General features: G+C 53.1%; 1 long non-coding RNA gene across 2 annotated transcripts; it reads right to left on the bottom strand.

Moving 5' to 3' along the window:
* Positions 1-33,115: 33,115 nt before the first annotated feature.
* On the bottom strand, positions 33,116-43,505 carry LOC125154511 (uncharacterized). Of its 2 annotated transcripts, none has more exons than XR_007147816.1 (3): positions 43,381-43,505; positions 38,825-38,998; positions 33,116-34,085 (listed from the first exon to the last, which is right to left on the bottom strand). It is a non-coding gene; the product is annotated as an uncharacterized LOC125154511 (long non-coding RNA). The 2 variants fall into 2 exon arrangements; XR_007147817.1 differs by lacking the exon at positions 33,116-34,085 and adding an exon at positions 38,354-38,719.
* Positions 43,506-70,698: the final 27,193 nt, after the last annotated feature.

Consider the following 70,698-nt stretch of genomic DNA (forward strand, 5'->3'; position numbering starts at 1 on the left):
TTTCATGGCCTCTCGGGGTCACCAGGGAGGCCCTTCGCAGGGCCCCAGGCCCCTCAGCCACCCCCACAACAGTCCTCCACACGGCCCACTCCCGTCCCCCCGCTGTTCAGCCCACGCTCGCCCCCCTGCCGGCCCCCTCTCGGACCGGGCTCCTCTGCTGCAGGCAAGTCCCCTCCCTGCGCCCCAAGCCTCAGTCCCCACCCAGCTTCTCCACAGGAAGTGCACCCGCGGTGCCTCAACCAGGCATTCGCTGCCTGTCCTGGGGCAGAGACCTGTCAGCAGGACTGTCACTTCCCCTCTGCCAGAGGCTGCTTTCCAAGTGTTGTCTGTCGACACCCTCACACACACAAAGTCTAGGTAGGGGGGACGGTTTCCTCTGACCGGTGCCAGGGTCTCAGTTGGTGCTCACACCTGCCCTCCGTGGCAGGCACCACGAGCGCCCCATTTTACAGATGAGGGGACCCGCTGCTCCTATGAGGCAGGGCCCGCCCCAGCCACCCTCTGCTTCCTGGGCAGGTGGGGGCCACCCAGCCCCTGCCCTCCCCCACACCCCGGCCTGGCTTCCTCCCAGGCACCTGCCCGCCGTCCGGTGTCTCAGACCAGCCTTGCCCCAAATGAAGCGGGACAGGACCCTGGCCTTGGGGCTGGCAGACACGCGGCTGTCCCAGCTCCATCATCTTGGGGGAAGTTATTGACCATCCCTGGGCTTCTGTTCCTACCCCTGCCAAAGGGACAGCGGCCTCCAGCTTCTCCGGGTAAGAGACGGCACCACAGCACAATGGAGAGCCACCACTGAGGCAGGCTGGCCGCGGGGGTGGGTTTCTAGCGCTGCCTCTTGGAGCTGGGCCCCCTCACTGCTCTGGGCCCGTGTCTTCTCATGAGTCAATGGGATCTAACAGCGTTTCTCCCTCGCATTCAGCCCAGGGCAGGTGCAACCAGGGTACCGTGTGATATTTTCAGTCAAGGTTCAGTCTGGCTCTAGAACTTTCTATAGTTCTTTGACAGACCATCTTCCCAGGGGACAGCTTCAGCAGCGCTGAGGCTGGACCACCAACCCCTTCGCCCAAAACAGGCCTGTGTAGAGGTCCCTGTAAGGCCACAGCTGCAAACCCAGAAATGGGCCCATACTGGAGTTGCTGGAGTCCAGCCAAGGGATCTCCGTGGGGGGCTCCAGACCCCTGAGGCTGGGCGGTGACTCGGGAGGCACCAGGAGCCCCTGGCACCCTCCCTCCCGGTGGAGGCAGACCAGCTGGGACAGGCACGTTCATGCCGTGTCTCTCACTCGCTCTCCCCCGGCCCATCTCCTTCTCCCCGTCCCATGGACGCCTCGCCAGGAAGACCTCTCTGCACCCGATACAGCCCTCCCGGCGAAAGGCACACTCGCGGGATCGGAGGCTGATTCACGGGACAGGATGACCAAATACGAAGCAAAATGAACGCACCGGGAACCCAGGCTGGGGAGCAGAGAAGGCGAACCACAAGGGGCGGGATGGGGGCGCCTGGGGACAGCCACGTTCCCTCCCGCCTGCGGCCTGCCAGGCCCACGCCAGGCCCAGAGGGCCCTGATCCCCCGGCCCCCGGAGCTACGCCCAGCCCGAGGAGAGGCCCGTCCCCGTCACGATGGATCCCTCCGAGCGTGGCCCGTCCGCTGTGCCGCCCCGGGAGCGGAGCGGCCTCCTGCCTCCCCCACGGCTCTGCCGGATGGCACCGGCTCCGGCTGCATCTGCCTGTTTACATTACCCCAACGGAAAGCAGCTTTGTTTATGGAAAAGAGCTATTTCGGTGCCACGTTTCTCTCCACTCCTCTGACTCGCAGGAGTGGCTGCTCTCCGGAGGCGCGGAGGGGAGCCGTCTCCACGTCCCCGGGAAGGTGCTCGGGGGCTCCCACAGGTGGAGCGGGCCACGGGGCCATCTCCGGCCACCACGGCCCTCGGAAGAGGATGACGTCCCCCCAGGAGAGGGACCCTAGCGAGTCCCGCCCGCTGGTGAGCCGGTGACCCCGGACCCTGTCCTCTCAGTGGACCCCACCTGCCCTGGGCTCATCGACCAGGCCCTCTCCTCCCCGAGCCAGGAGAGTCCTGTTATCCCCATTATCCGGATGAGAGCGGAGACCGCAGAGGCGAAGCGGGATCTCTCAATGTCACAAAGCTGGTGAGACCCAGGGATTTCGCCACCGTGCCGCCCCGGGATGGAGATGCTGTGCGTGTCTAATGGAGGGGGCATCGGGTGGAAGTCCATGGTGATAACTACTTCAATAAAAAGCCACGGCCAACGCTTCGTTCCAGGCTCGGGAAACAACCAACAAAGCGGGAGCAGGACTAAGTAAGTTCAACGACGTGCGTGCTTCTCCAGAGAGAGGCCGCCATTTTCCAGATGGCAACCCCAAAGCTTGGAAGGGGTAGGAGGAAACAAGTCATGACATCCCACCTAGAACAAACGAGAGAGGGGTGCCCCAGGCCCCGTGCACCTGCCTCCCCGCCCAGGAGAAGAAGGAGGCAGAGGGTTCTCCAGAATGTTCACCGCAGCTCCGGGTAGAGTGCCCTGCACGCCCTCCCTTTCCTCGTGACTCCGCGCACTTCCTCCATGGAATTTGCGATTTCCGGGGTGCACACATTGCCTGGACCGCCAAGGCAGGTCAACAGCTGTCACCATGACAGCAAAGAGAAAGGAAAAGGGAGGCTGACCGAGGTGGAGCGCCCCCTAGAGAGACTGCAATACAACTTCAGGACTAATTCCCCTGACCCTGGAAGGGGGGGGGGCGGGGAGCTTACATAGGGGCAAGGGTGGGGCCCCCCTCCCCGGGGTCCCCCATGCTGGGGATGGCGATAAAGGTGTGTTTAGAGAAGAGCTTAAAATTTCTTGTAGCTTTGTGCAGGGTTTCCTGTAGGCCTTTGGGACTCCTGGCCTGCAGCCCCTGGTGTCTAGAACCTTCTATGTGGCTAGAGTGGTGATGTGGGCCCGGGGGGAGCTGTTCTGGAACAAAGGTGTCAGCTCTAAGCCCTGGGGAGGCTCAGTTTCCCTCGGGGCGTTCTGCCCTAGGCTCTCTCTGCTCTGCCCTGCCCGCCACGCCACACGCATGCAAAGCCACACAGGAAATTTCCAGACCCTCAGGGGAGGGACACACAGAGCCACGTGGCCTTGTTCCCTAGGCAGACAGGTGCCCACTTCACAAAGGTACCTAAAAACCACCCTGGCACCAAAGCAATGCCGCCCTGGATGCCTTCACTCCACCCTCTCAGGTTAGTCCCCTGAGGGATAGCGATTACAACACGAGGTGACCCCCCCAGCAGGGGGGAAGCGGGAAGGGGAAGCGCTCCGCTCAGCTCCTTGAGGGGCAGGCAGGGCTCTCCTGGATGGACCTCACGAGATCATTGTGACTGAGTCAGCACCCAGGCCCCTTCTTGAGTGTCTCCCTCAGAGCCGTCCCCAGAAGGGGAAAATGTGGCCACTTGACCTAAGGGCCTCTCGGCCTGGGTGTTCTCCCTGGAGCTGATTTCTTCACAGCTGTTAATGGGAACGTCCAACTCGAAGCGGGCCTATCCTGCTCCCTTGGAAAGCGCCGTGGCTGGCTGACCGTGGTGGTTTATAAACGACAGCCTCAGCCTCGGCCCTCCCTGCCTCCCTCGTGAATCACCACGCTTGCTGGGGTGGGGGTGGGAGTGGGGGGGGTCCGGGAGGGGAGGGTCCCCCGGGGAGGGTCGGTCACTAGTCCCGGTCACACCCCACCGGTCCGGGCCTGGACCCAAGGACCCTTCACAGCTGGGCAGGGCCTTCACAGTTTACAGAGAGCTCTCCCTTGTCTCATCTCCCTTCACCCTTTGAGCTGGGACACCAAAACACCTAGAAAACACAGTGCCTGGACCTGCCCCCCGCGTTCTCCTCCTTAGCCCACAAGCATTGCCCCAGAGCCCACTCTGTGCCCGGGGCTGGAGGTAGAGGCCTGGGGGTGGGGGTGGACCCGGCTCTGCCCCTGCCCCTGCCCCTTCCCCTGCCCCCCCCCAGCCTCAGCCCTGCCATCCAGCCCCGCATGCAGCAGGGGGATCCTCCAATCCCGCCCCTGGCCCACCCAGATCCAACAGTGCGCCCCCAACCCCGCCGCCCAGATGGTCAAGGGATTCCTCAGCCTCCACTGGAGGCCCTCCCCCTCTCCCCTCCCGCTTCACGACTGCACAGTCTCTCTGCTTTGGCCTGAGAGCGGCTGACGTGCGGCCAGCACACGGTTTCCTGTCCGCCCGGGCTGTACTAAGCTGCAGACCGGTCCCTGTGCACACCGTGCCCCCCCTTCCAGGCCCCGGCCTGGAGTTTCACGCTCCCGGAGCCCACCAGCCAGCCTCATCTGAGTCCACAGGTGCGTCAATGCCCAGCGCCGATTCCACCCTCCCAGAAGTCACCCCACAGTGAAGGCGACCGCCGCCCGGATCGCAGCTGGCATCACGGGAGCAGGCCTGCTACCTCTGTCCCCCCATCAGACGGTGAGCTCCTGGGGCGGGGGTAGGGGGCATGCAGTGAAGGGTGTGGCTCAGCACAGGGCCCCCCCCCCGCCAGAACACGGGAATGCCATTGGCCGAATGAATGAGCAAAAAGACGAAAGAAGAGGAAGCAGAGGGGCCTGGGGGGCCTTGGGGTACCCTCAGATGAAGCTGGGGCCCTCCCCAAGCACAGCCCTCACCCTCTGCTTCGGAGAACACCGGCACATCATTTCTTTGCCTGCCCAGCACCTCTGGCCGCATCTCCTCCACCTGGGGAATCGCCTCCTTTCTGTCTTTCATCTTCTGGCCAGCCCCCTTCAGCCTCCCTTGCAGCTAGAGTTACATCATGTGACCTGGGCTCCACCAATCACAAGCCTGCCAGACTCAGGCTGGGCAGGGATGACCCAGGAGGCAGGTGCTGCGGTGTAGAATCTATTCTGGCAGGCAGGAGACAGTGCTGAGACTCATGCGGGGTGCCCAGGGGGGACCAGCTGGCGTGAACTCCCTGCAGCGATTCCTGCCGTGGGTTTGGGGGCCCCCACTCCTGGCTCCGCACAGTCTTTCTCAGAGAGTCTGTGCTATGGGGTATCCTTGAATAAACTCTTTGTCTACTCAACCTGGCCAGAGTTGATTGAGTTGATTTCTGTGTCTGAAATCATAGACCCCGACCTGTTCACCTCACGGTGATGAACGTGCCCCAGGAAGCCTTGGCAGGTCCCAGTTTAGAGAAGTATTTGTGTGTGAGTAAGATGTCAGGCCTTGTGTGGGGCAGCAGGCTGGGGGAGGCGGGGGGCAGGGGGAACCAGAGGTGCCCACGCACCAAAGTGGGGACCCTGAGAAGAGGCTGCTTTGCATCCTGAGGTTGGCTCCACAGCTGTGGGGGTCGGCTCTCACCGCTGTGTCTTTGCCCCTGCTCAGGCCTCTGCCTATCCACACCCCCAACCACTTCCGATAACTCCTTATCCCGAGAGACTCGGGTTCTCATTGTCTATTTCTGGAAGCTTCCAGCCCCACCCCTCTGGGCCAGGCGCCTCCTCGGTGCTCCCAGAGCCCCCAGGGCCACATCTGACAATGCCCTTCCACGATGCACGGTCACTGTCTATTGCCCCCTCCTGAGGGCAGGGGTCACCTCTGGTCCACTCCGAGCACTCAGTGCTCCCGGCATACAGGAGATGCCCCGGGAACGTTTGCCGAGTGACTGAGTGAGTGGGTGGGAGAAGCCAGGGGTCTCTGGGCTCGGTGAAAACGGGAGAGGAAAAACAGTTACAGCAGGGCCTTGGGGCTTGGCGGGCGCGCCCACCCCTACCTGAACCCCCAGGCCGCCAGGCACGTGCTCGGCTTGCTTCTGTGCAAAGGGAATGTGTGGGGCTGGCCCATGCCTGCAGCCCCATCCACCGTGCGAGTTTCAGAGCAAATTCAACAGGAAAAGATTTCCCGGGAAATAAATCGAGAGCTACCGACTGGCTTCAAGGCCCCCTTTATCCCACATTGATTTGTATCTTGGAGATTTAAGCCTCTCCATTTGTTTGCCTGGGACGCTTGTCACGCAGACATCCAGGCACGTGGCCGCAAGAGCGGTTTCCTGAGCGACACTGGGTAGAGAAGTCAAGTGCATCCCTTTGGGCATACGCCTCCCCCTCTCCCTCCTTCCCTGGCAGGCAGGGGAAGCTCCCGGCGAGCTGCTCAGAGGCCATCGGGCCACTGCACTGCACCAGCCAGGTGCCACGGGCAGCAAAGGATCAAAGTGCCAGGGGTCTCTGTTCCTCCAGGTCATGGTCACCAGAGGCACTCTTCATTTGTGGCTCAGGTCATGATTTCACTGTTTGTGGGATCGAGCCCCTTGCTGGGCTCTGTGCTGACAGTGTGGAGCCTGCTTGGGATTCTCTCTCTGTCTCTGTCTCTGTCTCTGTCTCTGTCTCTGTCTCCTTCCCTCCCTAGCTCACGCTCTCTCGCTTTCCCTCTCTCTCTCTCTCTCTCTCTCTCAAAATAAATAAACATGAAGAAAAAAATCCTTCTCCCTAGATGTCTCTCTGCTGTCTCTGCCTTGGCCCACCCCCTACTCCCCTCCCCCTGCCCCTCCAATCCTGCCCACCCACTATCAAAGCAGAACAATCTGGCCCCCATAGTCCCATTTCCTCCCCTAGCGAGGCTGATAGGAGGATCCGCTTTCAAGGGGAACTTGGTACTAGTTCTTAAAATGATGAATTTTCAGCTGCTATGTTGCCACCAGACTCACAGCTCCCGGTCCCTCCTGCCTTCCAGGGACCCAGAATTGAATGGAGCACAGGTGCAGACCTCGCGGAGTCCAAGGTCAGGGTCAAGCCCTAAGGGGTTCGCCCACGGCAGAGAAGGTGGGGAGACACCGGGTGGAGGGAGGCACAACACAGATGGGCAAGGACAGATGAGGGACAGCTCCCCCCACATGGAGGAGCCAGAAAGGGCCTCACCAAAGACGTGATGGGATAGCTGGCCTTGAATGGGTTCCAAGAACGCGAGAGGTAGTGGGGCCAGAATCCTCATCGGCGCCTCTCTAAGATTCACCTGCTGAGGCTGCGCTGGGATCACTGGCTGTTGGGTCTGCCTCCTCCGCCAAGCTGGGAGCTCTGGAAGGTGATCTCCTTTCAAGGGCCAAGTTCGATCAGTCTCGGCCCTGGGAGGAAGGAAGGGAAGGAAGGTGAGTAGGGGTGAGAGAGCCGTGGCAGCATCTAGAGTCCAGGGGTGCTGGCGGCCGCAGGACCCCTGATGCTAGGGCAGAGACAAGAGGCGGACTTGGCCGTGGACGTGATCACTTAGCCCCGAAAGTGAGCAGGATCGGGGGCTGCGGGTCCTCGGGTCACTCCTACGAAAGGCCTTTTCCATCAAGCACTGGACCCTCGAGCACAGAGGCCGTACCTTCTTCATCTTCTCTGTGCCCACCACCTCCCGCAGTGCCAGCCCAGAACCAGGTCCACAGCTCTCCCTTGGAATCCAGCAGGGGCAGCTGGCCCCTCTGCACATTGGCCACCCATTAGAATCACCGGGGACATGGGGCGCCTGGGTGGCTCAATCGGTTGAGCGGCCGACTTCGGCTCAGGTCACGATCTCGAGGTCCGTGAGTTCGAGCCCCGCGTCGGGCTCTGTGTTGACAGCTCGGAGCCTGGAGCCTGTTTCGGATTCTGTGTCTCCCTCTCTCTCTGACCCTTCCCCGTTCATGCTCTGTCTCTCTCTGTCTCAAAAATAAATAAACGTTAAAAAAAAAAAATTAAAAAAAAAAAAAAGAATCACCAGGGACATTTGAGAAAATACTGATTCCCTGGGCCCCACCCCCAAGGAGACTGGTTTGACTGGTCTGGGGGTGGGGCCCCGGCATCGGCACTTTATTGAACAAAAAAATGATTATTCTGCTGTAGCATCTCGTGCAGCAAAAAAGGCAAGAGCTCACGGGACACGTGTACCTCGAAGGAAGTCTGGCTCTTGGTACTAAGGTCTGTCCCCTCTTTCAGAGCTTGCCCGGCTCAATGACTTCAGCTGCCACCGTTTCAGACGACGCCTAAATCTCAGCGTCCAGCCCAGAGAGACTCTCCATCCCCAAATCACAATCGCACAGGGACAGATGCATGTGGTACGGAGCTCCACCTGTCCCGGGGCCCCACCCTCCCGCTGGACAGCTGGATCCGTCGTCTGCTTTCGGCCGTCGTGATGGGAAACCAAGTTGAACTAGCCCGGTCAATGGGAGGCTTTGGGGTGTCATCCGTAGCCATGGGGTGCTGGGTACCAGGGGGCCCAAAAGGAGCCATTTGGTTCTGACACTCATCACCATCACCAAGAACTGCACTGCTCCACGCTGTGAAGACTCTAAGGAGTCTGGTCAAGTGCCCACCCTCCACCACTCTGCTGAAGCCAGGAGCGTGGGGTCGCCGAGCACAGACGGTAACATACAGACAGAGGAACTCCATTTAAGACGGAGGAGTGAAGCCCCATCCCAACAACCCCTCTTCCCCCAAAGACTAACCATTCGTAGTGTTAGAGGAATAATACCAACAGTGACAAACTCCACAGAAGGCATTGTTGACCGGGTGTATTTATTTGCTGGGACCCGGTAAGAAGCAGATCTCTCACTCAAAGGGGTGATTGAAGAAACTGAATAAGGAGACTCGTTACAAGGGTGAGAGCGAAGGGGGCCAGGAAGGTGTGGCGAGGCACCGGGGATCAGCGGTTCCACACCCCCCTCCAGGCACGGAAGGCCACGGGGAGGTTGTCCAACTAGTGGCTGCCGTAGTGGGATTAGTACAGACACTGCCAAACTGGGAAGAGTAGGCATTGGGGGGATACCCCAGTCTCTGTCCCCTGTTGCCCTCTCCTTGGCTGAACATAACCGGAAGCCAGAGAGAGCCCGAGCGAGGCAATCCATAGCGCCTTCCAAGCACTGAGCGGATGCGGAAGCGTGGGGAACACATCTTCAGGAACAAGCGTGGAACGTTCCACACCCTGAAAGGCCACCCAGATGGAATCTGCCCTGGGGCTCCGGGGACCCAACGGCTTTAAAGTCACCCTTGCTTTCTCTGTTTATTCTCCCCCCACATGCCATCACCAGGTCCTAATGATGCCATCTCCCGAACACTTCTGGAGTCTGGCCTCTCCTCTGTCTTCATTCTCTCCCCCTTGGACTTTTGCAAATTCTCTCTCCACTGGCTTCTCCGTATCCAAGCGAGTCCACCCAGCAAGATGCCGTCGACTTGACCCACGGCCCTTCCCAGCCAAAACCTTTCCAGGAAACCCCCACTGCCTTCGGGGTAACAGGCAGACCCACCCTGTGTGCTCCGGGGCCACCGACCCCGCTCCAGGTGGGTTGGAGCAAGAGACACAAGGTTGGTGACAGTCTGGCTAAGAAATTGGGCCTCTTCCTTCAGGCAACGGGCACTAAAAGAGTTTTGGAAGCAAGAGTTTGTTGTTCTCGTGAACTTTTCATTTTGAAGGAACTTCATACTTTCCAAGAAGCTGCAAAAATGGGACAAAGAATCCCCATCAACTCTATCCGGATTCTCCAGATGTCAACATGGCACGGCACAGCGTCAAAATCGGGACATCCCGCTACGTAACCTACAGACCTTATTTGCATTTCCTAGGTAGTTGCCCTAACGTCTTTCTTCTGGTTCAGGATTCAGTCTAGGGTCACGTTGCTCTCAGTTGTCATGACTCTCCAGTCTCCTTGAATCTGGAACAGTTCCTCATCCGTGTCTTTCGCGACCTTGACACCTTTGTGTCCACACTGGCCACTTCTTCTCTAGGATACCCTTCTATTTGGCTTTTTCTGATGTTTCCTCATCATTCAATCCAAGGTATGCATGTTGGTTGAGTAAAAAATGCCACAAAAGACAGGTTGTATCTTTCTCAGTGCATCATCCTGGGAGGCATGTGATGTCAGCTCGTCCCAATACGGTTGATATTAATTCTGACCGAGTGATTGAGATGTTGCCTGCCAAGTTTCTCCAGTGTAAAGTTGTGATTTTCCCTTTATTAATAAGTATCCTGTGGGGAGAATGCTTTAAAACTATAAATATCCGGGCCGCCTGAGTGGCTTCATTGGTTAGGCATCCAAGTTCGGCTTAGGTCACGATCTCGCGGTCCGTGAGTTCGAGCCCCGCGTCGGGCTCTGGGCTGATGGCTCAGAGCCTGGAGCCTGTTTCCGATTCTGTGTCTCCCTCTCTCTCTGCCCCTCCCCCGTTCATGCTCTGTCTTTCTCTGTCCCAAAAATAAAGAAACGTTGAAAAAAAAAATTAAAAATACTTACAAGTGACCGATAAGCGTGAACAGATATTCCACATAATGGTTAGGGGAATGGACATCAGAACTGCTGTAAGATGTACTTTCTGCACACTGGGATGGCTGCCTCGAAGAAACAGACACCGGGCGCCTGGGTGGCTCAGTCGGTTAAGTGTCCAATCGTGATGTTGGCTCAGGTCGTGATCTTGCGGTTTGGGATCACACTGGCAATGTGCGGCCTGCTTGGGATTCTCCCTCTCTCTCTGCCCCTCCCCAGCTCACATACTCTCCATCTCTCTCGAAGTAAGTAAATAAACTTAAAAAAAGAGAGAGAGAGGGGCGCCTGGGTGGCCCAGTCGGTTAAGCGTCCGACTTCAGCCAGGTCACGATCTCGCGGTCCGTGAGTTCGAGCCCCGCGTCAGGCTCTGGGCTGATGGCTCGGAGCCTGGAGCCTGTTTCCGATTCTGTGTCTCCCTCTCTCTCTGCCCCTCCCCCGTTCATGCTCTGTCTCTCTCTGTCCCAAAAATAAATAAATGTTAAAAAAAAAAAAAAAAAGAGAGAGAGAGAAATAGACACTAACAAGTGTTGACAAAGCTGCAGAGATTAGAACGGCCACTTGCTGCCGGGAGGAATATAAATGGTGCAGCTGCTTTGGAAAAGTCTAGCTTTCCCTCCAAAGGTTAAAGATACGAGCTCCCATGCCCCTAGTTCTCCTACCCCCAGGCATATACCCAAGAGAAACAGCGTACGTTCTCGCAAAGACTTGTATGGAAATGTTCGTGGCAAAAAAGGTGGAAACCATCCAATACCCATCCGGTGAGAGGTGTACAAATAAGGTGTGGCCTACCCACCCGACGGATGTTATCTGGCCGTAGGAGGAAATGATGGACAGATACGTGCTGCTACCCCACGGGCGAACCTTGACAACGTGATGCTAAGTAAACGAAGCCAGACGCAAAGGACCCCAGGTTCTATGATTCCACTCAGGAAATGTCCTGAATAAGCAAATTTACAGAGACAGAAGGTAGATTAGTGATTGCCAGAGGCTGGGGCAAGGGAGTGACTCTTAATAGGTACGGGGTTTCTTTTTGGGGTGAGCAAAATGTTCTAAAATTGTGGCAGTTGCTGCCCTACCCCATGAATACACTAAAAATTATAGACCTCAGGGGCGCCTGGGTGGCTCAGTCGGTTGAGCGTCCGACTTCGGCTCAGGTCATGATCTCGCGGTCCGTGAGTTCGAGCCCCGCGTCGGGCTCTGTGCTGACAGCTCGGAGCCTGGAGCCTGCTTCAGATTCTGTGTCTCCCTCTCTCTCTGCCTTTCCCCCTCTCGTGCTCGCTCTCTCTCTCTCTCTCAAAACTAAACATTAAAAATTTTTTTTTAATTTGTATATCTCAAATGGGTGGCCTGTATGGTATGTGAATTATATCTCAATATAGCTGTTATTACACACACACACACACACACACACACACACCACCACCACCAACAACAACCTTCTCGGAGTTTTGTGGGAGAAGGAAGTTTCCGCGTCCCTGCCCAGCCCAGTCCGGCCGCCTGAGTTCCGGCCTCCAGCTGCTCGGGCCCAAAGGAGCTGACACCCAACTAGCCCAGCAGAGAATCTACAACGCTCTCAGGCCCGGCAACCCCCACGGGCCAGCGTGACAGACTTTCCCGTGATTAGGACGGGGAAGATTCACGGCTGCGTTTTGACCAGCTATCTCTTCACTCCCCCCGTGAAACATCCTGAGCCAGACTGTGGCTTTGTGCCTTGAAGCCCAAGGCCGTGAATCAACATAATCCACTTATCAGGACCCAAGGCTGCGGTCACTGTGCATGTAGAAGAAACAACCCACATTTCTTGGTGCCTTCGTGGCAGAGGGCCGGGCCGCACCCTGGTGCCCACTGGGGAGAGCCGTGCTCCCGGATCCTGCTGGACTCACCACACGCCGCCCCCGGGCCATACCTTTCCCGTGGCGTCACAGCGGTGCCGCTGGGAGCCTGGCAGTCTGCGTCCCCATTTGCCGCTTCAGTGACTCTGGTGGGTGAGCCAGGCCCGGGCCGGGCCCATGCTGGGTTCCCTGGCTTTGGCTTTTCTTACTCTCCTTCACGTTACGTTATAAAACACAACCCTATGGGGGTGGGGAGGGGGAGGAGGGGTGACGGGAGAAGAGGAGTTAAAAATACAAACTCCCAGCTGTAAACTAAATAAGTCCTGGGGATGCAAGGCACGGTGTGGGGACTACAGTTAACATACTGCATTGCATCTGAAAGGCGCGAAGAGATCTTAAAAGTTTTCATTACGAGAAAAAAAAATCTTTTTATTTTTTTTTATTAAAAAAATGTTTTAATGCTTCATTTATTTTTGAGAGAGACATAGGGACAGAGCACGGAGGGGGAGGGGGAGAGAGAGAGGGAGACACAGAATCGGAAGCAGGCTCCAGACTCTGAGCCGTCAGCACAGAGCCCGAAGGTGGGGGGGGGGTGGTGGGCTCGGACCTATGAACTGTGAGATCATGACCTGAGCCCAAGTCGGATGCCCAACCCACTGAGCCACCCAGGCGCCTCTAGAAAAAAAATCTTGTAACTACAAAGGGCGGTGGTGGATGTTAACTCGATACATGTTAACTAGACTTCCCGTGTCCATCAGTTCACAAGATATACCAATATCGAGTCACTATGCTGTATGACATGTGTCAATTATGTCCCCCCAAAAAACCCACCAAGAGCAGGGCACTTGGGTGGCTGAGTCGGTTAAGCATCTGACTCTTGATCTCAGCTCAGATCTTGATCTCAGGGGTCGTGAGCTCAAGCCCCGCGTTGGGCTCCGTGCTGGGTGTGAGGCCTACTTTTTTTTTTTTTTTAATTTAAAAAAAATTTTTTTTCAACGTTTTTTATTTATTTTTGGACCAGAGAGAGACAGAGCATGAACGGGGGAGGGGCAGAGAGAGAGGGAGACACAGAATCTGAAGCAGGCTCCAGGCTCTGAGCCATCAGCCCAGAGCCTGACGCGGGGCTCGAACTCACGGACTGCGAGATCGTGACCTGGCTGATGTCGGATGCTTAACCGACTGCGCCACCCAGGCGCCCCAGAGACCTACTTTAAACAATAAAAAATTAGGGGCGCCTGGGTGGCTCAGTCGGTTGAGTGTCCGACTCTGGCTCAGGTCATGATCTCACGGTCTGTGGGTTCAAGCCCCACAGCAGTCTCTGTGCTGACAGCTGGGAGCCTGGAGCCTGCTTTGGATTCTGTGTCTCCCTCTCTCTCTGCCCCTCCCTCGCTCATGCTCTGTCTCTCTCTCTCTCTCTCTCTCTCTCTGTCAAAAATAAATAAACATTAAAAAAATTTTTTTAATAAAATAAATAAATAATTAATTAAAATTAAAATAAAAAAAAAAAGACCAAAAAAAGAAAACCAACTTCAGTCAGGGCCCCTACCTTCGGCTTAACGCCCTTCGATGCCTTCCCAGGGTAAAGAAGGAGCTTCCGAAGCTGGCCTGGTGTGACTTCCAGGGGGCATGCCCCTGCGGGGCCTCACGAGCACGTGTTCTCACTCTCAAACACGCTGGCTTTATTTCAGCTCCTCCAAGTCCCCCGGTCCCCTCTCGCCTCCAGGCCCCTGGACAACCTTCCCCCTGCTTTTCTCACACCTAGTTGATTAGCTCATTGCGGGCTGAAACCCCTCTTTCGAGAACGTCTTCCCTGATGCCCCAGGACTCTGGCACCTCCCCTTCCAGCACTGGCCAGCGTTGTCCACGTTGGTGCAATGATGGAATTAATGTCTGTCTCCCCTGCCAGGCTGAGCATCCCCTGAAGGCAGGGGATGTGTCTCTGCTTCACTCACGCAGTCACGCCCGTGTAGCTGGCCTAGAGCCTGGCACACAGCAGACATTCAAAAAACCCCGGGGCGCCTGGGTGGCTCCGTCGGTTAAGTATCCGACTTCGGCTCATGGTATGATCTCACGCAGTTCATGAGTTCGAGCCCCGTGGCCGGCTCTGTGCCGACAGCTCAGAGCCTGGAGCCTGCTTCAGATTCTGTGTCTCCCTCTCTCTCTGCCCCTCCCCTGCTCACGCTCTGTCTCTTTCTCTCTCAAAAAATAAACCTTTTTTTTAAAAAAGGCCTTGTTGATAGAAACAAAAGAAAGAACGCCGTTCTGAAGTCTCACTGGCGCCCATTCCTGTGTTCAGCTTCCTGAATTACCCCATTCTCTCCAAACATAAATCAGATTACAGCCTTCCTCTGCTTAGAACCCTCCAAAAGCTTCCCACTGTGACTGTAATAAAATCCAAACTCCTTGCCTCCGTCTACAAGGACTCGCGGGGCCTCATCCCTCCGCCTCTCTCTTCCATCTCTACGGAAGCCCTGGAGGGTTCTAGGCAAGCCTCTGCCTCCTGAGCTGCTGCTTTGACCTCTTTGTGCCCGTTGACCCCTCCAAATGCATTTCCATCTCCACATTGCGTGGGGCCAAGCCAGTCAGAAAGGAGGGCCAGCCCCGAGCACTGAGCTTGACCCGAAGAACCACCTGCCAGCCTCCTGGGGGCCTGTACCCCCCTGGCCCAGCAAGGGGGGTGCCAGGTGCCCCGGATCAGAAGAGTTTTATCGCTAACATCGTGTAGAATTGTCAGCACGCAGTGATAACGAAGAGCAAGCAAACTCTGGGTCCATTTTATTATCGCTGTTAAATCCTCCGCAGATGACGCGCCCCCTTGCCGCCTGCGCCCGGGAAGGACCACGGGCCACTCACACACCTGCCCCCACCTTGCACGTCACTGCTCTGCGGGATGATGCCCACCGTCCATTCTCCTCTTGGTCAGGTGTAGGAAAAGGGAGGGCAAAGCTCGCGTTCTGCCTTCGGGGTTCCCTGACACAGGCACGAATTTTATATCACTCCACATGGCTGGGCAGGTCAGCATTTCCTGCCAGGGAGGGAGGTGGGGGCTCAGTCACTCAGTCACACTGCAGGAATTCAAGCAGCCCTCACGTGACAGGCTTTCTGGACTGGGGCTTGGGAAGGGCCATGGCATCCATTTAAGGTCTGTTGGCTTCCTCTGAGATGAGTGTGGGCATTCTAGACCCTTCCGTCGAGCCTCTATGCCATGAGCCTCGCTGCTGATGGCGGGGCGGTGAGAGCAAGACAGAAAGCCTCTGAATATTCTTCCTGGCTGTTCCTTGTGCCGGCATTCCCCTCACCCCGATCTACGCGTATCTTACTCTCCTATCAGGGAGGCCGAGTTCTCTGCATTTTTTTGGATGAGTAAACTGGGGCAAAGTTATAGCCAACGGGGAGCCAGCTGGTCAGGCTCCAGTGGGGAGCGCCTTCCTGTGCCTCTGCCCCCTGCCCCCCAATAGCAGAGAGGGAATAAATGACAGTGGGGAGAAGAGGCAGGATTGGGGCCCTGTTCTCAGAAAGGATCAAGCAAGGTCCTGCTTAATGACTAGTCAGGCAGCACAAATCGTTGTCAATTGTAAAATTTCAACAGAAACACCAGGGAAAGAAACACTGGCCAAGTGGGCTGGGAAACCCTGGCCGGGAAAACAGTCCTCTGTTCCAGTTTTCGCAAGGGGATGCAGATAGATTCGGCCGCTCAGATCCAGCCCTTATTAGGGTCCCGCCACCGTCACAGACATTAGCCACGCACGCCATGATGCACTGGGGCCTCACGACCATCCTTGGGGGAACACTAATTATGCCCATTTTACAGATGATGGAACTGAGTCTCAGAGAAAGGCAGCAGCTTATGCAAGAAAGCCAGGAGCTCCGCCTTCTACCTTTTTAGGGAAATGTGAACCCTGACCTCCCTAGCCCACTCCCACCCCCCACCCCTCCTCCACAGCACCCCCTTCTCCTAACAGACCCCCCCCCCCACCGGCTCTTCCCCACCTGCCTGCAGGTCTATGGCTGGCTACTGCCAGAGGAATCCCACGACCTCACCCCCCACGCCTATTCCTGAAGATTCTATGAGAAGGGAGCCGTCCGGAACTCTGAGACCGACATGAAGGACATTAGTAGGTGTTAGAAAAGATAGTCAAGTGTGTAATGACTCCTTCCTTGGAAATGAACCTTCATTTCCAACGTCTGACAATCCCACAGCTAACAAATCCAAGAGGGCAGTCAGGGCTGGAATGGCCATAACAGAGCTGGGGCCGGACTCACACGGAGCTACCAAGGGGCCCACGGGGACCACACCGGCCACTGGCCTCTCCTCCTTGTCTCCAGCTTCCTGAGCTTTCTGAGTTGGAGACCTTGCTGTCCCAGGTAAACCTAGAATCTGGGACAGCCCCAGAAGGGGACTGTCGGGGCTTCTGGATGGGGTGTCAGGGCTTCCGGGTGGACAGATCAGCCTAAGGGTCTCTGCCAGGGTATACCTCCTTCGCCCCCAGCCTCCTCCTGAGACCTCAGCTCCCCCTGCCCGTATTCCCAGCCGACCGAGCCTCGCCCTGTCCGTTTTCACTTTTAAGCCCAAGTCCACAAGACAGGGATTGGGGCCCACAGAGCAGAAGAGACTTGTCTAGAAGCTCACCTGAAGTTCTCTCCCTCTCCGAGCCCCAACACGTTGGGTCTGTGCCTCAAGGGTACATTTACAATCTGATTCTCGTGTGGGCATATGAATTCCATCCTACCGGCCCACCCAGAATCCTCGCTCTGGGAAGGCAAGGCTTGGGTTGGGCCTAATTCCTGCAGACCAGAATGCTAGCTCGGGGCCAGGCTGCAGAAGGAAAGAAGAAAGTGGAGAGGAGAGGGGAGGGGAGGTGGGAGATGAAGCCGGGCAGGGTGGCAGCATTCAGGACCTGCGATCTTACCCCCATAGGGGCTACTGGAGCAACGGGAGCACCTCCCATATTATTTGAGCACCTCCCATAAGCTCAGCCTCGAACAGACACTGAAGTGACAGCAGAGAACGATGCAGAGTCCCATCCTCGTGGCATGTGCCTTCTGGAACTTCCCGAGGAGAGAGCAGCTGGCATTGTCAGATGCAAATGACAGAGATCCAAACGGAACAAGCTTAACCAAAAATGGAAAATCTAGGGGCGTCTGGGTGGCTCTGTCGGTGGAACATCTGACCCTTGATTTCGGCCCACGTCATGATCTCACTGTTCATGGGATCGAGCCCCGTGTCGGGCTCTAAGCTGACAGTGAGGAGCCTGCTTGGGATTCTCTCTTTCCCTCTCTGCCCCTCCCCAGCTCATTCTCTCTCACTCTCTCAAAATAAATAAACTAATAAAAAATGTTTACAAAAATGGGAAATCTGTTGACTCCAGTAACCCAAATGTAGGTCAGGCCGCGGAGGTGCTGGCTTTAGGCACTTTGGTTGAGGCGGTTGAGACCCTGCATGCCTCTGGCTCCGCCTCTTGTCCTTACTTCCTCTGCTGTCACTGCGGACCTCTCTCTCCTCCTGGCTGCTCCAGATCCACTTCCTCAAACTCTCCACCAGAGTACAAAGTCACTTTTGTTCTCCCCACTCTAGATTCTAAAGCCCCAGCGAAGGACTGTGATAGGCGTATGTGGTGTCATGTGACCACCCTTTGGCCCAGTCACGGTGGCCGGAGAACTGGGTCTGTCAGAAGAAGCAAGGAAGGGCGCCTGGGTGGCTCAGACAGTTAAGCTCCGACTCAGGTCATGATCTCGCGGTTTGTGAGTTCGAGGCCCGCGTGGGGCTCTGTGCTGACCGCTGAGAGCCTGGAGCCTGCTTCGGATTCTGCGTCTCCCTCTCTCTCTGCCTCTCCCCCGCTCGTGCTCTGTCTCTCAAAACTAAATAAAAACATTTTTAAAAGGAGAAGCAAGGAAATAGCGCAGGGCAGACAGGCTCAGACGTCCGCCCCCATGGCTACGATTTAGTTTGCTGCTCGTATCGGCTCTGGAACGGAAGATGGTGTAGTCCACCCAGGTGACTGTAGCAGAAGTACCAGGGACTGAGTGGCTTATAAACAACAGAAACTTATTTCTTACAGCTCTGGAGGCTGGGAAGTCCAAGATCAAGGCTCTGGCAGATATGGTTTCAGGTGAGAGCTCTCTTCCTGGTCCATAGCGTTTGTCCTGATGTGTCCTCATGTGGCAGGAGGGGCAAGGGAGCTCTTGGGGGGCCTCTTTTATGAGGGCGCTAATCCCATTCCCGAGGGCTCCACCGTCCTGACATAATCATCTCCCCAAGGCCGCGCCTCCGACCACCGTTACAAACCGGGGGTTAGGATACAACGCAAACATTCAGACCGTAGCAGAGGGCAAGAAGAAAGGGCAAGGCCCTGGGACCCCCTTTCCGGAGAAACTGAGGCCTTGAGAGCTCCTTCCTATCGTGACACCGCCAAGCCAGGCGAGCGCCAGCCCCGAACCCAACCCCGCGATGGCGAGCCCACGCCGCCCCCGCACCAGAGGCCAACTCAGTTGGGACTTAATTCCTGCTGGGGTCGAAGCGAGCAAAGGGAAACTGGGTTTCAAATATGTTTTGGGAAATTTTGCTGAGATTGAAGCGGCATGGCCCAGGGCACATCTCGGCACAAACGCGCACGGAGAGGGGATGGTAGCCTGGTTCGGATCGCACCCCGGGGCTGTGCGTGTGAGCCCGCGAAGGGTTTTAGGAATGATATCGTCCGCCCAGATGGGTGATGCAAGGCGCCCTGAAAAGCTGGAAAAAGATCATCACAGCTACTAGTTATTTTGTGCCAGACATTCTAAATATCAGGGGAGCACGTTTCCCCCCACTGCTGAAGTGTCCATTGGGGCAGGGTGCCCCCTATTCGCTTCCTGATCCTCCTCCCCTGCCCCCCACCCCCGGGAAGGAGAATGGACTCCCCGGACTGGTGGAGTTTGGAGCAGGAATGACCGTGCCCAGCGTAGTTCCTTCTGGGCATGCTCCTTTCCAACCCGCCACGTGCAGGGAGGGTCTACCGCCTGCAAGTGTCTGGGTCAACCGGGTTCCGAATCTGCCAGGGGAGAAGTTGTATTTCTTGGCCTCCCCAAACCCCCAACAGCAGGTACGTAATAATTATCCAACAACACGGTAAGGTGCGTATTATTATTATTCCCATTTGAAGCACAGGGACAACTGAGGCTAAATGACCTAAGACCACCCCACTCTTCAGGGACGGGACCGAGGGATTCAGAAGCTGGCGTGTCAGGCAGATAGCCTGTGCCGCGGGCACCCCTAGAACTCAGGTCTGGTGACTCCCGTCCAGTTCTCGCTCCGTGGCCCTTGCCATCTCCCCTCACAGACCAGACCTCAGAGAAAACCATCAGCCGTCACCACTGCCTTCTAGAAGCTTGCAGTGAAAACCAGACGCATCGACAGAGTTCTCATCAGAAAGCACTGAATGAGATGCCGTGTAAACACAGGCTTCTAGCTACCCACCTAGAAATAACACTGTGTAACCAGCTCAGGGCAAAAGTGTGCAAGCATTCCATATAAAAGCACACGCAGAGGGGCGCCTGGGTGGCTCAGTCGGTTGAGCGGCCGACTCTTGATTTCAGCTCAGGTCATGATCCCGGGGTTGTGGGATCAAGCCCCATGTCAGGCTCCGCGCGGAGCACAGAAGCTGCTTAAGATTCTCTCTCTCGGGGCGCCTGGGTGGCTCAGTCGGTTCAGCATCCAACTTCGGCTCAGGTCATGATCTCGCGGTCCGTGAGTTCGAGCCCCGCGTCGGGCTCTGTGCTGACGGCTCGGAGCCTGGAGCCTGTCTCAGATTCTGTGTCTCCCTCTCTCTCTGACCCTCCCCTGTTCATGCTCTGTCTCTCTCTGTCTCAAAAATAAATAAACGTTAAAAAAAAAAAAAAGATTCTCTCTCTCTCTCTCTCTCTCCCTCCCTTCTTCTGCCCCTCTCCCCTGCTCGTGCTCTCTATCTCTCTAAAATTAAAAATTAAAAATTAAAAGTACATGTAGAATGCTGGCAACCAGGCATGGTGTGCAGGATGTGTTTGATACATTCTGGTTCCGTCTGTGTGACCTTGGACAAGTCACCTGCCCTCTCTGAACCTTGACTTCTTTGTCTACGTGCTGGTTGTAATAATGGCACCCAGCGAGATGGGTTCTGTGAGGATGCTATGGAAACATGTATGGAGAAGCTGTGTGCAATACGCCAGCTCAGGACAATGGCAGAGGGCTAGGATTCTCTCCTACACCCCACAGGAGCCCCAGTGAGCTCTCCCGGATTCCTGACCCTAAGCCAGTACTGGCCTGACTCACAGAGGATCAGACGGTCACAGTCTGGTAAGAAAGGGCAATTCTGTTGGGCAGACCGTCGTAACCTGGGCTTGGTACTGGGTCATCCACTCCCGAGCAGGCCAAGGAGGGCCCTCTGATTCACCCCGTTTCCCCAGACCAGTGTGGGAGGCGGCCCGGAGGAGGGCCTAGGTGAACAGGTGTAGCATGAATGCGTGCGTGAGCATGTCAGTAAATGAGTTCGATCCACAAATATTTACTGAGTGCCTATTATACGCCAGGCGCTATGAATTGTGGAGTAAAAGCGGCCCTGTCCTGCCCTCGTGGAGCCTCCAGTCTACCGGGGCAGAATATGAAACAACACACACAGATCGATCATGGAGGCCTCGTGGGCTTCAGCACAGAATTCGGATTTTACCTTAAATCTCATCGAAGGCCGTTCTGAAGTTCTCCGCAGGGAGAGACGGGACCTGATCGGCATGTCAGTTGCTCTGGCTGCTGTGTGGACGACGGACGGGAGGTGGAGCTCGTGCTGTGGCCGCTACGGTGGGTCCAGACGACGGGTCATGGCAGCTGAAACGGGCGTGATGGCCGTGGCCATGGTGAGCAGTAGCCGTATGGGGGGTGCACTTTGGAGCTGGAAGCCACACCATGTGACGGGCTTTCTGGATAGGAGAAATGGTCAGTGTTGAGCTGGGGACATGGGGAGTTGGGCGTGTCCTGGGGACGTCCAGGCGGAGGTGTTAAGGGGCAGCAGGGTACAGGGGCTGGCGCTCAGGGGTGAGTGCTAGAGGGTTTGGGGACGGAACGGGGGCCAGGTGAGTGGGTGCCCTCGCTAGAGCCGAGGGCTGGCCTGCTGTGCATGGAAGCAGGTCTTGAGAGTTCTTGGGAACTGGGACTCTGAGTTGGGAGACCCGGCTGGCCCCGACCCCTCCACAGCCCACCTCCCCGCTTCTTCTGGCCACACTGGCACACATTCCTGCAGTTTCGGGGAGAGAAAAGGCTCCGGCCGGAAGCAGCGATGGAGGCAGCGTGGGCGGACTCCGGGGAGGACGGGAGGGGTGGGGGAGGGGGAGAGAGAGGCTGGGATGCCCCTTCCTCCTCCCCTCACGCAGCTGTCCAGGCCGAGCTGGGCACATTGAGTCACAGGCTCGCACTTCGTGCCTCCACCTCTAGGGGGGGCCAGCGTGCCATCAGGTATAGAACTCGGTGTCAGTGCTGGTCTTGGGGACCCTCCTTTCTGTCACTTTCCCACCTGAACGGGCGGCCCTCCTCTGCTCTCCACGATCCCACTTGAAGACACAGACTTGGCCGGGGCAATTCTGCCAACTTTCAAGCTCTCGTCTGTGCATACTGGGTGCTTACTCGATGTTTGGTGCGTTGAATCAAAAGTGTTTGATTCATAGTTCTCAAGCTAGGCTGAAGATCTCTCTCTTTTTTTTTTTTAGAATGTTTATTTATTTTGAGAGAGAGAAAGAGAGAGCGTGCGAGCAAGGGAGGGGCAGAGAGAGGAGACAGAGAATCCCAAGCAGGCTCTGTGCTGTCCGGCCCAGAGCCCAACACGGGGCTGGAACTCACAAACTGGGAGATCATGACCCTAAGCCAAAACCAAGAGCCGGACGCTTAATGGGCTGAGCCACCCAGGTGCCCCTGTCTTTCTTTCTGTCTCTGTCTCTGTCATAAGATGGTGTTCAGGGTGGGGGTAGGGGGTTTCTCCTCGGGAGACCTATCCCAGCTCTGGATGGTTGAGGAAGATTTTTCTTCCCAGGTTCCAGATCTGCAAAAGGCACCCCCCAGCCTGTCTCCAGCTGCCAGCCTTAATCAGTCATGGCTGGAAGGAACAGCAGGGACCCTTCACTGGGCACTCACGGTGTGGCAGATGCTGGCGGGCACGGTGCTAACGTCACCCGCATTATCTCAGGTAATTCTCTTGATACCCCCATGACTTCATTCAGGAGGTACGTTCGGAAGGGTCTCAAGAAAGGCACCTGGGTGGCTCAGTCGGTGAAGCATCCGACTTCAGCTCAGGTCACGGTCTCGCGGTTCGTGGGTTCAAGCCCCGCGTCGGGCGCTGTGCTGACAGCTCAGCTCAGGGCCTGGAGCCCGCTTCGGATTCTGTGTCTCCCTCTCTCCTTGCCCCTCCCCTGCTCGTGCTCTGTCTCTGTGTCTCTCAAAAATAAATAAACGTTAAAAGAAGTTTAAAAGAAAAGAAAAAAAGAAGTGACCATGCAGAGAGACCTTGGCAGGGACTAGAGGGTCATAAAAGGAAATGACATGACTTGGTGACACTGCTCCCTGGCTTCCCCACCCCCCACCCAGGTGCACAGAGGTCTCCCCTCTGTGCCTCCCCACTGCACCAGCTTGGGAGCCAAAGTCACAGTGTCTCTTGCCCGGGACAGAGAGACACGACCCTCACATCAATGCCAGTAACGGTTTACCCACTTGGCTTCCTGTTAGGTTTTTTCTTCCTTCCCCGCAAGGGTGTCTCTTATCTTAAACTTCTTAGGGGGGTTTGTGCTGGGCTGTTTAGAATTTGATGACAGTTGGTGCCAGAAACTGGCCTCTCGGGGAAAATGAAGGGGAGAAAAGCAAGCCCAGGTGGGCCCTGGGTCCGGAGCGGACGGGACAGGCAGGACAACGCCAAAGCCGTGCCCAGCTGTCTGCCAATGTCAGGCTCCATCTTCCGGACAGGGCCAGCTTCGGCAGGGGAAAGTGCAGGGAGAGGCAGGGAGCTACAAGTAACCCACCCGACGGATGACCGAGAGGCAGTTGGGCCTGCTGGGCTGAGGGGTTTGCTTTGGCTCCTGAACTGGGAGCTCTGGGTAATTCATGACAGAGGCACAGTGAGAGAATCTGCCACGGAAACTGGCCCCTCCATATCTTTCTGCTACCTGGCCGTCCCCTGGTAAAGACCTTTTGATGCCCTGCCACGTGTGCTCTGTATGACCCGGTGGCCCAGTTCTAACGAGTGTCCCGCATCCTCCTCGGGTCTCTAAGGGATGGTCTTGCCCTTGTCAATCTGCCCAGAATGCTTGCCAGCCTGGGGCCCTGTCTGCACCCGCGGATCCCGCCTCACCCAAGCTCCAGAGCCCCAGACTCAGCTTCACTCAGGGCTGCCAGGCTGTCGGTCCCTCCTCCTACCTGCTCCTGCCCCGAGGCATCTGTCCACCCGAGGGACCACCTCCTGACCAAACGTAACTCGCACCCTGGGAGGCCGAGGGTCTGCACTCGTGATCCCCAGTCATCTGTAAACCAGCCAGCTCCCAAGCCCCCTGACCATGCCTCTGGGCCCGTCCAGGGCCCAAGTTCAAGGCTGACCCAGATCTGGCTAACTCTGAACCTCTGTCCAGTACTCAACCTGTGCCGTGTCTAGGCCATGTAAGGAACAGATGAGGCGAATGAACAGAGAGACAGAGCTGGCTTGGGTTCAGTCGGGAGAAATGGTCTTACGGCAACCTGGGATGGAGGCGTGGCCTGGGGTTGGGTTGGCCAAACTCTGACCAGTGATGGCAAACGAGATGCTCTTATCTGTCATCCAGAAACCGATCCCTACGGCCTGGGGGGCACAGAGAACCAGACGCCTGGATCCCCGACTTCAGTCGAGATGCCACAAAACACAGGGGAATGGCCTAAGTGGAATCTCACCAACCCTACTAACCTGCCAGACTCCACTCTGAGATCTAGGAAGGAAGTCAGTGCCCAAGAGGGTCACACGATCTCTCAGACGCTGCCTGTGGTCACGGTCATGTCCAAGGCGAGGTGTACGGAAAGCAGCAACACCTGAGGAGAAAGGAGAAGGTGTGAGAGCCGCAGGTGGCTGTTCCCGTGCCCGGCTGCCTCCCTGCCCCACAACCAGACTGGGCAGCACTGGCCAGAAGGTGCTTGAGGGAGGGCTGAGAAACCCGGGGAAGGAGAGAGACAGCAGCAAGTGCAGGGGGCCCGGTGTTCACAGATCACCACTGTGAAGACACACGTGGGGACCGCATGTGTCCGGGGCTGTGGGTAATACGGGGACACCGAGGTGCCAGGGAGTGGAAGAAAAACTGACATGTGTGAAAGTCTCTGAAGTTACTCATTCATTTTCCCGTTCAGTCCTTCAACAAATATTTCTTGAGCTTCTTCTAGGCATGTAGGATAGCACAGAGATAAGAGACCAGACTCTGGGGCCCAATGGCCTGAGTTCAAGTCCCTTCTCTGCTTTTTTTTTTAAATACAGATGCTTCTTTTTTTTTTTAATGTTTATTTATGGGGGGGGGGGGTGGCAGAGAGAGAGAGAGGCGGACAGAGGATCCGAAGCGGGCTCTGTACTGACAGCAGACAGCCCGGTGCAGGACTCGAACTCACGAACCGTGAGATCATGACCTGAGCCAAAGTCGGATGCTTTGGCTCCAAAGACGGTGCCACCCAGGCGCCCCTTTAATTGTTTTCTTAGTTGCAGTAAAATACACATAACATTTACCATCTTTACCATTTTTAAGTGCACATTTGACCATGACCTGTGCAAAGGGACTATCTGTGTTTCTGGCTCTACCTAACCATTTTTCCAGTGCTTTCTGTCTCCTTGTGGGCAAAGGCTGCAAGGGACATAACATTATGGACAGAAATCCTGGACCTTGAGAATGCCCCAGCTGTGCCTCTCCTGGGCAAAGTGGGACTGTGTGTGTGTGTGTGTGTGTGTGTGTGTGTGTGTGTAGCGGCAGGAAGCAGACCCCCCCCCCCCTCCCCTGCCCAGGGAAGAGAGTCCCTATACTTCATTCCTACATCTCTCTCCCCAGCCTGCTGGAAGCCTGAGTCAGCCTGCAATCTGCTTTTTCTCTGGAGTCAGGCTGGGCCCCTGGGATGTGAGGGTGGGGAAGCTTGGGTCACTGTCAAAGAGGGAGGGGGATGGGGAGAGCTGGAGCATTCTGGGAAGGAAATCCCCATGGGGAAGGCGGGCAGGTGGTGGGTACCTGGACAAAAGGGGCTCGAAGGGAGACAGGGATGTGTGGGGCCCGAGGAGGGAGGGGTGTGTTGAAGAGGTGAGAATGGTTGCGGATGAGAAGGTTGGAGGGAGTGGGTCACCCCCGCCCTTGAGGAGCAGAGGCCCCTTGCACCTTCCCTGCACCGACTGAGCAGGGACTGCCCAGGAAGGTGGATCTGGCCTGGCTCCGGGGACCAACGCTCACGCAGAAGACGTCACTGGCTCTGGAATGTAGAGAGAGAGCTGGGAATGCCGTGACAGCGGCCTGGCAACCCGCAGGACGTCAGGGCTCCTCCCTTCCCCCCACCCAAGGGCCAGTCCCTCTCCTCCGAGCCCGGGGCGCGCACAGAACCACGAGGGACAAGAAGAGACTCCTGGAATGTCTCCCAGCGGAAGGGCCCTTGTAAAAATCCAACCACCTTGTTATCCAGGCTGGGAAACTGAGGCTCGGAGAGGGTGCCCCCCCCCCCCCACCACCACCACTTGCGGGTCCCCGCTCCGCCCGCGCCAGGCAGGGGGCGCCCTTCCCCGCCGCCCGGACCCCGCGGCCGCCGCGCCTGGCCGGTCCCCTAAGGAAAGTCCTCTTAAAGAGTTTTTCCTTTCGCGTGAACTCACCGCCTCCATCCAGCCGCGCGGTCTCAAAGGTGAACATCACACAAATGCGTTACAGATGTGTTTCCTTCCATTTTTGGCTACCGCGGGGCGCCTGCGAGCGGCGGCGGCGGCCCCGGCGCGATCCAGGCCGCGTTTTCCGTGCCGCCCGCCAACTTTTTCAAGCCGTAGTTATTTGATAATGATTTTTTTTTTTTTTAAACCTCTCCCAATAATTGTTATCCTCCCCGCCCGGTGCAGCTCAGGTGATGGGCACAGACTGCAGACGCCTCCTCCTCCTCCTCCTCCTCCTCCTCCTCCTCCTCCTCCGGGTGCTCGGCGGCCGCCCCGGGGTGAGAAACCACAGCCCAGGCACCTCCGGCAAAGCCAAGGTCCAGGGTCCGCGTCTGGGCTAGCCCAGCCCCGTGGGACGACCCCCCTCTCAATCGCTCCCACGATTCTGCACGACTGACCCCTCCTCCCATAACCAGGCCACCTCCCCAAAGCCCACATACGGGGGGGGGGGGGGGGTGGGGGGGGGAGGGGGGCATGGCTGTCTGCTGGAAGACTGAACAGAGAGGGTGTGCTGGGCACAGAGCCCCATGCTGCAAACCTTTATTGGGCACCTGCTGTATCCCCAGGCCCTGAACAAAGCCCTGACCTCAAAGACAAGCAAGAACAGTGCCTGCCCTCGGGGCTCCCAGTCCAGAGGCGCCTGGGACCACACACCCCTAAGCAGGAAAGAGAAGAGGGCTTCCAGGGCGGGATTGGGACCGGAAGTTGCTCTGGGTGGCAAGTGGCAAAGCTGGACTCGGAGGGCTTGCCACCCCCACCACAAGGCCCCAGGGGGAGCTGCCACACCCTCTTTCCTCACCCTTCATCCCTTCCTCCGGCCCCTGCAAAGGGGGGTCACCACCAGCCTGAGTGGAGGCCTCTTCTAAGAAGCTACAGGACTCAGAAGATCGGGTCCCACAGGTCGGGGTACATAGGCAGCAGCCCAGGCTGCTGGGGTCCCCGAAGCCACGGCTTCAGACGTCAAGCAGGAGGCCGAAAGACAAGGCCAGGACGGAAGCACTTGTCCCTTTTGGAGTTCAACCCCCCGAGGGAGGGGCCAGGTGAGCTCTGGCTTTCACATGTAAGGGTCCCACGCGTTTCTGATGTTCAACTGCAGTAGTTTGATGGAGCCCTTTGCTCCGGAGGAAGTGACACCCCCAGAAAGCCCAAAGCCCTTTAGTTAAACCGGAATTCTTTTAAGTTTTTACATTGATACATTTGAGGTAAAATTGGGGCAGCCAGCAGCAGGGGGTGAAGGAGGAGGAAGTGAAAGGTTAAAAAGGCAGAGGGGCCGCGTTGGGCCGCAGAGAAGAAAGGGGTGCTGGCTGGAGGCCAGCAAAGAGTGTCCTTGGGCAAAACCGGACGGTTCCGCCCCTCCACTCCCCTCACTCCTGGCTCTTCTCCAAGCCGTCCAACCTCTTGGAACATGGCGCCCATCACTTCCCGCATCCAGTGGCCGGCCTCAGAGACACAGCGCGCTCAAGAGATACCAGTCAATCCCAGAGAATCCCAGGGTAGCTGAGGGGCAGCGCAGGAGTGTTGCGGTCGGCTCTTTCACAAACCTGCCAACTCCCCCCACCAAGCGGTGGGACCCTCTGGGAGCCTTGGAGAAATCCCTCTCTTCCTGTCTCCCTGGATCCAGCCAGGCGCACAGCCCTCCAGGAGGGGGCTCCCAGAGACACCTCCCCTCCTCATCCTGCCTGGAGGAGGGGCGTCAGCTGCAGGGCTGGAGGCCCCTTGTCTGAAAAGAAGCAGGATTTATCTCAGTTTGGGGAGGTCCGGGGCCCTGGAGTCCTAGATCATCATTAGTTCCATCAAAGAGGCGGCTGGGATCTGAAGGGGGCAAGATGCATGGCGTCCAAATTGGAAACAGCCTGGTGGGCTACGGGGCAGGAGCAGGGCTGGGAGAGGACTCAGGCCTCCCCTGGGGGGCCCGGGACACTGGAGGAGTCCCACAGACAGTGCACAGGAAGAGGAGGAGGAGGAGGGAAGAGAAAACATTCCACTCGGGCTCCAGGGAAGAGAGCCGAGCAAGATGGAGCACAGCCAGGTCTGCAAGTGAACGTGACCTCCCCGAGGGGGCGGTGAGTGGAGGCGGCCAGTCCCACTAGCGGCCCGAGGGCCTAGTGTGTGTCTGGCCCCGTGCTGCACACCCGCGTGCGTCCTGTCAGCCCGCCCACAGGAACAGAAAGCACTGCCTTTGCTTTACAGATGGGGAAACTGAGGCTGGCAGGGGAGGACTCCTGTGCCCAGGGTCACCCAGGGCACCCGCAGAGCCGGGGTTCCGGCTCAAATGCCTTGCTCTTCAGGACCTCACGCTTCCCCGAAAAGGGGGCGCAGAAGGAAGAGTGTCTCCCAACTCTCCCTGCTAGTGCCCAGCCCGGAGCAACGGCCCGATTTTAAACTCTAGGCGTAACCTAGAGATAGAGAAACAGGACAGAGATCTCTTGGAGATACCGGGAAGTGGTAATACCACAGACAGGAACGGAATTTGTTTATTTATTGTTTCTAAGTAGGCTCCGTGCCCAGCGTAGGGCTTGAACTCACGACTGTGAGATTAACAACTTCGAAGGGGCGCCCGGGTGGCTCAGTCGGTTAAGCGTCGGGCTCTTGACTTCAGCTCAGGTTATGACCTCCCAGTTGGTGAGTTCGAGCCCTGTGTCGGGCTCTGCGCTGACAGTGTGGAGCCTGCTTGGGATTCTCTGTCTCCCTCTCTCTCTGCCCCTCTCCCACTCGCTCGCTCTCAAAATAAATCAATTTTTAAAAAAATTAAAATTGGGGCGCCTGGGTGGCTCAGTCGCTTAAGCCGCCGACTTCAGCTCAGGTCATGATCTCGCGGTCTGTGAGTTCGAGCCCCGTGTCAGGCTCTGTGCTGACAGCTCAGAGCCTGGAGCCTATTTCAGATTCTGTATCTCCCTCTCTCTGACCCTCCCCCATTCATGCTCTGGCTCTCTCTGTCTCAAAAATAAAAATAAAAACGTTAAAAAAAAATTTTTTAAATTAAAATAAAAAAAAAATAGTCACACGCTCTACTGACTAAGCCAGCCAGGTGCCTCCAGAATAGGATTTAAATGACACATTCAACTGTAAAAACATCTATAAGATCTCTCCCCACCGGTGCGCTTTGCTGGCGACTGACCTCTTTCTAGACGTCCCCCCGTCAATTCCAAAAGATGTCCTATAAGCTTGGACTCTCACGGACCTCCAGACATCTGACCCCCATGCCCCCCAAAAGCCCCTCTCCAGTGGACAGAGAGCACGTGGAGCCACACGCCTGGGGTGCTGACTAGCTGTGGGCACCCGAGCGCAGCCCTGTGCCCCCCGCGCTCCAGTGCCCGGCCTGGGAAGAAGGCACGTGCCTTAGTGAGCAAGGCCTCCAGCCCCACAGGGGCCCCAGAAGTTGGCCCAGAAAGGACACTTGAAGGTCTTTAAGGGGAGACAGAGCCAGAGAAATGCTCAGGCTAGGAAGCCATCTCCAGGGGAGGGGGAAAAATGAGCGACAAGAAGTACCAAGGATGTTCCGGAAGCTTTACGCGTGATGCCAAGAAACGGGATGCAGCCGAACACCACGTCACTGTTCCAAGCGGCGCTCGTGGCTGGGGTTCGTGAACACGGGAAATGCTTCAGGACGACACAAGGATTACAGAAGGTAAGTAAGGTAGGTGCCTGCAACATGATGGACACCGACGTTTGCCCCCGGTTGGAGTGCGATTAAAAAGCAGGAATGAATAAACACGGTATATGGAATGATCTCGAGTCTGTAAAACACGCGTAGAAAAAGGCGGGAAGGAAATGCAACAAAATGTTGCCGAGTTGTGGGATTAGAGATTTTCTGTAAGGGGCGGGTTTTTTTAAATGTGTTTTAGTTCAAGATTCCCCAGCGTCTTCATTGGAAAATTTCAAACATGCAGCCAAGTTGGTACCTCTTTCCAGTTCTATCGCTAACTTTGTATTATGCTACGTCACGTACCCGCCTATCCCTCCCTCGATCCACCCATAAATCCACCTTGGTTTGGTTTTGTGTTTTAATGCATTTTAAAGTAAATTGCAGGCAACAGTAACTTCGCCCTACGTACTTCAACATGCACGCCAGGAAGAAATGTTTTTCGTAGCTACCACCTAGGGGACAGAGGCTGTCCTCAGCTCTGAGAAAAGCAGCCCCCAGCCCCACCGGCCTTGCGGCAGGCTGGTCCGGAGGAACGGAGGCTGGTTTGGGGTGAGGCCTGGCCCCCTGTCTTACTCTCTGGGTGATCTGCCGTCCCCGGAGCCCTGTGGTTTCTGGGCAAACACAAGGCAGGGATAATGAGAGGTAAATAAACCTCTGGTCATCTGAGGGCACGCTGAAGGTTACTTGAAATGAAGCCTGCACTCACCTTGGGCTTCCTGCGGGGATAGAAGTGTCAGATTTAACAAATAAAAAATACAGGGCACCCAGTTAAATTTGAATTTCAGATAAACAACGCCTTTTTTTTTTTTTTTTTTTTTTTCAGTGTAAGTGGGTCCCAGGCAATGCTTGGGGCATGCCTATATGGAGAAGTATCCAGTCTATACTTTATCTGGCAATGCTTTGCGAGACGGGGAGATCGACGCCCCGGGAAGGAAGCAAGCCAGAAGATGGGAACCGGGTTGGGATTCTTGATGGTAAAGCCTCCCGTTTGGGCTGTGCTTTGTACTTGACAAAGTGTTTTTTTTTCTATCCCACCTGAGATCCACTGTCGCCCTCCAGGAGAGTATTCTCTTATTCCCACTTGAAGTTGAAGGACTTAAGGCTCAGGTCGTCCAGGGTCCCCACCCGGCTGACAAGGTGAGCTGCCTCAGTGTCTGGTCTCCCGGGGGGCCTCTCCCCGACCCTAGTTCTTCTCTTGGAAACCTCAGCAGACCCCATACGTGGGCCCTGAAACCCACCGGCGGGGCTCCAGGATGGGCCCTGCATCCTGAAGCTTCAGGGCTCAAGGCCCGCCACCCCCCGTGATAGTTAACCTTGTGTGTCAGTTGCCCGGGATGTGGGGTGCCCAGATGTTTGGCTAGACTTAATTTCCGGGTGTGTCTGTGAGGGTGTTTCTGGACGAGATTAGCCTTTGAATCAGTAGACTGAGTAAAGCAGATGGCCCTCGCCCAACATAGGTGGGCCTCGCCTAACCAGTTGAGGGCCTGCATAGACTCTCTTCCTGACTGCGAACCCGGACCTCGGTCTTCTCCAGCACTCAGACTGGAACTTGCCACTGGCTGCCCTGGGCTGCAGGCCTTAGGGCTTTGGCTAGCGCTTACACCCTCAGTTTTCCTAATTCTTGGACTGAAACTCAACCAGCTTTCCTGGGCCTCTAGCTTGCAAACGGCAGATCGTGGGACTTAACAGTCGCCATAATCACAGAAGCCGATCCCTTCCAGTGAATCTCTCTTTATCTCTCTGTGTATCTGGAGAACTCCCTCAGAGAGGTCACACAGGTCAGCCTGGGCAGCTAGAAGGGACCGATGTCAGTTAATGCCAGCCGGCAGAGGACTTGGCAGGTCACATGTCACATGGTGGGGCCGGGGCTCCCGGAGGTCACGGGGCAAGGTACATACGGCAGGACAGAGGGGGCATCCAGGCTTCCACCTCATGAATGCTCTTTTCAGGGCACCCTCGGGCTGGACCCGTGGCTTTGGGGGGAGGACACAGGTGCGGATGGCGGCAGTGTGGGGCGACAGAAGCCACACGCCAAGGCGTGTAGGTGGGAAAGGAAGCTGGCCCAGTGCCGTCCCCGTCCCCCCACTCTCCTCCCAAGCATCCAGCCGCACCTTCGTTTGAATTCGATCCCAGTGTTTGACCATTTGTTTACCTGCACGCTTAGTAACTACCCCGTCCGCCGGTGGACAGGAGTGAGAGTTCGACAAGTCTCCGGGCAACTGTTTTCCAAAAGGCTTATTGATTTTCTAATAACCACCCCTCCTTCAACTCGAGACTGGGGCAGCCAGTTTGGAGACCCGTGAGTTAAGGCTTCAAGGGTAAAATATGGAAGCTGGGCTCACACACCTGTCGGGGCCATAAGGTTCTCCGAGGCACCATTCCCCGAGAGCTGCCTTTGCTTCCTTCCTTCGTCCTGGCATGAGGACCTGCCCGGCCGTTGTCAGTGTCAGCCACCAGGTCCCTCCCAGGGTCCAAAACAAGCCTCCTCACTTGTCCCAGGGCTTGGCCAAGCCAGGGCCGAGTGCAAAGCTGAGATACAGGCTGTCCCGGGTGATGGTGTTGAAGCTCCGGTCGGCGCCAGCCGTCATGGCGAAGCTGAGCCTCCGTGCGGCTCTGGTGAGACTCAAGTTCTAGCGTCTTTCTTACATCAGGTCTGCAGATGCGCCCCATGCGTCCGTCCATTGCTTCACGTATCAGTTCGTTGCATTTAAGCAGTTACGTAAAAACGTAATTTGTCTTGGGGACTGGCTGGCTCGGTTGGTTGAGCGTCCGAGTTTGGCTCAGGTCATGATCTCACAGTTTGTGAGTTCGAGCCCCGCATCGGGCTCTGTGCTGACAGCTGGGAGCCTGGAGCCTGCTTCGGATTCTGTGTCTCCCTCTCTCTGCCCCTCCCCCACTCACACTGTTTCTCTCTCTCTCTCTCTCTCTCTCAAAAATAAATAAAAAACGTTAAAAAGGTTTTTAAATCTAGTAATAAAGCAGGGCGCCCGGGTGGCTCAGTCAATTAAGTGACCGACTCATTTCGGCTCAGGTCATGATCTCACAGTTCGTGAGTTCGAGCCCCGCATCAGGCTCTGCACTGACGGCTTGGGATTCTCTCTCTCTCCCTTGCTCTCTGCCCCTCCCCCACTGCTCGTTTGCACGCGTGCTCTCTCTCTCTCTCCCCCCCCCCAAAAATTAAATAAATAAATACACTTCAAATTTAGTGATACAGTAACTAACACTTTTATGGGTCGAATATTGTTGGATGCTGTTCCGACAAAGCAGGGAAAATTCCACCATCTGAACTTGCATGATCTCCCCGCACCCCAACACCCACACACACTGCCCCCGTGCCAGCATCTTTATTCTCTGAAGGAAAGGGTTTTTTGTTTTGTTTTTAGTTTGAACCCCCCCCCCCGCCCCCTCCCCCCGAGATTCGTCTCTGGCGAGTTTCCTTTGCTGTCTACCAAATGGTTTTGAAATAGTCATCATTTCTCTGAGATGCTAAAGATTGCTTTTACTTCTGAAGGCAATGAAAACATGTCTACAGTTTCACTTTGAAGCTCGTCGGGGAAGAAAAAAACCCCTATAACATTTAGCACGTGTAAAGGAATTCTCAATTCATGGGCCACCTGTGTGTCTGATAATCGTTTAATGCTGCTTCCCAAGTTTCAATAATCTTTGCAAGCCGCTCAAATCGCGGCAGATAAAGCCTGCTGATGCACGGCCCGATGTGACTGGAGCGAACCACTCCGTGTCCCCGATACTGCCTCGCTGCTCTGGTTACATGTGTTTTGGGCAATCGCCAGTCTTGTGACAGATGCATGGGTGGCGTGGAACAAGGAACGGAGCGTCGTGGAAGCGCGTCACAGGTTTTTGCGTTTTTCTGCAGAGGCCTTGGCATCACAGAGCACAACCGATGGGCACGCCAGCACTCCTGAACACCTCTGGTGCTCGCGCCCCACGGCGCGGCACCCCCACGTTTCCCACGTTTGCGTGGCGGATTTGATCGCCCGTGTTAGGAACCCCACTTTGATTTGCTGCAGGCAAATCTTTAGGGACCATATGTGAGTTGGCCCCGGTCATCTTTTTCGATACCAGCGAAGTCCAGGCACCTCTGTGACTGACCCCGCGATCGAGACCTTTCCCACCTACACTGCCGGGGCTCCTTCTCTGCCCGACCGGCGGTCTTGTCACATGTTAGCCAATCGGAGAACATCGATTTCATCTGCTGTGCCCTGGAACATTTCAGCTTTTATTTTTTTCCGGCGATTTCCTTTTGAATCTGCTGACTTCTTTAGGCACCGATGAATTCATGAGATAGAATGGCTGGCTTTCTCTCTCTCCCTCCAAATTGCCTTTATTCACGGATGAAATACACTTGTCACGACTTCTTCACGATAAACACTGTTTTCCAAGGGATAAAATACGTTTAACTCTGGATTTCTGGAATGTTCTGGTTGCCTCAAGCTGTTAGGAGTGAGCAGATAATAATTTGTTAGTGACAGTTTCACCGGGAAATCGATGTTTTCTCCCCCGTCCCTGCCCCAACTGCAATGATTTCAGGTGCATTTTACACCTTTCGTGTTTTCAGATTTTTCACGGAGATTTTTTTTTTTCTCCCCAAAGAGAAACTCCCTGGACTACGGGACTGATCCTCCTCTGCGGGTGCATTGTGTTGGCAAACCATCGGTACAAGAGATGAAGGGATCATGTTTTTTTTTTTTTTGTTTTTATTTTTAAAAATTTTTTTTTCAACGTTTATTTATTTTTGGGACAGAGAGAGACAGAGCATGAACGGGGGAGGGGCAGAGAGAGAGGGAGACACAGAATCGGAAACAGGCTCCAGGCTCTGAGCCATCAGCCCAGAGCCCGACTCGGGGCTCGAACTCACGGACGGCGAGATCGTGACCTGGCTGAAGTCGGACGCTTAACCGATTGCGCCACCCAGGCGCCCCGAGGGGATCATGTTTTACACCTCGTTTCCTACTGCCCCTTGCAAATCTGAACATTAGGAGTCCTCATAATTTCCAGACGGGCCTTAAACTCCTCATACATTAAAAATACATTTTGCGGTGGTTCCTGGGCGGCTCAGTCGGTTAAGTGTCCAGCTCTTGACGTAGGCTCAGGTCATGATCTCACAGTTCATGAGTTTGGGCCCCACATCGGGCTCTGTGCTGACAGCTCGGAGCTTGCTTGGGATTCTCTCTCCCTCTCTCTGCTTCTCCCCTCCCTCTCAAAATGAATAAATAAACTTTAAAAAATACATTTTGGGGCGCCTGGGTGGCTCACCTGGTTGAGCCTCCAACTCTTGATTTGGGCTCAGGTCACGATCTCACAGTCGTGGGACTGAGCCCCACGTCAGGCTCCACGCTCAGATTGCTTAAGATTCTCTCTCTCTCTGCCCATCTCCTCTGTTTGCACTTTCTCTCTTAAACAAAAAATTAGTTTATTCATCCCACATTTCAAACCATACTACTTTCTCCCTATACATTGGCATCATTTGTATACAGATTATTCGGTAATAAGGAAACACCAGGAGTGCTGGATTGCACCAGGTCGACTCAGCACAGAGCCCCACTCGGGCTCAAACTCACGAACCGCGAGATCACGACCGGAGCGCAAGTCAGCATCTTAACCAACTGAGCCACCCAGGCGCCCCTGATTCCCTGGCTCTTTGACTTTTCTGTCACATTTCCGATGGTTCAAGTAGTTTCTTCGCCCTCTGTCTTTGGGAGGTTGGGATGCCTCCGTTCATCCTCTGACTCCTTGGACCCTTCCGTGCCAGGCCTGCAGCTGGGCTCTGGGCACGTAGATGAACCACTCATCACGTCACAGCTGGGAAGCTCCTAGCACCCAGGGCAAGACAGGTATAGACAATTCTTTTTTTTTTTTAAGTTTATTTATTTATTTTGAGAGAGAGAGAGTGCAGGCAGAGAGAGAGAGAGAGAGAGAGAGAGAGAGAGAATCCCAAGCAGGCTCCGCACCACCCCGACTCGGGACTCGAACCCACAAACTGTGAGATCGTGACCTGAGCTGAAATCAAGAGTCGAACGCTTCAGCGACGAAGCCGTCCAGGCGCCCACAGATGTAGACGGTTCTCAACTGTTTTTCTCTGCAACCTTTCTTGAAACCAGTTGTGGGGGGGTTTCACCCCACACCAGCCGATTCTCTGACTTCGGCCTCCTACGATTCAGTTCAATTCTGATACTAACTCCCTGGAGTTACTAACCCAGCTCAAGGGCTCTGTCCCTCAAGACTGCCCCCCACTTCAGACGTCAGGCGCAAGTATTAGGCGCCCAAAGTGCCCACGCTTCTGTCTGACGTGGCTGCAAAGTCACAGGTTACTATGACCCCCTCCTTAGACTTGGCAATTTGTTAGAACGGCTCACAGAACTCAGGGAAACGCTATTACCAGTTTACTCTAAACAATATTACAAAGGGTACAAACGAGCAGCCAAATGAAGAGGCACATAGGGCGAGGGGGTATGGGGTGGGGGGAGGGGTGGAGCTTCTACACCCCCTCCAGGTGCGCCACCCCCTAGCACCTGGTTATGGTCACCAACCTAGAAGCACCCTGAACGTGGCCGTTTAGGAGAGTTTTCTGGAGATTCTATTATCCCAGGCATGATTGGTTAAGTCATTGGCCGTTGGTGATTAATTCAATCCCCAGCCCCTCTCCCTTCCCAGGTCAGGGGGTGGGGGGAATGAAAGTCCCAACCAACCTGATTCTGGCCCGCAGAGCTCCCGCAAATGGGTGTGTGCGGCAGGTGGGGAAGGGGTCTTTCTCAGGAGCTCGGGTCACCTTCGAGGAGGATCCTTCACATGCAGAGAGGATCCTAATCACATAGTTGGTTCTCCCGGCAAGCAGCCATTCTCAAGCATCAAGGGGCCTACCAAAGGTCACCTCATTAGCAGAAACTGGATGGATGAAAGGGGCTCAAAAAAAGACGGGTGGGTGTGCCCGGGTGGCTCAGTCGGTTAGGTGTCCGGCTTCGGCTCAGGTCATGATCTCACGGTTTGTGGGTTCGAGCCCCACGTCAGGCTCTGTGCGGGCAGCTCGGAGCCTGGAGCCTGTTTCAGATTCTGTGTCTCCCTCTCTCTTTGCCTCTCCCCTGCTCACACTCTGTCTTTCTGTCTCAAAAATAAATAAATGTAAAAAAAGAAAGAAAGAAAGAAAGAAAGAAAGGGACTCGTTACGGATAAGAGAAGGTGTTCCTATCTCCCCTCCCATGCCCCCCCCACCCCAGGAAATTCCAAGGGTTTTAGAAGCCCTGTGTCAGGAACTGGGAACAGAGCCAAATATATACAGGCGACCTCTGAACAATGTATGGGTTAGGGGCACTGACTCCTTGCACAATTATCCGCGTAGAACTTTTGGCTCCCCCAAAACTTAACTAATAGCCTACTGTTGAGAAGAAGCCTTACCGATAACATAAATAGTTGATAAACACATATTTTTGTATTTATATGTATCATATGCTGTATTCTTACAATAAAGTAAGCGAGAGAAAGGAAAATTTTACTTAGAAAATCATATGGAAGGGGCGCCTGGGTGGTTCAGTCGGTTATAATCATGATCGTGATCTCACGGTTTGTGAGTTCAAGCCCTGCATCAGGCTTTGTGCTGACAGCTCAGAGCCTGGAGCCTGCTTGGGATTCTGTGTCTCCCTCTCTCTCTGCCCCTCCCCTGCTCGTGCTCTGTCTCTCTCAAAAATAAACACTAAAAAAATTTTTTTTAACTAAAAAAAGAAAAAGAAAATCATACAGAAGAGGGGCGCCTGGGTGGCTCAGTCGGTTAAGCGTCTGACTCTTGGTTTGAGCTCAGGTCACGATCTCGAGGCTCGTGAGTTCAAGCCCCACAGCGGGCTCTGTGCTGACCACACGGAACCTGCTTGGGATTCTTTCTCTCCTCCTCTCTCTCCACCTCTCCCATTCAAGCTTGTGCTCTCTCTTTCTCTCTCAAAATAAATAAATAAACTAAAAAAAAAAAAAAAAAGACAATCCTACAAAAGAGAAAATACAGGTACAGTACAGTCCTGTATTTATTAAAAAAAAAAAAAAAATCCGTGCATAAGCGGACCCGTGCAGTTCAAACCTGTGTGGTTCCGAGATCACCTGTACTTGTCACTGTGTCACAAGATAATGTGGTAACTGCGGAAGACAGGTGGGCCATTTCTTCTGGCTGCAGTGTGGCAGGAGGAATGAGTCAGTTTCCCAGAAGTGACCGTGGCCACCCCAGAATCCCCACCAACACACCCGGAACCACACAACCGAAGTAAAAGGAAGGTGCAAATTCAGTTTCAAGGTGAAGTTCCTAATCTGTCCACCCAACCTGATTTTGGCACTCAGAGCTCCCCCAAGCAGAAACGGGTGTGCGCGGCGGGTGAGGAAGGGGTCTTCCTCGGGACCTCTGGCCACCTTTGCGGGGAGGCAGGCTGTCAACTGGCACCAGTGCAGAGAGGACCCCCGGCCCCCTTGCCCCCAAGCTTTGTTGGCTCCGTGACGGGGACATATAACAAGGACGGCCCGGGCCCCAGCTGGGACACACGGCGGCAGGGTCTCCGGGCACGGGACCTAGCTGTCTGCGCCTAGGCCACCTGCCTGAGCCCAGATCCTACGGACCCAAGTGTGAGAAAAGGAAGGTGCCATTCCCCGGGGAGCCACACCCCCTAGTCCCGCATTTCGGGGCCGCGATGCTGAGCTCAGCGATCCCGATGGCCGCCTCGGAATGGCGAAGACGGCTCGGTTGTGACCTTGGGCGCCGGCCAGTGGCCTCGCCAGGGAGAGTGTTCCTTGTGGGGCCAGGCTCACCTCCACTCGAGTCAATCCACAGGGAGGGAGGAAAGCAAACCCAGCGTCTGGATTCTGCGGGCGGTTGGGTGCCTCATCCACTTCCTTCTCCATTTACCGTGCTCCTAGCCTGCTCCTCCCCCCGGTCCTCCCCACACTGCCTGGGGATCCTCACCTTCCTTTCCTAGGCTCCTCTGCCTCCAGCCTCTGCCCCTCCGGTCCATACGCCACACTGCTGCCTGGGCAGTGGTCCGTAATGCAAATTGCTATCACATCTCTCCCATCTCAGTCCTTAAATGACTCCCCACTGCCTGCAGGGAGACGTCCAAACTCATCAGCCCAGCGTCTGGGACCTCTCAAAATTCTGAAAAACTTTCCTTGTCCCTGCTCCCATTTATACCCCACCCCCTACCCACCAGCCTCTCGACGTTTCACGTTTCGGCATCGCCTGTGTAGGGCGGAATAGTAGCGAGGACCTTGGCTCTGGAGTCCAGCCGCGGGGCTGCGGATCCTGGCGATGTCAAGTACAGGTCTTTCGGTGCGTGAATTTGAGCAAGTTGCTGAACTTCACTCCACCTGGACGGCCATACCTGAAAAGTGAGGATAATAACGATTCCTACCTCATGGGGTTGCAGCAAGGGCACAAATATCTAACAAATATCCACTATTTGCTAGTGGGAGCTTGGCTCCCACTGCCGTTTCCACCCACATGCCTTCCAGGATGCTCACTTTGTGAACTCCTATTCATCCTTCAAAACAAAACGCAGCTTCGGGGCGCCTGGGTGGCTCCGTCAGTTGAGCGTCCGACTTCGGCTCAGGTCACGATCTCACGGTTCGTGAGTTCGAGCCCCACCTCGGGCTCTGTACTGACAGCTCGGAGCCTGGAGCCCGCTTCGGATTCTGTGTCTCCCTTTCTCTCTGCCCCTCCTCTGCTCGCACTCTATCTGTCTGTCTGTCTCTCTCCAAAAAATAAATAAACGTTAAAAAAAAAGTAAAAGAAAATAAAAAAACCAAATGTAGTTTCAAAGTCCAGCTGTGACCCCTCTAGGACAGATACTCCCTCTTCTGTGTTTCGAGCACCTCTTGGGCTCCCCTGCATCCCAGCAAATGTCACAGTGAGCCCTGGGTCTCTGCTTATCTGCCTCCCCAACTAACTGGTTGTATTTACCCTTCCCCAGAGCCCACAGGGCCAGTTTGATGAACAAATGAATAAACTTTCTGAAATGGCGAAGGGAAGAGATTTTCACCCGGTGTCGTCTTTGAGAATGAACACTAAAGACCACATTATAAAGGAAAAGCCTGAACTCTATCTATGAAGTGTTTTGTTTTGTTTTTTAATGTCTTTTTTAAAAAATTTTTATTTATTTTGAGAGAGAGAGAGAATGAGCCCGGGAGGGTCAAAGAGAGAGGGAGAGAGAGAGAGAATCCCAAGCAGGCTCTGCACTGTCAGGGCAGAACCCGGTGCAGGGCTCAAACTCACGAACCATGAGGGTATGACCTGAGCTGAAACCAATAGTCGGACACTTAATTAACTGAGCCACTCAGGTGCCCCTGTGCAGTCTTTATTAAAGCCATAAAAGACTGGTCATGTTTCCCCTTTCAAAAAGAAAAAATGTGAATAAAATAAAAATAAAAGGTTGGGAAACATACATACCAGAGAGATAATAAAATAGAAAAAAACCCTTTTTTGTTTAATTAGTCATTACGACCAGGTATCTATGGAAACAGATGAATATTCACATTCCAGGTAGACAAGCATCTATTCATTTAACGATGCGTAAACAACAGGAAAGTTGGGGCCTCAGAAATTAACACTGGTCCCTTCAGTAAGTGTTTCTTGACTGTGAAGGATATGATAAGAAAACAAGATTCAATCCCTGCCTTCAAAGGCACCATAGGTTGGTGGCTCAGTCAGTTAAGCGTCCGACTTCGGTTCAGGTCATGGTCTCACAGTTCTTGAGTTCCAGCCCCGCGTCGGGCTCTGTGCTGACAGCTCAGAGCCTGGAGCCTGCTTCGGATTCTGTGTCTCCTCTCTCTGCCCCTCTCTTGGTCTCTCTTTCTCTCTCTCAAAAATAAATAAACACTAAAAAAAAAAAAAAAAAAAAAAAAAGGCACCGTAGGTCAACAGTCAAATCCAGCCCACCTTGTTCTGATGGGAAAGAGTGTGGGGTCAAGGGAGGGTATACCACAGCGTGTTGGCACACGAGTGGGAAAGACCTATGTAAGAGCAAAGGCCTTGAGAACGTTGGCTGCAGGTGATGGATATCAACAGCAAAAGGGAACTTTTGGAGGTTATAGAAAGTTCTAGAACTCAAAGGGAGAAAGTTCTAGAACCTGATGGGGGTGATGGTTACATGAGGGTGTACAAGTAGCAAAATGAACTTAAAATGGGTACATTTTATTGTATGAAACGTACACCTTTAAAAAAAAAAAAAAACCCCAGGAGAAGAAGAGAATGATGGTAGTGTTTGTCAGTGCCCCGGGGAATATAGGATAAGGGGCAGGGGAGGGTGTGGAAGGGAAGATTCTGAACCCTGTCTTTGATATGTTGCATTTCAAATGTCTGTGGTTTTCTGCTCAAAGAGGGGTCCCTATACCTGCAGCTTGAGTGACAGATTCTCTCCTGGACCAAAGTTTATTCGGACTCTCCTAACTCTTTTTCAACTAGGCCTTCACTTTTAGCCTGCCATGTTTGTTTCTGCATTGTCCAATTTTTTTAATGCTTTATTTATTTTTGAGAGAGAGAGAGGGAGAGAATGAGTGGCAAAGGGGCAGAGACAGAAGGAGACACGGAATCCGGAGCAGGCTCCGGCCTCCGAGCTGTCAGCACAGAGCCCGACGCGGGGCTCGAACTCACGAACCGCGAGATCACGACCCGAGCCGAAGTTGAACGCTGAACTGACTGAGCCATCCGGGCGCTGTTCAGTTTTAACAAGAATCCTGCCGAGTCAGTTTAACCAGAATCCCCCATTCTCCATATCTGATCACCCTCGGCATCTGACTAAATTCCTCACCCCCTTCCGCCCTCCCCCGGGATGGTGACACCCTGGCCTGCCTTTGGCAAGAATCCTGTTAGGGTCAGTTTAGCCACAATTCCCCTTACCCCTGGTGCTTCCCGTGAGTAATTTTCTATCACAAACCCCACCCTGCTTCTTGGCTCTGGGTCCCCGCTTCTCATTGTCATCGGAGGTGACCCAAACCTCCCTCCCCGACTGCAAGACCCCATTGCGGTGGTCCCAAGACCTAGCGTGACAGTCCATTGCCTCCCCTTGAATAAAGCCTTGCTAACCAGCTTTAACAAGTGTCATTGGATAATGTTTTCATCAGACGGCAGCCTGGCCCAAAGGGCGAAAGGAGAGTAAGAAGTCCAGGGGCCCCGATTTGGGTCCTGGGTCATTCTCCTAGTGAAAACCAACCAGGCCACAGGATCATCAAATTCACCAAGGGCTCTCCACATGCACGGTCTTACTTGAGTCTGGCTTAAACCTACAGGCAGAGCCCAGCAAGTTCAGAATGAGCTGTTTCTCAGCTTTCTAGAAGAAGCTTCAGCTCAGAGAGCAGGGGACTTCCCCCTAAAGGCCCCGTCCAGGTGGCCTGACACTTGGCCGCCAAAGGCCCCCTCGTTAGAGCCGAGAGGCTGGGCTCGGGGGTCTTCTCTGGCAACTTACGAGAACACCCCGGGAGGAGGTGGCCGGCCCCCAAGGAGAGGGCCTCCTTGGAATAAGTCCTCGCTTGCCCTGGTGCCTCGCTACGGGCTGGCTGGTTTTCAAGGACTATCAGGCCAGCTCCCCGCAACGCCCACCCAGACAGAGAGGTCTCTCGGGTAACAAGCCCGATCTGAGCAAACTGCACGGATAGCTGTGCCTGTCACCTGGACAGGTAGAGTTTTACCTGGCCACCAGTGCCCGCAGCAACTGAAACCGGGCAGAGCAAGGGGGTTAGAGTCTAAGGGGCCACAGGCCATCTCTCTGCCACTGCTAAGCCCCTTCTGTGTGGGCCGTCTCCCAACTCTCCACTCCACCCTTATCCCCACACCGTGGGCCCGTTTTCTGGTTGCCAGATTTCAAGGTCACGCATGTTAGAACCCAACCCTTGGAGCTCAGGCCGATCCTTCGTTATGCAGAGAGAGAAATAGAGCCCAGGGAGGGAAAAAATGTTATCTGTGTCACATAGCAAGCCGGGGGCAGGGCCAGCTCAACATCGATCGAAGCTTGCCCTTTTCAGGGCTTTGGTCTGCTTGTGTGCCCCAACATGGGCATAGCCAGAGCCTTGTCCTGCCTCAGGGCCCTTGCACCTGCTGTCCCTCTGTCTGGGAGACTCGTCCTCTCAACATCCCCAGGGCTTATCTTCTTAGGACAAGCAGGTCTCTGCTTACCAGTCAGCTCTTCAGAGGCCCTCCCTGCACACCCCGTTTGTAAAGCAGCACCCCTCAGTTCTTCACAGCTCTGAACATTCCCAGATATTCTGTTCTTTATTAATTGTTTTCTTTTGTTTACTCTCTGTCTTCCCGGGCCTGAATATAAGAGCCAGAGTGGCGGGGACTCTGTTTTGTTAATTACTGCATCCCCAGTGCCCAGACAGTCCTTGGCATTTAAGAGGTGCCCGTGAAATGAATGGATTGGACCGATGCTATCAGGGTCTCGGGGCAGTGAGGAATTTTCTCACTGGATGCCTGTGAGCACATCCTGATTTCCACCGTCCAGCCCCTGGTGTGGTTGGCCTTATGCCGCTATGCTGGGGGGGGGGGGTTGCATGAGGAAGATGGGGGCTTCCTCTTCATCTAGCCCTTCCCTGCCCAATCCTTCCCTTCCTCATGCCTCCCTAGCCCCCAGCACTACCGCCATCCCCTGGGCCCTTTCCCTCCTCTGAGAATGGTCTCTCCCGTCCCCCCACCCCGGCCTCCCCCCTGCCCCCCGGAAATGGCAGACAGTTTGTAATTCTGTCTCGCAGCCTAGCTCAGCCTCATACCCACCTGTGGAGGCGGACACAATTACGCTCAGAATCCAAGACCCAGAAAGGTTAAGTAACTTCCCTGAGGCCACACAGCTAGTAAAGGAGCTCAGCGGAGACTCAAAACCTAACTCTCCTGAACCTGAGCTCTGCGGTCTGTCCTCCGGGGTCCGGCAGGGAAGGAAAAACTGCCAACACTGCATCGCCACCGGGGTAAGAGACAGGGGAGCGCCTAGCAAGGAGTTGGCGCTCCGTGAGGACCTGAGAACCCAGACAGGGCTCTGCTGCTGGAGTCTGTTGTCTTGGAATGTTGTCTGACAGGTCAGGCAACACTTTTCCGTCCTTTCTTTTAGAACACCCACCAGGAGCATGAGGGACCCAGGGAAGTACTTACTGGGCAGGAGGCTGGGAGCTCACACCGGGAGGGCTGCTGTCCTGGGCCCTTCGGGGCCACCCCGGCTGATAGTGTCAGACAACTGATTACCCCATCACATTTCCCAGCAGCTCCCGTGGGGAAAAATGCTCTTCCTTACATTGAACTGAAACCCTGCTTCCTGGAAGCTCTGCCTGTGGGCCCTTTGTGACCTCAAAGAACCATCTTTCTTTCAGGGGAGGGAGGGTCTCCGGCCCCACCAAGTTTTCCCCCCAGGAAAATGATTGTGGGCTCCCTTACTGTTCCACACACGACAGAGCTCCCTCATCGGCCTGCTTCTTCTTTCAAAGCACTCAGTTCTGGAGAACAGAACAGTCACCTCCCTTTTTATGGGATACTAGGCCTCTAGTAATGCAGCCCAAATTCCCATTTGCGCTTCAGGCGGCCATCTCCTAAACCATGAAAGGTGTGAGCTGAGTTTGAGGAACGACAGGATAGTAATCCAGTATCCGACACAGTGGTGACTGGAAGTCACCCTCAAACGTACACAGAAAATAGAGAGCGTGGTATGGCCAAAGCTGTGGAGTCAAAAACAATCATGGCCTGTTTGGAGACAAAATGGGTCTGGCTGAGCCAAGGGTTCATGATGGGAGACCCAGGCTGAACTGGGGAGTTGGGACAGCTCATGCAAAGCCTTGAATGACAGGTTCAGAGCTTTGGATTCCTTGCAGGCCTAGAGAAATGACTGAAGGTTTGTGAGCTGGCCCTTGATTCAGAAAGTTTAGGGGGTGGACCGGGGATGGGGAGGGGAGGAAGGGAACCCACACTGGTTGGCCACCCTGCCATCCGAGTGGGAGGTGAGAAATTACAGAATGTCACCCAGAGAAGGTAATAAATGATGATTTGCATCTCCCATCATCCGCGGGTAAGAAAGCAGGGCCCAGAGAGGGAAAGTGATTTGGCCAAGGTCACACAGCTATCAAGGAACAGAGCCTGGGCCAGACTTGATTTTGTTATTATTTTTTCACTTCTAACAAGATGTCTTTCTATGACACCGAGTCCTCTCAGGGGGCGACTCGGATCTCGGTACCTGGCAGGTGCTGAAAAATAAACGTGGGCTCGGTGTGATGTGTCACCTGGCTTGGGTTGGTGGTGAAAAGGAGGCATTACGGAATGGGCAGCAATGAGAAGAGCTCGGGACAGGGTTCCACTCGTCCGATACAGGGTGAGCTCATTCCAGAGATTCTCTTTCAAGGATCAACGTGCTGGGAACCCCTACAGATCCAAATGACTTCAGAGACCTCCCTGGTCCCCAAGGCCAGGGTGTGGGCACACAAGGGACAGCCGCCTGACCTCTTCCGGAGGCAGGCACCACACAAATCCCTGGAGTACCTGCAGAGGGAGGCCCCAGGACACCCGCGATCCTCCCTCCAAAGGTGGGCGACCCAGCTCGGGAGAACGGACTTCTCAGCCCCCTGCCAGCTAGACCCAGTGGGCTCTCGGGGCGACTTGAGCTAATCGTTTACCCTCTTTGTGTCTTGGCTTTCTCATCTGCGAAATGGGGATGATGATACTTACCTACCTCATCGCTGAGTTATGGGAATTAATTAATGTTTATAAAGGACCTGGAGGTCCACAGATGAAAGGCGCTATAGAACTACAAAGTATCATTACTGTAATTACATTACACTATTATATCTCAGGCCAAGGGCTTTCTGCAGCTGCACTTATTACTGAGAATGGGCGATGGGGTGCAGATAAAACCCAATCTCCCCCAACCATCGCTCCAAACCCCAACCAAACTGCATCCAGATCTAAATTCCGGGAGATTCCATCAAGCTTGGAAAACATGACAAGCGTCTCCAGCCTCAGAACTGCCCCAGGGCCAGAGAGACAATGAGAAAGATTGTCTCCTGAGTCTCCTCCTGAGAGCAACCGTTTTTTTGGAGGGGAGGGTGGTCTTAGGAGATCAAGGGATCTTGTGAATTCATACAGACACTGCTCCCCACTGCATAGACCCTGAGTCATCTGGCCACGCTCTCTCTTTCTGGGGCCCCTCTCTGGGTTAAACTGGGACCCCTTGTGGGATCCCTTCCCACAGTTTTCCTGGCCCCAAGTCAGACCCCACTTCCAGACCAAAAAAAAAAAAAAAAAAAAAAAAAAAGGCGGCTGCCCACATTTATTGAACGTCCAGCAATTCCTGCGTTCAGCCATCATCACCCATTTCTCAATTCCCCAGCCTGGCCAGGTAGGCGAAAGCTAGATCAGAAAGAAATATAATTACCTTTTTATGAGCTTATGACATGGTTGCACCCTCCCCGGCTGCCAGCTTGCCCAGTCACTCACAAATGATGATATACATACTATAAATTATATCATTATCGACCTATAATTACAGGCAACATATATACGAATCCCCCTGAAGGGACTGAGGCTCCGAGATTACGTCCCTTCGCCCCTCGATCCCCTGGGAAAAAGCCCACTGCCAAAGAGGGGAGTTAACCTATTTCCAAATCTCAGGGACGCTCAGTTAAAACAACAGAGACGCCCCCTGCCATGTTCATGCGCACACCCCCGGGCTTCCCCAGAACATATCAGCTCTCCCCACGGAAGGCACCAAGCCTGAGATGTTGGCGTGAACAAATCTGGACATGTGAGGGCAAACTCTCAGGGGGAGACTGAGAACAGAAGCGCCCTGGCATGGAGCTCCAGGGGGAAGGGCTGGTATCCAGTCGGCAGGCGCAGACCCTGGGACACTCCAGCCGGGTGACCGGGAGCCCTGTGGCTCCCCTCGGGCACCCTCGGAGGACACCCTCAAGGACACCTCTGCCTCCCAGGACCCTCTCTTCCTTGCTTGCTTCCTTCTGTGGGCCTCCGGGGCCAGCCTCTGGGGAGAGTCACATAAAGGGCACAGGTCTGTCCTGAGGGAGCTCAGAGGGAGAGGTCCGTGGCCAAAGGAGGGCCTGTCGTGAAATACATGTGAAACACATGTGTCCAGGCAGAGTACCTGGACAGGGCAGGTGGGGCAGGACCGGTCAGTGAAGGCAGAAGCTGGGCTTTAAGGGATCAGTAGAGAATTTCCAGGTGGGCATACAGGGGAAGGAGATTTTTTTTTTTTAATATTTATTTATGTTGAGAGAGAGAGACAGAGAGAGAGAGAGAGAGCATGAGCGGGGAATGGGCAGAGAGAGGAAGAGACTGAGAATCCGAAGCAGGCTCTGCGTTGGTATCGGGGCTCGAACTCACAACCGGCGCAATCATGACCTGAGCTGAAACTGAGAGTCGGACGCTTAACCGAATCAGCCCCCATCCACCCCCCCCCACCCCCCCCCACCCCCCCGCAGCGAGGAGCCAGGGACAGCAGGGGCTTTGCCCCCGCGTCAGGAGCGCGAGGCTCACGGCAACCAGGAGCCTCCTCCATCTGGATGGCAGGCGACCCCAACTGTAGCTCGTCCTTGAATCACATCTTGTAAAAAATCATTTGCACATTTGAATTCAAAGCCCCTCAAAACAGTATAAACACCACCATTCCGAGTACCATAAAAACCACGTTGAGCATTTATGGAAACTAAAACATGTGTATTAACATATGGCAAAAATTTCACTTACTGCATCTTTTTAGCATTGGACTGATGCATGAGGCATCTGTGCTAAAAGCGTTTGAATGGAAGCTTCAGAAAAGAGCAGAACGCGAAAAAGGCTGTCGGCAAGGCTGGGCTGTTGGCAGGCTGCAGGGAAGCCCGAGGACCCGTCCCCGGCGAGGGCCGGGGGGCTTTGGCAGAGAGGCGGGGGGCTGCCCACCAAAGGGCGTGGCGGGCGTGAACATGCAGCCCGCCCCGCTCCCCCGAGCCCCCCCTGCCCAGTCGAGGCTCTCCCCCTCCTGCCCCCTCCCCCCTCTTTCTCCTCCCTCATTTCCCTCTCCTGCAGACGGGTCTCAGGGGAGAGGGCGGTCAGTCTTGCAAACAGGACAGGAAAGCTGTCCCGGGTCTCTTCTCTCACCTCAGGTCCGGGCACCCACGGACCCGACGGCGATGGGGGCCCCAGGGCAGGGCTTTCATCAAGTTCGACCCAGAGCCGGGAGCCCCGTGCCTCTTCCAGGTGGCTGCAGTCTCCGTGGCTGCCCTGTCCCAAAGGCCGGGCGGGAACGTTCCTCTTGTCCAGGGTTCTAAGGCCCACGGGCTCCCGTTCACCAGGCTCAGCCCCTCATGCCGGGCTTTGTTTCCAGCTACGGCACATGCGGGTCGGAATGCCAAGGCCCCCACACCCCCCAACATGCTGACGGTCCGTTGGGCCTGGAACAGCCCACTCCACACCAGCTCTGGCCTCACCCTGGCAACGGGGGGGTGGGGGGTGGGTGGGTGGGGCACCCGTAGCAGGCTCGCAGATGGACCTCTGACCTGATTCCTCGGGGTAGCCTGTGGGCAGGGGTGTGACAGTCACTCTGAATTGCTTAGAAAGAAGAAGCCAGCCTTGTACGTATCTCCTGGTCCAGGTTGAGTTAGGGCTTTGATGCGACCATTTGTTAACTTTCTTCGACTTATTTTGCTACTATGTGTCTCGGAGAAGAGGCCGGGTGAACTTTCAACTTCTCTCTAAGTGGGAGACCGTCTCAAAGAGGGACACAGAGGGCCCGGCCGGGCAGCTGTGGAGCGTTGTTCATTGGGGGCTTGGCCGCGGATTCGCGCTCCCAAGTACATGAACGTCAAGCACGGAGGTCCTGGAGCCTGGACGCCAGAACGCCTGCAGATTTGGGCCTGGGCTGGCCCTCTGCCATCTGAGTGCCATGTCTCCTGATCCGAGGGGAGGGTTTAGGGGTGACAGCAACCTGGAGCACCATTACCGTTTCACCATGGTGCTAGCCGCCAGGAAAAGCCCTTCCAGTGTGGGTGCCAACAGGCCCTTGGGTTTTTTGCCCAGGGCTGAGCACGTCTACCTCTCTTTCAGGCGACAAGATCACAGCCCAAGCCGGGGCAGCGTGGGGCAACCGCACCGGCTTGGAACTGGGAGCCTCCGTCGATACTCCCCGATGGCAGCTCTCCACGTCCACCCTGCCGACTTGCTCCGCACGGGTGTCCTATTTGTCCACTGACGGGATGGACTGAGGACTTCTGGCAAGACCCCCACAGAGCATGGAGGTCCGGCCTTCCGGGTCAAGGCGGACATCCATCCACCGCCCTCCTCCCCGTGAGAAAGTCTTTAGCTGTACCCGGATGTGCAGCTTGTAAAGTGCATGCATACACATCGCCACAGTTGAGATGCGCCCAACGCGGGAGAATTGAAGTGACCGGCCCAAGGCCGCATTGCTGACAAACGGAGGGGAAGCATCCAGAACTGCAGACATGGCGCCTGACCCCTTGGCCCAGGGGCCCTTCTATCCCCAGGACGACTCCCAGGCAAGAAAGCTTGGCTGTCACCCCGGAAGTCTATCTCCAGAGAGTGGATCCCCCTTTCTTGCCCAGTGGGTGGTAGCCGGGTGCTTGCTAACTCCTCACCAGAAAGGGGCCTCTCAAGGGGCAGACTAATTGCCCGGGGCTCCGTCTCTTTAACTATCAGAACCTGATAGGAGACAAAATAATATCTGACTTTCCTTCCTCGCCTTGATAAAGATCAAAGCCCCGAGGGTAATGTCAAAGATCACCGGTGCTTGCCCAGAACGAGAATCCTGGATTTGGAGGTGATGCCCCAGCCCTGAAGCGTCTCTGGTCAGGCAAAAGAGACACAGAGCTTCCCAGCTCACTTTCCCTTTCTCTCCTATTGGGAGACAGCGAGAGACAAAGCATAAACAGCTATAAGGAGATAAGACGATACCCTCTTGTTACCCTCCTGGTGTTCTGACTTTCGGAGATGGCAGCCCAGGGCTTGCATTGGCAAAGAAAGTGGGGTAATTGATCTCTCTTACGACATCTTTCAGAATGTGCTCCTCCCTGCTTTAATTTCAGCCTCAAGGTGTGGACAGGCAGGCGGCTCTCCGGGGGAAAAAAAAAACAACAACAACAAGAAAAACACACCCTCCCCGTTAACCAGTGTGCAAAATGGCTGCTGGCTTTTCTCACACCTACAAGCCAAGAGGGATCTGCGAGATTGTCCGGGGGCCCTTTCATCTGGATCGGTCCCAGCTTCTTTCTGCTGGATGACCTTCCAGAGTGTTCTGTCCTGAGTGGCCCTGGGAGAGCCATACTGTGGCCTCTGGAATAAAGGTCCAGAGACAAATGTAGGGAAAAGGCGAGACAGTTGTGATGTTTCCGGCATTCAGTGCCCGCCGCGACAGGAGGCTGAGGAGGAGAACTTTGGGTGACCTCACAGGATGCAGACACACAGGTGTCCAAGTGGAGTTTGGTCAGAGAACCGCGTTAGGCAACGGTGGGGCCTGGGGGGCCAGGATGTGCTTCCTGGGACACTTGCGGTGGGAAACAGGGTGCCTCACGGTGCCGAGGAGGGCCAGAGGACCTACCCAGGACATTCAGTCCACGCTCTCCCACTCTGTGGACACAAACGTGATGGGAACCTGACCCCACTGGCTGGGTGACCTCATGCCGTCAGTCCAGGTGTCTGAGTTCCGTGTCCCGCCCCATGGTGAGAGATGATCACTGACCTTCCAGAATCCCCGGAGGGCCCAAGAATGTAGGAGACTTGGGCACCATAAAAGCCCCCCTCAAAAGCCAGGAAGAAGCCAGGGTGAGCGGACGTGGGTCCAGACCGGGCGACGTTTCTGAAGTTGCCCTGCGAATCCGCCACTTTGAAGGAATCAGCATTCCTTCGGGAAGAGCCTGTCTTGGAACACGGCCGTTGAGAAGCGGACGGAGCCATCACCTTTATAATTTTCAGAGGCCGAGAAGGCATCGCCTGCGCTGGCTGGCTGACGGTCACACAGAATTGCTGGGTCCTTCCCAAGCAGGCAATGACATCTGGTAACCCCATTGTCTGCTATCTGCAGGGAAGAAAGTGTTAGACTCAAGGGGCAGATGGAGTTTGCCTAGCGTGTCTGTTCTCTTCTCTGCTGCCTTTTCAACTCTTCTTGGGAAGCAACAAAATAGCAGCTGTTCATAATTTCATGAATAAAGAACTATGTAAATTTCAGCTATGAAAATGTGTCGCATCTCTTGTGGGCAGAAGTGAGGTATATGCTCCCGCTCCGTCTCGATTTCCATCTCGTGTGCATCTTGGAGTTTCTCTAAACTGCATTCTCTGGGCAAACGCTCAGTCGCAGAATCAGTCCCGGCTAACTGATGACCGAAGTCGCCGCTACCCATCTCTGCTGGCCGGAGCGAGAGGCTGGCAGGCCAGGCTCCCTGTTCCGGCTCCAGGTTGAGCCCCGGTGCCTCTGAGCGAGGTGTCAGTCTCCGCGTGCCCCCTTTTACCGATCTGCAAAATGGGTGTGCTGACGCTTCTGTCTTTCGCGGAACGCTTGCACGGTAATTATGTATCCGTGAACTAACCTCCAGCAGCCTTTGGATGAGGAGGCCAAGCATGTTTACGGTTTTCTTCTGAATACCTGCACAAGGCCAAACTTGCTGGCAGGGGATTCCACCTTGCCTGGGTCCAAACAGGTACATGCAACTCCGAAAGCTGCCTTCTGCCCCATTTCCTCTATTCCCGGGACCTTCCAGGCAGGTGTGTTCACACCACTTCTGAGAAGCCTGTTGCACTCTTCAGGAACAATCTTACCAGCTCAGCTCACGGAGTAGCAAGACGGTCCCGCCCCTGCTGATGGGTCTCATGTGGGAGAGATCAAGCCTGCCATGAATGGCTCCAAGGTGTGGTGCTAGGACCTTAGAGGGGGGAACCATCTAGTGGCACCCAGAGAGATGGACCAGGCTCCTCAGGAAGGGTGAGGGCAGAACAGGGAGGCACGTGTCCTTTAATGAGCCCCTCAACCACCCCGGGGACCTTGTGAAAATGCGGATCTTGACTCAGTGGGCTCAAGGTAGGACCTAAGACTGTGTTTCCACACGGCCTCCAGGCCATGCCAGCACTGCTGATCCCAGGAGCCCCCATAAGTCCGGCTGAACTTTGGCATGTCCGCCAGCCCCAAGTTCCTACACTTCTGTGATTCTGTGATGCGGTGAGTTAGTCCCCCGGGGGTCCTGGTTGGCTTGGACAAGGGAAGGCGGGAATGGAGTCAGAGAGCCCCCTCTGCAGCAGCCCCAACCCTGCCGAGGCACAGAGGTGGACCAGGCACAGGGCCCCTCCCCATGCGGCACCACCAAGAGAAAGAAAGCAGTACGCAGAGAGAAGAGAGCTGAGGTAATCAGGGAGGGCTTCATGGAGGAGGTGAGATTTCAGATGAGCCTTAAGGATTATCAAGATAAAGATCATTGGAAATGGGTCATCGGTGAAGATGGGGAGAGAATCAAGGATGAACACCCCAGAAAGACACCCCCCCCCCGCCCTACAGGAAAACCTAGTCAAGAAGCATGAGGGGGCACCTGGGTGGCTCAGTGGGTTAAGCGTCCGACTTCAGCTCAGGTCATGATCTCACAGTTCATGAGTTCGAGCCCCGCATTGGGCTCTGTGCTGACAGCTCAGAGCCCGGAGCCTCTTTCGGATTCTGTGTCTCCCTCTCTCTTTGCCCCTCCCCTGCTATGTCTCTATCTCTCCAAAAAAAAAAAAAAAAAAAAGAAGAATCATGAGGGTTACCATACTGGTGGGAATGTCACAGGCTGCGGCTGCTTTGGAAAACAGTCTGCCGTTAATCAAAAGGTTAAACATTGAGTTAACCTATGACCCGGCATTCCCTTTCCTAGGTCCATACTCAAAAGAAGGGAAAACATACAGTCCCGCAGACGCTCATACACAAACAGTAGGGTGATTCACAATAGCCAAGCAGTGGAAACAGCCCAAATACCCATCACTTAATGAAGAGATAAACAAAATGTGGTGTGCCCACACAGCAGAATATCATTCAGCCAGAGAAAGGAATGATGCACGCTACGATGTGGGCGAGCCTTGAGAACACTATGCCAAGTGAAAGAAGTCAGACGCAAAGGACCACAGATCGTATGAGGCCATTTATAAGAAATGTCCAGAAGAGGCAAATCTATAGAGAGACAGAAAGCAGTTAGTGGTTGCCGGGGGCTGGGACTGAGGGATCAGAGAAGGATAGGGAGGGACTGATAACGTATGGGGTTTCTCTTTGGGGTGGTGAAAATGCCCTATAAACTTTTTTTTTTTAATGTTTATTTATTTTTGAGAGAGAGAGAGAGAGAGAGGCACAGAGTGTGAGCAGGGGAGGGGCAGAGAGAGAGGGAGATACAGAATCCGAAGCGGGCTCCAGGCTCTGAGCTGTCAGCACAGACTCGATGCGGGGCTCAAACCCATGAGCTGTGAGATCATGACCTGAGCCGAAGTCGGACACCCAACCGACTGAGCCACCCGGGGGGCCCTCTAAAAACTTATTAAAGGGATGGTTGATGGTTGTAGACCTCAGCGAGTAGGCCAAACACAAGCGGATGGTCCAATCTAAATGGGGAGAGGGTGTGGTACATGAATTTATCCCAGTAAAGCTGTTGACAAAAGAAAAGAAGAAGCAACACGAGGGTACTTCCTGGCCCAAGAGTCATCAGTCGTGTTCCTGGAGATTCGCCCTTGATAGGTACTCCTGGTCCCCTGAGCAGCCAATTTCCGGTCACCACCTCCCTGCCCAGAGTAGGTCAGTTTCTCCTAGAAGCAGATTCTGAAGGAGAGATTCACGGGCAGGAAGTCTACTGGCAACGGGTCAGTAATTCTGGATCCGTACTTTTGAGGGAAGCAGGTTGATGCGGGAGGAAGGGTTGGGCTGGGATGCAGTCATGAAAAGGCCTCAGCCACTCCTGTGGTGACCTTCGGAACTGAGTTGACCCAGGAGACTTGCCACACTGGAGGCAAGAGGGCTTAGGCCTCTTGAATTGGAGGTTGTCCCCCCAGGAAGGGGCATGACCTTGAGCAACATGGCCGTCTTTGGGGAAGAACAGTCCTTGAGAAAGCATTCAGCTGAGCACTGGGGGCCACGAGCACTCCCAGAAGCAGGAAGCCTGAGGGCATCAGCCCTGGAGGGAGGGTCTGGGCGCTGCCCCCATCATTCACCATGTTGCTCTTCCAAAAGCCTGGAGACCTGCTTTCCACCGCTGAGAGGGAGAAGCCTCACCTCCGAGGAGTAAGCCTGTCCCCCTGGCCTCACAGCACAGATAAAACAAAAGAAGGCAGATTTATGGGGCACCTGGCTGGCTCTGTCAGTGGAGCACACAACTCTTGATCTCAGAGTTGTCGGTTCGAGCCCCACATTGGGGGTAGAATTTACTCTTTTTTTAATGTCAGGAAGTTGATTTACTTATTTTGAGAGAGAGAGGCAGAGAGAGAGTCAGGGCAGGGGAGGGGAAGAGAGAGGGAGAGACAGAATCCCAAGTAGCCGGGACAGCGCAGAGCCTGACATGGGGCTCGGACTCAGGTACCGTGAGATCACCACCTGAGCCGAAACCAAGAGTGGACACTTACCCGACTGAGCCACCCAGGCGCCCCTTTTAAAGCTTTCTGAAAATGGAGATACAACCCACGGAACATAACATTCATCCCTCCTTGTTTTTGAATCTTTAGTTTTTTCTCCCCTGCTGCCGTTTGAAGGCATTTGGGCACAAGGCTCACCCTCGAAGAAGCAGCAGGGCCATGATAATCGAGAGAATAAGATCAGCGGAGGGTTTTAAGACGGTACTAATAACGAGCGTGATTGGAGAATTGGGGAAGCCAACGTTTTACTCAGAGAGATGGGTTTCTCTTGTCCCTTGTTGGTTCTGCCCATAAACCGCTGAAAAACATCTGGGTGGAATAGAAAAAGATAGGCTATCCCTTTAAATACGCTTTCAGCAGAAAAGAAGGGAAACTGACTTTAGGGTATTTGCTGAAGCTTTTTTTTTTCTTTCTTTTGGTAAATAATACATGATGTTCTGTCCCACCCGTGAAAGCAAATTGGATCATCGAATTGCCTGAGTCACCTGAGAAGCCACAATTTAAAGCCACCTTTTACTGCCCAGAGTTCCTGTCTCCAAATCAAATCAAGTAGAAAAACAAGTTAAAAAAAAAAAAATCCTTAAATAATTATGGAAGTGGGCAGAAGTGTTTTTTTTTCTTTTTTTCTGATCAAAATGGTTGATAACGCTTGTATAAGGAGTGAAAAACATCTCCTATAAAAATTTAATCTGAGTGTTTTTGTTGTTAAAAATCTCATGTGAATCATGAATTATGAAAAACATGACCGGGGAAGGCTGTGAACAAGTTGATTCAAGTATCTCAGGCATCTGATGATCTCACGCCCCAGTCCGGCTTGGCTTCTGGGACTGTCAGGATTTTATCAGGTTCAGAGCTCTCTGATGGCCTAATGCTGGCTCCAGGCCTCGCCCGGCTCCTTTCACACCGGCGCCAGATGTTTGGAAGGCGCTCAGCGCTCCCCTGGCCACCAGTAAATGGTGGTGGCTGCCATGGCCCTCCCATTCTTAAATTCGAAGAAAGCCCCTAAAAATGAGGAGCACTGTAGCATCGACTCGTGATCCCTTGACCTTGGACTCTCAACCGAAGCGTGAACCTGCCTCCTGCCTTTGTCAAGTGTCTATTAAACACCTACTCTGTGTCCGACTTGGAGGTGAGGGGGATACAAAGAGACACGAGGCGAGGCCCCTGTCCTCAGACAGCTCAGTCCAGGGGCAGAAACGGAAAAGTCACCGAAGTATGTTTAGACAGATTGCAGATAACTTTCGACTCTGCGATGGAATCTGTGTGTCGCGGATTTGGGGCCAAAGGATGGCGTTGGCCTTGAGAGTTGGGGCCACCTGCCCATCCCGGGGAGTGGCTGACCGAACTCCTGGCAGGGAGACTTGCCTGCCCCTTGCGCTGGTGGTTAAACTCTGGGCAAAGAACGGAGTCAGTGACAAGTCTGGTGTCTGGTGTTAGAAAATGCTAGCAACTGGCCCATCGGAATAGAAGGGCTCTGACCAATCAGAGTGGGTGCTGGCCGCGAGGGAGCCGCTGATGCTATACTGTGGGTGTGGCGGGGTGGGCGATGGGGGTGGGGGGAAGCTGGGAAGAGTCTGGTGTGGCTAGAGCGGTGACTGCGGGGCTGAGAGGGTCGTGGGGGCTGAGAGGTTCAACTCAAGGGGAAATGGAGGCGAAGCTAAAAGGTTAGCAGGGCGCAGGCCACACCAGAGAGCTTCAAGATGCTCGCTCAGGTGGCCCTGCGCATGTCAAGTGGATGATTTGGTCCCTATGTCCTGTGCACCTGAGAATACAGAAGCCGAGATTGACAGAATGGAAGGGACATGGAAAGCACAGAGGCCTGGGCCACGGGTCCCCTACTCCCTTTCTTTCTGAACGTGAGGCCAGCATCCAGCCACCTGATGTCCCCTTCTTTCATGTTGTCCATGACTTAGAAGCTGAAAGCGGGAGCCAGGCCACGTAAACCTGATTTCTTAACCCCTTCTCATCTCCTCTTTCCCAGCCCCACCTAAGACCTGGTACGGCCCAGCCCAGCCTGGAGGAGGAGTCCACCCTGACCATGCCCTCTGGAGGGGCGCTGCCTTCGACAAGGCCCGGCCGCCTTTCAACTTGGCCAGAGGGCTTGAGACACTTCTTTGCCGATTCCCTACCACGTGTTTTTGAACTCGTCCTTCCTCCAAAGCGCAAAGCTACGAAATATACCGTAGCATGCATAGCTCTACCCCTCCAAACGGGTCCACGGCGGTGTGTGAAAGCCCAGTACGGAGGCCGGACCATCTGTTAGATGACTCTTTGGCGAAATGACCAGCCCCCATGCACCTGCCTGCTGGCATCCCGCGAAACTGCACAACAGCGCAGATCACAGACCTTCAGGGTTGGTCCCAAATCCCGGAACCCACAGGCGCTAAGCCCACGGTGCCGAGGGCCTATGGAATCACCGCCACTTTGCAGGTCGGGAGACCCCCACTCAGTGTCGGCCACTCGCCCGCAGCCGCCCAGCTGGACAGCCGTGGAGCCTGGTCGTGCCCTGCTCCGAAGCCTGTGTTGTTTTCCCCTCCCTGCCCCGTCCTTTCGGTGCTGACCGTCCCCAAGTGAGCTCAACTTTCAAGATTTGAAGCGTATGAACTGACCCCCAACTCTTTAGGTGGAAAAGATGATCATTCAGCTGGCCTCTGGGCTTCCTTCTCTCTGGTGGGGGGGGGGGGGGGGGGGGGCGAAGGCCACGAGTTCTGACCCTAAGGCCCCAGCTACAGACCTACTTTGCAGAAATACCTTTCTCAATCCCCAGCCAGGCTCAGAAACCACAGGTGTCCCTGGAGAGGAGGCTTCCCAGGAAACCCCATGAGCCATTTGCAAGAGAGTCTGTGATCCTTAACTGCCCTATGCTATTCTATGGGCTTCAGGAAACAGGGGTCCTAGCCTGCTAGCGTGTTACCTTAGTGGCTTCTCCCTTAATCCTCTGAGCTAAATGCCCTCAGATCGGAACTGCACAGGACCACTGCCTCGGCCCCAGCAAGAGATGGTCTTGATGAATAAGATTGGTCGACGCTTTCATTCATTCAACACATCACCATTGACAGAGCTTCAGACCCTGAGAGACAAAACAGCAAGAGGGAGGAAGACAGACCCCTTTCCCAGCCTCGCTGCTGCTAGGGGTTAGCAGAAAAGACAAGCAAACCAGGGGCACTTTAAAAGCTTGGTATTATGCATACTGACAACAGGGGGGCTAAAATGGACGAAATCCTACCTGAATATTGCTTTGCTGAGTGCATAGGTGTTCTCTTTATCCCTTTTCATTCATGTAATGTAAGTGACATATATATTTTGAATTCCTGCTGTATCAGTCAGGGGCCTACCAGAAAACAAGCGTCAAACGCAGATGAGTCAAGGGAAGTTAACCAGGGACTAGGTACAAGGTGTGGGCAAGAATGAGGGAGCCAACAAGGGGTGTTGGGCCCCCTGAGATTACCAGCAGCAGGAAGCTGTCACTACCCCAGGCCGGAAGGGGCAGGGGGAGGGTTGCGACAGCTGGAGCCACAGGGAAGCCAGAGTGCAAGGGACCCTGGCAAAGTGGCCACCCTGAGCATAGGGCAGGGGATTAAAGGCGGAGAGTGGCTGTGGGGTGGGGGTGGGGGGGTTGGGGGGGGGGGAGTCAGTGAGCATAACTCTGAACTGTTGGAAGGAAGACAGGCTAAGATTTCCAGGAGTTGGGATGCATCATTCCATAGGCGTGATCTGCTGGGAACTTGGAGGTGAGGCAGAAGGAAGAAAAAGTCAGGAGAGCTGGTTAATCCGTGCTGTTTGGGTAGTCAGAGTGCATAGCTCAGTCCCGAAACGGGATAGGGAGGGCGGGAGGGCGGGGGTGGTAATGGTGGAGGTTCGTCACCAGCCTGTCCTGTCCTTATCGATCAACTAACCAGATAACTACCAGCTGTCCTGTTCTCTGTGCTGCGAATTCACAGCCATAATGTGTGTGCATCTGGCCCTTAACGAGAGTTCACGGAGGCTGAGTAATGTTTGGATGGAGAAAAAAATTTATTGCGTTCAGCAATATGATCTTCAGCAATTGACAGCTGGTGATGGAGGGGTTTTCAATCTTTTATTTCGTCTCAGGCTGAGCCGCGACGTCTGGTGTTTGGCTGTCTGTTGTATTGATTTCCAAAACGACAAAGAAATTTCCCAAGCTGTCAGGCAAACAGGAGGCATTTATGAAATGAAGTTGTGTTTCATTGCAATTTATGATTTCTTCCTCATCAATTATGGATATTTCATTAGCGATTAGTCAGAGACTTGAAGCTAACTTTGGGGTCTGTCATTTAGAGCTTTCATATCAATTTCCTTATAACACAAGAAATAACATTCCTATACATAAAGCAAAAGGCTAAGTACATAGGCAGATAATCCAGTGCAGAAAAGAAAACATAATTTCCAAACATATGCAATTATGAAAAATAGAATAACAAAGCAGGCGATGTTTCAAATTAAGTTCCTAAATGTACATTTCATTTAAGCTTAATAAAATATCACTTATATTGCAGTAATATCATTTAATTATTAAAGATCCTCTCCAACTAGATTAATAACTATGTAAAAGATGCTGGTCTAAATTCTAAATTTTTCCTCCACTCAGTAGTCCCTCATTATGAAGACTATCCCTCATTTTAGAAAGAATTTTCTTCTGTCCTTCAAAAGCCTGCTGGTAACTCATTTTTAACACCGTAAATTATTTACACCAGGAGCTTGGAAACACAAAGCAAAATACAGAAGATGTCACTGATGCCTCGTTTCATGTTATTTTTCACTACTCCATCTTACTGGGCCCGGGTGAAATTTTACAGGAACATCTTTCATAAAGATCTACAACCGTGTGTCGGGGACAGAAACCAGACTGTGCTGGTGCGTGTGCTAGGTGCCTTCCCAGACGCTGGACGTCTCCTATCCCAAATACTCTCTGCAGCCGGTGCGTGAGGCAAGTATGACTGCGCCCATTTTGCAGATGAGAACAGAGAGGCTGGAAGGGCTGGCACAGCCCGCGAGCGGCAGGGCCTGATCTGGCCCCACTGTTCTGCGTCACCATTTTGTGTTTTCTCCACTAAATCGTGCTGCTAACACAACTTGTGATAATTACCTACTATAATCCCAACGCCACAGTTCACATCAAATGCCATTGCCTTACGATTTGGCTTTCGTCGGATCTTAGCAATCTTAGCGCCTGATCACAGTTTCGGTGCCAACCCCCTTCCATGATACGCTGTGTGAGTGTATCTAAATTGATGGTTTTATTAATCGGTGACATGCCTGGAAAACTCAGTCTCCCAGGGTAAGAGTTTGGGGTCTTGGCAACCAGACAGGATACGCTGGGGGAAGTTTCTGTCTGTATTTAAAATATGTTTTTGGAGTTTCTGCCTTCCTTTTTGTGGTTGCTTTTTACTCCAGGGTTATTGTAACGTTGGCCTCAAGACACTAAGTGATCAGACCTCAGTTGCTCTGGGGGATTTGTGTTGGGTGGGGAGGCTGTTTTGTTTATTTATTTTTTAAGTTATTTGTTTATTTATTTATTTTGAGAGGGGGTGCAGGGAGGGGCAGAGAGAGAGAGGGAGACAGAGAATCCCAAGCAGGCTCTGCACTCACAGTGCAGATGTGGGGCTTGAACTCACGAACCCTGAGATCATGATCCGAGCTGAAGCTGGACACTTAACTGACTGAGCCGCCCAGGAGCCCCTGGAAGGCTGCTTTAATTCCATGAGATTCAATTGCTTTTTCTCATGGAGTTTGCGCTTCAGAGGCTTTGGACCAGAGAGAAGCTTCAGGGATTCACTCGACCACAGAACCATATCTTGCGAGGCAGGATGATGAGGCCAGTGGCTCAAGAGCCTGAGAAAGACAAGTCCATTAACTGTGGTTACAGAAGAGCCCAGGACTCAAAAGGTAGGAAATGACAGACGATCCCTTGCTCTGGTGAACTCGGGACAAGGAGAGAAGGGACCTCCACTCCCAGCACTATCTACTCCAGAACCCAGGAGACATTGAAGGGACCTTGATCCTGAGACCCCTGAGAAAGCCTCCAGTCTGGGTCTCTACCTCCAGGGACAAAGCTGATTCACTGTGAGCCATTAGCATGGGACCTGCCCACAAGAAAAGAGTTGTTAATTTCGGGTCACCCATACAGCATGATGCTGTCACTTCCTGGCTGCTGGTCCCTATTTGTGAGTGTGTTAGGAGGGTAACAGTATGCAACAGAACCTGCCTCACCTTTTTCTTTTTTAATCAAGAAGCTTTAGTTTTGAGGGGTGCCTGGGTGGCTTAGTCGGTTAGGTGCCCGACTCTGACTCTTGATTTCAGCTCAGATCATGACCTCACGGTTCGTGAGACTGAGCCCTGTGTCGGGCTCTGTGCTGACAGTTCAGAGCCTACTCGGGGTTCTCCTCCTCCTCTCTCTCTCTGCCCCTCCCCTGCTCACATGTGTGTGTGCATGTGTGTGCTCTCGCGCTCTCTCTGTCTCAAAATAAATAAATAAACTTAAAAAAAAAGCAGCTTTATGGGGCGTCTGGGCGGCTCAGTCAGTTAAGCATCTGACTCTTGATTTTGGCTCAGGTCATGATCTGACGTGGGAGCAAGCCCCGCGTCAGGCTCTGCACTGGCAGTGCGGAGCCTGCTTGGGATTCTCTCTCTCTTCGTCTCTCTCTGCCCCTCCCCCACTTGCACTGTCTCTGTGTCTCTCAAATAAACTTAAAATATTTTTTTTTAAAAAGCAACTTTATTTTTGAGAAGAGTTTTAGTTGTACAGACAATCTGAGCAGATAGTACAGAGAATTCCCATATGCCTCCCTCCCCGCCCCCCAGTCTCCACTATCATTAACATCTTGCATTATCACATAGTACATTTGTTACGGTGAAGAACCCATCCTGATATGTTATTATGAACCAAAGTCCACAGTTTACATAAGGGCTAACTCTTAGTGGTGTATTTTCTATGAGTTTCGACATGTGCGTAAGGTCGTGTATGGACTATTGCAGTATCATACAGAAGAGTTTCCCCACCCTAAACCCCCATGGCTACGGATCCATTCCGATCCCACGGGTAGTGTCATCATCCTGGAGTTAAGCAAAAACCATACTCCTGGAACAAGGAAGTATGAACAAATATTCCACTCCCAATGGGCTAGGAACGTTCTATGACGGATCTGGGCTGCTAAACAAAAACTGTAATAGCAAAGAAAAGAATTACAGGCAGAAGAATGTAAAATAGGGTTGCTGAGGGAGAGTAAGTCTTGACCGGGTGAGGTCTGAGCCCAAGTCTGATGTTTTCTTTAATCCCACAAGGTAGGCACGGTAATTAGTTCTATTTTACAGATAAGGAAGGGCAGGCACAGAGTTCAGGCAATTTGAGCCCAAGGACGCAGAGAAAGATCATGCCGCAGCTAGGATTTGAGTCCAGGCGGCGGAGAAGCAGGGAACGTGCTCTTAACTTCCATCGCGAGGCAGGAGTTCGCTGCCTCATTTCAGCACAATTCACGACAGCCCCACGGGATAGGTTAGCTATGGTGCAGATGTGACAGGTGAGGCCACAAAGACTCAGAGAGGTTAAGGAACCGGCTCAAAGTCGCCTGGCTTCGAGCCTAGGGTTTGCACACGGATCTGTCCCCTCTGAGGTCCAAGCCTGTGACCTTCCCTGTCCCCCCCTCCCCCCACTCCACCCCGCCCGTGGCCCTGTCTCTTCTGAGAAGATGGGTGGGTGAGGACTTAGCTCTTTTCTTCATCAGTCGAGTCGCTGCTGCAACTGCTCCCGGGAGCGGAGCGTGAGGCAGGCAGTTTTTAAGAGAAGCAGCGACAGGAAATTTGGTCTATTGTTTGAAACAAGAGGTGCAAACAAGTCTCCGCTTTGAAGTGTTGAATAACAAATTCCTCCGGGAATGGAAAGGCGAGAAGCTACGAGATTCCTGAGCTGGTGTCAAATGCTCACGGCAGCGGTGGCGGAGGGCAGGAGAGGAAGAGGCAGCCCTCGGAGAAACTGGGGCAGGATCTGTTTGAAGAGAACGTGTCTTAAATAGATCAGGCTACAGAGGACAGCGAGAGGGGCCAGGGGGGTCAGTTCTCTTTTTTTCTCGAAGGGAGCCTGTTGGGGAAGGAAAACACAGCGTCTAAAGGTGGGGGTGGGAGAGATCAGCTCGACAGGAACACGCAGAGCTGTTCCAAAAGAAAACAAAACCAAACCCCACCACCTGGTCCGCCTTGGTCGGTAATAAAATGCCATCGGATCAACAGAGCTTGTGTAAACTAATCCCACCTCCCACTCACAAGTCAGCGTTACATTTAGGAAGGAGACAGGGTAGGATACCCAACTTGGAATGACTTGTAATCGCTTTACTGAACCGCCTCTGATAGCGAACCCGTGACCCCACCCTCCCAGCCACACTTGTAGCCAGAACTGGATCGTTGATCAGATATTTCCCCAGACAGTCCATTAGATCAGACTCCCCGAACGTGAAGAAGTGAGAAGCCCCTGGGCAATCGGCGAGGAGAATCCCAATGCTGGCTAGGGAAACACACCCCTCTCTCCAGCCGCCCGGATTGCCAAACATCCAGTCTTCCTGTACTTAAGGGGACTTTTGACTCTCCCCGACGCCTCTCATTTGCAATCGATGTCTCATTCAAGACCAAGGTCAGGTTATCAATCTTTATTATAGATGCCCTGGACCAGGGTGTCTGGAGCCTCTACTGCCGCAGAGAAATGTCCGGAGACATCGGGGAGGACTCCTGGCAAGCAGGCTGCTGTAAGGTAAGATGAAGGCATCCGTCCCGGGGAAGGCAATACCCAGGACTTCCTGAAGGGGTGACAGAGAGGCTGCCTGTCCCCATGTCCCAGGTGGGTTCCGACGGACCAGGCGGGGGCCTGGGGGTGACGAGGCAGCTGCAGGTTGGTCTAGGGCCGAGCAGTAAGACCAGACACTGGAGAAGTCTCCTTGTCTCTCCCATCCTCGGCTTTCTTATATGCAAAATGCTTCCTGCTTGCAAACCTGCTGTGAAGATCGGAGATAAAAGCTTTGTATGGCTCAGGACAGATGGCAGGTGCTCCCTGGATAATAATTGTTGTTATTTGGTGGTTTTACAGACAAAGATGACTCTTCCAGGCTTGTGACTTTCAATCTGGCCTTTTCACCCTCAGGACATCAGTAGATAATAGGATACCCTTTATGGCTCTATTCCCAACCTCTTGCAAGAGTTTCCATGAATATGTTTTACTGTGGTGGCGGGTGGGGGGGGGGGGAGGACGCCTGACCTCAGGAGTCTCCAAATGGGAGAGAAGTCTAAGGGAGGTGCATGGCTGTGTCAGAATGGGGCTGGGTGCCTCAGACCCTGATGTCCCCAGAGCACTATCTACCAGCGACAGCAATGGACCTGCGTGTATTTGGGGTGTTCCGGGCCTCTGCCAGCATCAGATATTTCCTCATGCACATCCAAGAGCCTGTACGATGGAACCAATTACGTGTTTCCAGTGTCTTTTCAGCCAGATTTTAAACTTTCTCCAAAGGCAAAAGGCTACCGCATTTCATTTGGCTGTATATACACCCCCACCTTGCCTTTCCACCTGCCCCCAGCATGTGCGCGCGCGCGCGCACACACACACACACACACACACACACACACACCCACACCAGCCTGATTGGGAGCATTTGTAGATTTGAGCTGACTTCGTTTCACATCACATTTGGGCAAGCGGGAAACTTTGCTTCTCTGTGTATGGTTGTGGTCTCAGCCCTGATTTCTGAAATAAAAGGTCTGGGGGGGAAACAGGCCTTGACGCTGAGAACGAGAGTAGCCTTTGCCAAGGTCAGACCTACCAAAGACTTCATTCTGGTGATAAGTGCTTACGTTGCCAAAAAAGGCTGAAGGATTACAGTGCTCTGTGGCCTGAAGAATGTATGTTGGGGGAGGAGAAGGCATTTAACTAGCAATGACATGGCTGATGTGGCAGAGGGTGAGAAGGCTGCGAGGGGCCGTTCTCCCTCGCTCTGGGATTTCTTGTGGAGCAGGCGCCGGGACTTGGCACACAGTAGGCCTTCAATAAATATCTTTGGGAGGAATAATACAGAAAAGCATCCATCGCTTCTGAAAGGCATTTGGGAGCGGGCAGCTGAGATCCTGTCATCAAGGGGTGGTCAGAAATTTGAGCAGGAGCTTGGCCACCTGGCCGGGACATCCAACCTGTTCACCAAACGACTGGTGCCCAGAAGCTCAGTCTGCTTGTCTCTAAAATGGTATTATATCCGTGTGAATGCAGAGACGCCAAGTTAGGGTACGTGGATGTAAATGAAACAGTGGCTCGCTCTTACTGGGTGCTTAGTCCACGCAGGTAGAGCTCAAAGCATTTTATGTACATTTTCTGATTTCATTGGCACCGCACACAAGGAGGTGGGCAAGTCTCTGGTGGAGACTGAGACTCGGCGAGGTTCAAGAACATGCCCAAGGGCAAAACGTTCTTTACTAGAATTTGAACCCACATCTGACCCTCTGGCTGCTGGCTTCAGCGCGAACCGCCTCTCCTGAGCCCTACTGCTCAAATGCTGACTGCTAAGGGTGTTTCTGGCACGGTGAATTGGAAACGGGGGCTCACGTGTTCACGGGAACAGCACGTGGCCGGCAGCTCTGTGGCCCATCTTCCAAAATGGCAGAGTCCCCACTTGCCCCTTCGGCGATGCCACCAGCGTCTTCCCATCTGGCCAAGCCTTTAACATGCCAGTCTGCTCTCCACCTCCTGGGCTCCCAGCTGAAACAACCCACTCACTGTTCCCCTCCTTCGTGGGCATCGTGCGTGCTTTTCCTGACCCCTAACACACCCCATCTTTCTTACCACCTCTTACCTCCTGCCCTGGCCAACACCCCAACATTTCTGAAGTCCTCTGCTCATCTGAACTGACAGGGGCATCTCCATTCACTGCTCAGATCAAAGCTAGTGTGACGGGGGGCGCCTGGCTGGCTCAGTCGGCAGAGCACGCGACTCTTGATCTCGGGGTCGCGAGTTTGAGCCCCACATTGGGGGTAGAGATTACTTTAAAAGTATGTTTTTAAAAAGCTAATGCTACGGCAAGTATGCCCACTTCATCAGTTTCTTTTGTACATATTGCCTTCTGCTCAAGTTGAATTGTTGCTTTTTTTTTCCATGTTGAAAAAAGATTGTTATATATATTTTTTACTATCGTTTTGGACCTATTCCCAACAGAACTGTAAGCTTCTAGGGGCAGGGATCTTGTCTACTGCTTCTCTGCTTCTTTATAGTGTGTGACACAGCACTTTGCTCAACAGCGTTTGGTGATTAGACAGCATTGTTGGTGACATCCTTATCTGCCCCCAAAACAACTTTTATAAAGAGCACAGGGAACCCACACAGCCACAGTTTGGCATTTGGCAGGGTATCTACAGTGCCTCCTTCCACCGACCGTAATGACTGCAGTTTTTCTCGAATGCCTTTGTATTTTATATCCACTTCAATTAGCATTAATAGAACAACACTTTGTACCTTTATGGGATCTCTCGTCGGAGAGCTCAAAAGCATTTTACAAGAAAGTATTAATTATTCCTATTTTACAGGCAGGAAACCTGAGGCAAAGTCAGTGACTCAGTGGCAAAATTAGGACATGATTTTCCCTCTGTTTTCAATTGTCTGTTTTAATCACTAGGTCATGCTACCCCTTCTGGTTAGAGTTAAATTGCTGCTTAAAAAATGACATGCCGGCCCTTCTCGCCAGCCTTATTTTGAACAATATTCACTATTTTCCTGTATTATAAAGACGGCATATGCTCATGTAGAAATTATACAAAATACAGAAATGTTAAAGAAGATAAAACTTACCCATTCAGTCGCTGTCTAGAGGCATCTGCTGTTAACATTGTCGTGTACTTTCTTACTGCATTTTATACCGAAGACAAAATACGCTGTTCTTTGCAGTTGGGGTCACGCTATGGCCTATTTTCTGCTTATACAATAAACACTTTCTGGTGTCATTACATATTTTACAAGCATGACTTTTAACGGCTATACAATATTTCATCATTTCTGTGTTATTGGACGTTTCTGTATTGTTGGACACTTTAGGTCGGTCCATCTTTTTTTTTGTTTGTTTATTTTTTATTTTGCTTGTTTTGTTACCAGAAATACTTCTGTGCTGAGAATATTTGCATTTCATTCTTTTATGTAACGTTTTGACTTTTCAGATGACACGTGTGTGTGTGTGAATATTTTAATTAGAAAAAACAGTTCCTAGATTAGAGGCCCACTTTCCTCCTTTTTTCTGTGTCTCACACGCACACAAAATTTTGACATCCAATGGGATTCTGCTAGCGACTTAAAGCTCTAAAGATATTATAATACAGATCCTCAAAAACTGACATTAGATCAAATATTTAGTGTGAATGGAGCTCGAGGGAATGAAGAAAGTTTTTTCCTCACTGCTAGAAAGATCAGCTTCCCTATTTTCCAGTGGAAAACAAGCTTTCGGGAACTTCCAAACCACATTTACCCGGGAAAAAAAATAATATCCAATCTGACAGTGCTCATGACAAAAGAAAATCTAATTACATTTCATGAAAACAAATCTTCACTCAACTCCAACCATATAACTGCAGAGATGTGTCATAAATGATCTTGCGGAGAAACAAAACAATATTTGCCTTCATGTTGCAAACGCAATTTTTCAACAAAAAAACAACACATGTATCTACTGTGGATGTCCTGGCACCGGAGATGTAGTTGTGTGTTTAAAATATTAGATGGCAAACTGATATTGTAAGAGCAATATTTATAATGAAAGGTCAATATAAATAGAATGCATATGGCTCATATCTCCCAGGAGAAAAGAAAAGGAATTAATATAAGGTCTTAGCACAGAATGTGAACTTTACATTAAGCAAGACAATAATGATATTTATACAATACCTTACATATTTCAAGCCCTTTCAAGCTACTGACGAGGTACACTATTAATTTCTAGTGATTCAGCAATGACATCAGTGAGAGTCACATAGGAAGGCATTTATGGCCACTGTGTACAGGAAATATGTAATATGACATTTCCATGGGCATTTTAAGATGCAGAAGAGGCAAAAGGGGAGAAGTGAGATGTGTTATCTAATACACTCAACATTTCCAGCAGATTTATATTAGAATAGAAGTTTGGTCAAACGAGGCTGCTGCGGTGGGGGAGGGGGCGTGGCTGGTAAGGTGGGGTTGAAGGGAATTGTTGGGTGATGAGATGCCCCAGGTCTGTCCTCGGGGCTTGGGAGTATGAAGCCAGCTGTGTTTTCCAAGGGTAAGACCGAACTCCAACCGAAGAGCTCCAGCTACAAGCTTTCTCGTTCAAGAGGAGCGGAGGACCGCAGAACGTAATCATTAGAGGTGTAGAAAGATACCTACAGTTAGTGGCGTCGGCATATGCTGTCCAGAAGTGTAAGGCAAAGTTAAACGGTGGGCCAGAAATTAAGTCTTTGAAGATTTCTAAAAGGGTCTCGGAGCCTGAGAGATGCTGTCACCAGAGAGAGGCCGAGAGGGGTGGTGAGCCGGAGAGCCTACTGCTTACAAGTCATTATAGTTTGATCTTACAAGTTCGGCAGGTTCTTGGTACAATTATATAACTACACGTACATTTGGCGGATGGAGACGAATTGTGTACTGTGCGTGTAATTACATGTAGCAAAATGTGTACTTTTATTCGGTGGGTATTTACATAGTACAGTGAATGGTGTACTTAGAAATAATTAACAGAAAGCATTATTTAAAAAACAAAACAATTAAAAGTAGTTTGGTTGTCTTGAGCTCAAAAAAAAAAAAAAAAGAATCTGGAACCTTCCTTTTATTTATTCCAGTCATCTATGCCAAATTGTTCTGGAAGGCAGTCGCCAAAGACAAAAGGAAGACAAAGTAATTTCCTTCTGTTATTCATACTCTTTTGATTTAAGGAAAAGGCCTCTTCAAATTTAAAGTGTCTCAAAACTTCTGTCTGGCCTTAGATATTCCTAAATTTAAAACATTTCAAATTCAGTCAGCTTGAATGAATACCTTGGTATAATTTTCAACTTCTGTCTTTGTGAAATTGAGATTCCTGTGTGACTTATTAGGAGTACGATTCATTTTTACCCATGCCCCACAGAGTAGGCATGCCTTTATGTTTGTTGGGGAATAAATTTATGATGTAAAACACTTAGCAGTATGTTCTGTCTCTGCCTATCTGAAATATTTCTTGCCGAATACTCTTCAAAACCAGTTTTTTTTTTTTTAATTTTTGATGTTTACTTTATTTTTTGAGACAGAGAGAGAGAGAGACAGAGTGCAAGCAGGGGAGGGGCAGAGAGAGAGGGAGACACAGAATCTGAAGGAGGCTCCAGGCTCTGAGCTGTCAGTACAGAGCCTGACATGGGGCTCAAACCTACAAACCGTGAGATCGTGACCTGAGCCGAAGTTGGATGCTTAACCGACTGAGCTACCCAGGTGCCCAAAACCAGTTCTAATTTGGATGCAAAAATATCCAGAAAGTGAATGAAGCTTTCAGAAGGCCTCTCTTGTAAAGTTTCCTTTTAAAGCCTATCACATGGGATACGAGAATCTCTGAATTTTTGCATCATTATTTGTGGAGTTCAGATTATTTTCCAGCTTTTTCTGGAGATAAAGTTTCTAGGTGAAACTTCGTTTTATGAGTCCCTTATAAATAAATAAGATCTCAGAACATAAAGACTCTCTTATGAGAGATAAAGAGTATGGCTTTTTTTGGTTTTGTTTTGTTTTTTTCTAATGCTCTACATTATAAGACATTGGAAGAATGTCTTGATGGTTAATTCCTTCAAAAAATTAGGTTAAAGGGTATCAGAACAATTACTAAACCAGCAGTTTTAGAAAACAAGGTAAGGTCTTTTCCTTTCTTGGTGGCTACCAAAGAGGACCAATTTAGTCACCATCAATCCACTGGGTGTTTTAGAGATTTTGCCAATTTTCACCTTAGGATTTAATCAATTACGGGTCGGTGTCAGGAGCTAGGAGGGTCCCCCAATGCCAGGAGGGTAGGAGAGCCTGAACTTCCAAAAGTGCTTTACAACCTTCTAAGTTACATTTACTAGTATTATCATGCCCCTAAGACGGCCACTGTATTTTTCTCGGGCAAAATAAAACGGGTCAGAAAGGAAATTTTGGAAGTCTGGGCTCAGATCCTAGTTGTTAGCTGCCTTGTTTGGTGCTAAGCTGTATTTCATTTAAAGGGGTCAGGAACACTCAGGTCACTCTCCCACTCCCCCATTCTGATTACTTGGGGCTTGATTTTTGAAAGTTGGGGATGGAGAATTCATCATAAACTTGGGACCTGTGAGCTTTCTTTCCCTAAAGGGAGAGCCTGAACATCAAAGGTACAAAGAATGGCCCTGGGTTGTTTTCCTCCTGCTCCATTGTTAGAGAATGACTTTTAGTCCTGTTGCTTCTGTGTAGTGGGTCAGTTATCTTCCTAACCTGTCTTTTTTCTCACACTTTGTTGGGGGGGGGGAGGGGAGGCTAGCCATCATTTTATTGTCTTTGTGGGTGCTAATGGAGATCTAGGTCCTAAAGCCTTTCCATTTTCTGAGTATTTTATACAAAATCCACATTCATGGATTTACTGTATTTGGATGTCCAAGAGAGTCCTCCTAACCTTCTACAATGATGAGACAAAGTCAAGCAGAAAAAAACCAAAACAAAATCGCCTTTAGGAATAGATGCAATTTGTTCTGATTCTATGTCTACACTCAAGAAAAAGGAAATGTACTTTTACAAGCTTTCTAGGTCTCTGCTGATCACTTACCTCCGCTAAGATAATTTTTGATCAGTGGTTTGTTCTGAATGCCATTTTAAAGTGGCAACATTTTGTGGTGTTGGCAAAGTCATTCCTAACTTTTGTCTACCCGCGCCCCCGCCCCCCCCCCCCCCCCAATGCCCAGAGAGCAAGAAGCCTAGTATAAGGCAAAACTCTGGAAGAAAAAAATCTACATGTTCTTTAAATAGAGCTTGACCTCTGGGCCAGTCAATGTATTATTTCTCTAGGAAGTCAAGTTAGCATGCAAATAACCTAAACATAACCAGAAATGTAACAAGGGTATCTAATACTCATCAAATTTATTTCTAAAATATTGCAGTGGATTCAGAACCCTGAATTCCAACCAGATGTACTTCTGGAGTATTACACAGGTCATATATATTTCACTTTTTTTTTTTTTTTTTGGTTCAAACCCAGGGGATCGACACGATAATTAGATTGAGAACATCTGCACCAAATCCAAACCATTTCCCTGATCCTTCCTTGAGCCTTCCCTACGGGAAATTTTGGGGGTTTTCTGTTTTTTTTTAAGCCCCTGCACATTTTATTTGTCTGGCCACCTTCAGGGCAATTGCGAGGTCTCGCCTGCCTGCCACCGCACGAATAGGAGAGGAGCGCAGACGTACCCCCAAGTGTTGGGATACCGGGCCTGGAGGGGGTGGGAATCATTAGAAGTGGTATT

Source organism: Prionailurus viverrinus, chromosome E3, assembly GCF_022837055.1.
Source record: "Prionailurus viverrinus isolate Anna chromosome E3, UM_Priviv_1.0, whole genome shotgun sequence".
In the NCBI taxonomy this organism is placed as follows: Eukaryota; Metazoa; Chordata; class Mammalia; order Carnivora; family Felidae; genus Prionailurus; species Prionailurus viverrinus.